Source organism: Leptodactylus fuscus, chromosome 11, assembly GCF_031893055.1.
Source record: "Leptodactylus fuscus isolate aLepFus1 chromosome 11, aLepFus1.hap2, whole genome shotgun sequence".
Lineage (NCBI taxonomy): Eukaryota > Metazoa > Chordata > Amphibia > Anura > Leptodactylidae > Leptodactylus > Leptodactylus fuscus.
In genome coordinates this window covers 22,128,169-22,200,257 of record NC_134275.1, presented here as the reverse complement: position 1 = coordinate 22,200,257, position 72,089 = coordinate 22,128,169, and the positions used below count along the sequence as shown (strand labels likewise).

The window sequence follows — 72,089 nt, the reverse complement described above, 5'->3', positions numbered from 1 at the left end:
CTAAAGCAGATTAAGTGGTGTAAAAGATGGAGAGTCACTTTAAGATTAGGTTTGGGATATATGGTAAACTCTATTTATACACTAGTTCTGTCAGAGACTTGAATGGATATAAAGCTTTGCTCTTGTGGCCATGATTCTCATTTGTATGAGTTTATTTGCAAATGACAACTGATACCATTGTTATTTTATTTTTCTTCAGCTTAGGGTTGTCCAGAATTTGTGATTTATGGCATAAGATAACATTTAGGCCATAAATATTGGATTTGTGGAAGGCCCATGCACAGATCAGCTGTACTGGTGATACACTTCATATGCATAAGGGCTGGAAGCTTTTACATCTGGTCCTTGTGTCATGGCCAGGCATTGGTACTGCAGCTCAGCATACATCGACTTCACTGGGAGCGGAGCCGTTGTACTGGCAAATGGCTACTATACATGGGCATGGAGCCAGCTTCTTATGGCTCTATGTTGTGTAAAGTATGGGGTGTCAGAAACTACCTTGTACAGCTGATTCGTATGGGGGCTGCCTGTTGGCTCCACCAATGACAAATTCCTGGACACTCCTTATAGACGACCTTTCACGTCCTCATAGATGTGCGGTATTATATACAACTGGAAAGCCGACAGTGTGATAAATTCTGCACACTGTCTGCTTTCCTGGTATGCGCCCCACTGCTGTAGATACAGGTGACGTAAGTTTCAGAAAGGCAGGCCTTATAACCTAAGGAACGCCATACCTGACAGTCCAGGGCTATGGAAGAATACGGTCAGCAGGGTGTTCCTTATAGTGCAGCGATGACGTTAGTCTGTAAAGGAGTGGGGACATATCGTTGCCTTTAGCTTTGGCGCTAATATCTCCAGCATCGGGGGGTATACCAGGCTTTCTAGCGATAATACATATATAACACCGCACAGCTACGAGGATGGGAAGGGTCCTCTAATGTAAACTCAGCATTGTTGCATGTTGTTAAAGAGCTATGATGTAAAATGTAAAACTCTATTTGTAATATATCATCTTGTGAAGCGATGACTTGTCATGTGGGCAAGGTTCTATGACCTTCGTTGTAATTGTGAATGTACAGTTAGAGTACTATTTATTAGTGGAGTAATCTTGTCTTGTAAATGGATTATTAGCTTTTTTTCACACTTTGTGCTTGTAATTGAATACTGTGTAAATGATCAGTACATACTTAAAGTGAGGTTCCTGTGGCAACTCTTTAAGTCATTCTGTGAATTGTTTCAATGTCTGTTCCATAATAATAATAAAAAAAAGTTTTACGAAATTGAAGTGTGAAGAATGTTCTCCTCTTATAGGGTTACTAGTGGTGTTTTTGCTGCAGGTTTCGGAGGGTGCCCACAGCTTTCACCCTGTACACTACGTGCTGTGGGTTTACAATCTGCAGCACAAGTCACATTATTGCTGCACATTATTGATCAAGGCGAGTTATCCATTTGCAAACCTTCTTGTGTTACCCTGTCCTTATGTCAGAAGTCGCATGAAAGGGAACGTGAGCATAAGGTTTGTGGCACAAGCAGGTATGGTGGTCTTGATGGGAGATTGTAACTTCTCAGATATTGATTGGGGTCATGTTTATTGGCCAGGTCCCAGGATAGAGCCTGGAGGTAACACCATTAACACTACTGATATCCAAGTATCATCCATCTGAGAATTCACTGAACTATGTATTCATTCCAATCCTTAGAGAACAACTCTGGCTGCGTCAGAATCAGTGGAGCGGCGCAGACTATTGGATGCAAATAAATGGCAAAAGGATACTTTCTTCATACTTTTAGGCCCCTTACAGACCAGTGTGCCATCAGTGTTTTTCCTGTATAGCACACTGACCCATTCATTTCTATGGGCACATGCACACGACCATGATTTCCATTGATCAGTGTGCGAGCAGAGAGTCCGTGCCGCAAAATATAGAGCAGGTCCTATTCTGTTCAGAGTTTGCGGAACGGACTCGCCCGCCCATAGAAGCCTACGGGAGGAAAAAAAAAACCTAGGATGGCACACTGATGTACTCAGTGTGCTGTCCGTATTTGCGGACAAGCTGGGACATCATTAGAATTTTTTTTTTTTTTTTTTTTTTTTGTGGATCCAGCCTAGGATCACACATTAATGGCACACTGTCCATTTTTGAAGACATACGGCACTGATGGTGAAGAAACGTCCGTAAAAAAGGGAACACTGCACCGCAAAATACACACAGTCGTCTGCAACCGGCCTTACCTGTAGCCGGCTACTAGCCAAACATTTTTTTACTCTTTTAATTTAGATCTATAGATCAGAATGGAAGTAACCACTGCGGTTGTTACAATAGTCTCAGTACACACGTAGACACACACACACACAGACGGGGCTTTCTTTAATCACTGTATTTTCTCTTCTCCTTTACAAGGCTTATATAAACAGACTGTACATGGCAAGCCCTTAGCTGGATATCTGTGTATCCATATAATATAAAAAGTAAATATATTTACATTGTATATACAAATCTTGGCCCAATACTGAACCAGACAAATAACGAAACGTTAACTCTGAAGCGATTCCTCTAGTTTCAGCACATCTAAGGGAGGGAGTTTTGCAACTTCAAAGAAGACCCTGTAACACAATAAGAGAAACGTGCATTAGACACAGAACAGAACAGAGTACGCTGAAAGATAAACTAAACCATTGCACGGATTTGTTAGGATGTAATCTGCTTGCATTGGATATTTGGGTGGATTTCGGAGCTACGATACCGCCTTTGTTCTAAAGCAGGGGTCTCTAGCTGCTGTGAAACTACAACTCCCAGCATGCTCCATTCACTTCCATGGGAGTTGCAAGAACAACAGAGCACGTATGCATGCTGGGAGTTGTAGTATTGCAACAGCTGGAGAGCCGTACGTTCCCAACCCCTGTTCTAAAGGCTCGTTGATCTGTATTGTAGTGGTAAATCCATCATCTCATGTGGCTTTATAGGAATATTCTGAGAATATTGTCTTTGGAATGTGACATCTCTGACCATCTTTAGGATTCCCTCCCTAGGGTAGCAGTATTTACCTGTGTAAGTATTTGTTCCGCACCGCCTTCAGTTTTTCATTTGGCTGACACATTAACAGGAAGTTCAACCTTTTCACAAGAGGAAACAAATCCATTGCCTGGTATCCACTGTAATGCTGCAGGGTGGCTGTCTGAATACAACAGATATCATAGGCCGTTAAACACATGGTTAAAAATAAATAAATGTAATTAAAAACAAATCTGAAATTCTATAAATGATATGTCTGCATTTACTTTATTCCTTGCTATTTATATAACACTAGTATATTCCACAAGTGTCCCGAACTAATGGACAAGTACAGGACAATCTCAATTGCATAGTAAGAGAATGAGATTACAATGATATTGATGACCTATTCCTATTATTGACACCCAGTAACCCAGCTGTTACAGCCAAGCAGTGAATAACAATAAGCATCATACATTGTATAGTAACTTGCTACAGCAGCTCAGTCCCATTCATTTGACTAGGACTGAGCTGAAAACAGGCCATGTTAGCAATGAATATCAGGTCACTGGCCTGTAAATAAGGACCATGGGAAGAATATGCAAATCTGACTTCCATGATGTAATTAGGAAGCCAGTGCCTCAAGTATGCACACCAATAGAGGGCGCTCACTGAGAATGTGCAAGTCTATCTGCCATGATGTAATTAGGAAGACAGTCTCGTGACGATATCCCCTCAACCCTGTCTAAGCCTCTCACCTCTGCCAGGTCAGTCCTCTCTGCACCAAGCTGATGAGATGCAAGAACATCGAAACAGCTGTCCTTGGCTGAGAGACTGTACCTGGTAAAATCCCAACATCATTGCAAACAAAGGCCTCTGAGAAGGTGGGCATGATGTTAAAGGGAGCGCCCTCTATTGGATTGCTTGACAGACTCTGTGTTCCTAATTACATCATGGAAGATAGACTTGCACATTCTCAGTGAGCGCCCTCTATTGGTGTGCATTCTTGAGGCACTGGCTTCCTAATTACATCATGGAAGTCAGATTTGCATATTCTTCCCATGTTCCTTTGCACAGTGGAGCGTTCATGGCTTAATAAGACTCCACACACCTAAATAGTGGTTCTCTCCTTATGGAGTGACGATATCCCCTCAACCCTGTAAATAAGGAGTGACACTTCCTCTCATGCTGTGGCCTTTTCTAGCAGCTGATCAGCATGGGTGCTTGGTGTTTGCCCCAGATAATTTGATATTGATTAGATATGAGTGAGTACTGTTCGGATCAGCCGATCTGAACAGCACGCTCGCATAGAAATGAATGGACGTAGCCGGCACGCGGGGGGTTAAGCGGTCGGCCGACGTCAAAGCGGAGGTACCAGGTGCATCCATTCATTTCTATGGAGCGTGCTGTTCGGATCGGCTGATCCGAACAGTACTCACTCATCTCTAATATTGATAATCTCAAGGCTAGGTCATCACTAATAAAGGCTTCAGTTTTAGCACTTAAATATTGTTTCTATAATGTAAAGTTGTACAATTTTTCAATACACTTTGTGCATAAACTATATGGTCAGTGGTACAACATATAGAAGATCTGATAAGATATATACAAAATGTTGTGGTTGGAGGATTCATCTTTAACTAGGAAATAACATCAGCCTCCATTTAAAGGGAAACATCTTACCCATCCACCCAAGTCTTTCATCTTCAATGCAAGGAGCAGGCAGCTGGCAGCCAACTTGGAAGCACTTTCTTGAACAAAGTCATATTCTTGCAGTGTGAGCTCACATATGTATCTTGCCAGTGTAAGAGTCTCCATGCTGGCATGGGCACACTGAAAGAACAAGTTTTACATGAAATGTTTTTTATCCCTAAATAACAGCAGCTGAAAGGTGAAAACCAAAATGTAATATTTATCTTTACAATGGAGGTTATTAGAGATGAGCGAACACTGTTCGGATCAGCCGTTCCGAACAGCACGTTCCCATAGAAATGAATGGAAGCACCTGGCACGTACACTTTGCCGGCGGCTGGTCGCCGTGCCAGGTGCTTCCATTCATTTCTATGGGAGCGTGCTGTTCGGAACGGCTGATCCGAACAGTGTTTGCTCATCTGTAGAGGTTATATCTAAAGTCACTGACATACTGTGCCATACTAATAACTATTAGGCGAGGCTCACCTGGCACAGATCAGTCAAATTACCAGAAATGCAGCAAGACCAACTAACCAAAGACCAATCCATTGATTTCAGTGGAAAAAAAAAAAAACAAGGAGAAAACCCCCAAAACCCTACAACAGATCCCATTATAGAGTCCCTCAGGCTCTGCGCGAGTCTGCTATTTTTGCAGTATATTTTCTTTTACACCACCCTGAGTGATCCAGATCTTGGACAACACCTTTAAATAAGGAAAGGACCCCCACCCTTGAGTTTATTTTCCATAAAAGGGGTTTGTCCACAGGATAGCGAAAAATCTGCAGATCAGATGCTACTCACCTTTCCAAAGCGACGAAGAAACCGATAAGAGATCGGGATGTTCAGGTCAAAGGCAAGCTTCTGCAAGATTTCCATCTCCATTTCTACCAGCTCCTCCCTTTTATACGCATCGTCACAGATATAAAGGAAGTCGTCTAAGCAAGGTGGGCAACGTTCCTGTACAACAACAAGAAAACAAGGGAAAAAAAAACTATAATAGATGTTGGAAGACCGGAACAGGACAATGGGCAGGGGCTGAGCAGGAGAACAGGACTAGGTTTTACATATACCAGATACAAACAAAGGCATTACCTCAAATTTAGAAGCAATGAGCACGGCCGTAGAGCCAATAAGCTGTAACTTCTCCCGAGCGACAACTGCGACAGACAGGTAATGGTCCACCAACTTCACTGCTAGGTACAGGGTCTCGTGATTCATCTCAAAGTTCTCCTGGCAAGGGAGAGACGAAAAAAAATAAAATAAAAAAAAAAAGATATTTATATAGATCCGCAGAGTGAGAGTGGAGCTGCTGTGACCACTGCACAGTGAGGACCTATCCGAAAGATAGAACATTACGTAATGCCGCCATTAGACGTAACTAGTACAGCTGCCGTATTACCGTAGAGGATTGATAGTTTCCATTACTGTACTCACTTGCACTTCCACCATCCAGTCCACCAGTATTGATCTCATTTCTTTACTAATATCAGCCTGAGACTCCATATAGTTAGAAAGTACAAATTTTTCCTGAAAGTGTCAAAACAAAAAAAAAAAAAATTATGTTTTTTTTTGGGGGGAAAAGAGTATTATATACAATGCATAAAACCATACATGTTTCCAATGTACCTCTCTTTCACGCATGTAGTAAAAGATATCCATAGCATATTCGGAGTTGCTATATGGGTCTTCCAGAGAGTCTTTATCAATGTCCTCCACATCCGGTGGCAAGACCTGAGAACGTACAGATGGAAGGGTTACGCTGTGTCGGCAGCACATTGACTCTCATTGTGCATATAACAAAGAAAGAACAAACCTGCTCCACAACAGTTTCCACTTCTGGCTCAGCCTTGACTTCTTCATTGCTTACTTTTTCTTCTTTAACCACCTCAACAACTACTTCCGAGATGGGAACTTTTCTCGGTGCCCTTTAGCAAGGGAAATACAAAAAAAAGGGAACATTAAGTTAACAAGTGAACACAATGTAAGCAAAGCTAGAAGAAAACAGATTTAAAGTAGCGCGTTTCCATCCCTGCACCTCACGCTCGGTCTGCCACACTTCTCGGTCCTTTCATGTATACTGCCCTCATATTCCTAAAATTTTTTACTTGGCGAAACAAAAAGGTATGTTACCGGAGATGGTGACCCCATAGAGAGAACAGAAAGCCATGTTATTTATTAGGGGTACCCTACGATCACATGACCCAAATGGCTAGAAGAGGATCCACATGTGCTATAGCGTCTATTCAGTCCATGTTCACACCACTGTGCCAGGCCCATCAAATGATGGATCCCATTTTGTCAGCAAGAATAGCACTACCGTATTTTTCGGACCATAAGATGCACTATGGTTTTAAAGGAGAAAAATAGGAAAAAAACTTTTTCATTTGATTGCAAGTCCCATAGACGGCAATACAACTGTATTGCAGTCTATGGGAGATGCTCTATATTACTATTGGGGCTGGTCATAGACCAGCCTCAATACTAATATTCCTATGACAAGCCAAGGCTCCCATGTGGCACAGGAACAGGTCAGCTCCCGCAAACTCTCCCTGCGGGAGCTGGCCTGCTGCAGTACAGGTACCAGGGGCGGCTTCTTAACTTTCTGGGGGAAGGGAAGGGGTTAACAAAGGTAGTAATGAGTGATGGAGGGTATTAGCTGTTAAGGCTTGTGGCTGCTCTTGCAGAGCGATTGCAATAGCTATCAGGTCTCCTGTACAGTGGAGACACGATAGCTATGGCAACTGCTCTGCAGGAGCGGCCGCCATCTTTAAGACCCGGCATCTACCGTATTGAAAGGGCAGATGTCAGGAAGGGTCTGGAGTGTAGGGACATGATAATGAAGTACAGGCACCTGTACCACTCCATCTCACTGTCTCTCCTTTGTCTGCTATTACCGTATCTCCTTTGCTTCGCACCGACGGGACAAACTAGGAAGCAGACAGGTACAGGTGCTGCAGGCTTATGCGCTTGCGCCACCTATACCCTACTTCCTACACTACATTTGGACTATATAGCCCGAAAAATACGGTACATAATGCGCTATTCTCGCTATCAAGTCTGTCAGAATTGCTTATAGAGAGAGTGTAAGCTGTAATGGGTATTCCCATGTGACTATGTAGGACTACTTCCACACACATGTATAGTACTTCTGTCATTCCTAGGGATCTGCGTCTATCAGGCATTTATGGTATATACTACTGGTAATATATATAACCAATAGCTTATTGTTCCATATAGACTTGTAGCAACACCATCCGTGCCAATACAAACAACAAAAAAAACAAACCCTTATACTTACCTAGGGAGGCACCTGTGCCGTTCTTCAGTGAAGCTGGGACGCACACACCCCCACATCACTTTAAATGCGCCTGATGTTCTGCGCATGAGCAATGAAGCTGAGGTGTACTGCTACCGATTCACTGAAGAACAGCTTTGAGAATTCAGGATTCAGATAAATATAGGAATTTCTCCTCTCCATTTCCTGTTTCAGTCACAAGTTTGTGGATGGATTCAGCCTGTGTAACAGCTCAGGCCAGCAGTAGGGTTAGAGATTTACCCATAGAGATCACAGTATTATCCTGTCTGTCTGACACTGACAAGCAGTGACCCTGGCACAACCTAATAGGGATACACCAAAAATCAGACCTGGATACCTTCAATAGATCCCCTACTGCCATGTATAGGCATTGGCACCCTGTGATGCCTAGTGGAGGGAGACCCTCGCTCCAAAACCATTTAAATGCAGCAGTTGCTATTGACTGCGGCATCTCAAAAGTTAAACGACCCAGTATTTAAGGTTTTCCGATCCTGGGCTTAAGGAGGAGGTGTCATGCTATGAGTACATGTTTGGGCACCCCTTTCACACCGTGCGAGAAACCCTGTAGGATTCCGATGTATATGACTTAGCCATGTTCTTTGTAATCCGTCCTGTAAGAGTTGGTCGGTCACTATAGGGATAGCATAGTGTTAGCAGGTTAGAAGTCCAACTCACCTCTTGATATTAATTTCATTATTTTTTGAGACGCCATTGACTGCAACGTTTCTTGTCTTCTTCACAACAGCTTTCTGGCCTTCTTTCTTTTTTTGAAGTAATTGCTGATTTTTGTTAGCCTGTAAAAATTATTAATTTTGTAAAAAACTGCAGAAAAGCTGTTCAAGATATTCAATAGCTGGATCAAAAGTGATGTTCAAGGAAAAAGTAATCGTCCTGAGCTGCATGGGGGATGGGAGAACTGGTTCTGGGGCCCGGATTTGGTAGAGGGAGGGAGATTCAACCACACGTACCTTGGCTTGCTCTCTTTATTTTCCCTATGTTCTCCCTCACAAAGAGTATTTTAATTTATCTCTTTTTCTATGCAGTTTAATATCAGAACACATTACAGTGTTAAATAATAAATACCGTATTTTTCGGACTATAAGACGCACCTAGGTTTTAGAGGAGGAAAATAGGGAAAAGAAATTTTGAAGCAAAAACTGGTAAAATATTTAATATATGGGAGTTGTAGTTTTGCAACAGCTGCAAGGCCACATTGACAGGTGACCCTGCAGCTGTACGGGGATGTATAGGGCGTTTTTTTTGCGGGGCCAGCTGTACTTTTTAGTTATACCATTTTGGGGGATATCTATTGCTTAGATCACCTTGTATTGAAAAAAAAAAACAGGAGGTGATTTAGAACTTTTATTTATTTCATATTTTTAAAGCTTTTTTTTTTATTTTTTTTACTATTTTATTCCCCCCGGGGGCTTGAACCTGCGGTCACTTGATCGCAAGTCCCATAGACGGCAATACAACTGTATTGCCGTCTATGGGACATTCTGTCTATTAGTATTACGGCTGGTCATAGACCCAGCCGCAATACTAATACAGCCGTGACAGGCCTGGGAGCCTCATTAGGCTCCCGGCTCTCACCCGGACAGGTCGGCTCCTGCGATATCGCCGCGCAGGAGCCGGCCTGCAACTTCACAGGTACGGGGCCGGTGGGGACCGGCCCCGGGGGAGAAGAGGCCACGGATACTGACCCGGCATCCGCTGTACTAGAGAGGCGGATGCCGGGGAGGGATAGACGCCGGGGCCTGAGACATCGCTGCCCTGCCCCGCATGAAGCCAGCGGCGGGGGGACGGAGGAGCGGAATAGCAGCATCACTCCTCCCGCTGCTGGCTTCATGCAGGGCAGGGCAGCGATGTCTCAGGCACCTGTAATGGCGTCTATCACTTGCCGACTTCCGCCTCTCTATTACAGCAGATGCCAGGCGCCACCTTCAGACTATAAGACGCACCCTTATTTTCCCCCAAAATTTTGGGGAAAAAAAGTGCGTCTTATAGTCCGAAAAATACGGTACCTTTGTTATGCATTGTCTATGAAAATATGGCATTGGTGCACTGGGGTCGGATCTGGTCTTGCTGCTTATGCAGGATCGGTGATGTTATAGCAGTGGGAGGGTCAACAGTGATTGCATTGGCCGATACAGGAAGAAGGTGGTATAGGTCTGAATAACAAGAGCAGCGCTCGAAGGAGCTGAAGGCCCACCCCCAGTGCACCAACTGCCTCATTTGCATATTACAAAAAAATGTTTCCTCCAAATTTACAAATTTGATATACACAACAAAGAAAGATTACTTTTCATTGTAATGTGTGTGGGGAAGTTAGCTCGGTAGAAGCAGTGGTACGGACAAATACAGTCAAGACAGGGACCCAAAATATGCAAGGAACTGGTTTATTTAGATAAAAAAAAAACAGGAAAATAAATAAACCTTGACTTCAGGCACAAAAATAAATAATTTACACAAATTGCTGTCGAAGGACTAAAACTTAGCCTTTATTTAAAGTGTAATTCTAAAATTCGCACATAAAATGATATATGCTTTTTTGTGAGTCCATGAGTATTTTGAACCCAACAGATATAACGTGTGTACATCTACCTTATTGCAACTCACAACGTGTAATCCAAATACCCATATGTACATATATATATTGATTGGGAATCTCCACTAGATTGCAAGTTAGAGACATACATATAAGTAGGGTCTATCTCATGTCCTCACAATAGCATACATTGACTGACCATGTTCGTGTATTTTACGCCATGCCAGTGAATTTTAGAATTACACTTCAAATAAAGGTTAAGTTTTAGTCCTTCGACAGCAATTTGTGTAAATTATCAGTGAGGAAGGTCAAACCAGAAAAACTTTGGGAGTTTGAGGATTTAACAAAAATAAATAAAACAAAAATACAGCCTTAACTTCAGGCAAAAACAAAATAAAAACCTGCTCGTCTGAGCAACTAACTTAATAGAACTGATAACCTAACTATACGTGTGGCTTACTACAGCCACACGAACAAAACAGGAGCAATATAGTCTCACCAGACTTAGGGTTACAGGAAAGAACCACACACCTCCTTTCACCTCATGGAACTGCAGGATCTGCAGCCTTTTATGGGTCAATAATGATGCAAGGATCTACTCCTGGGCTGAGGCCTACTCCAGATCTGCCCTGGACCACATATATGTCAGAAACCTGGAGCTGATATATCTGGAGTCCAACACTTTGCCTGTCACCTTCTCACATGTGGTGTGTGATACAGTCTTGGCAGTTGAGTATGCTTGGGGAAGGGGACCGACTACCTTTAAATACCTGTACCACATAAAAGGTTGGTACAAAGTGAGAATGTTGGGACTGGGAAAAAACATATGCATTTGGGTCCACAATTGGCTCAGTGATAGGAAACAGAGGGTAAATGTTAATGGTAAATATTCAGACTGGGTCAGTCACCAGTGGGGTGCCACAGAGGTCAGTATTGGGGGGTCACAGTCACCAGTGGGGTGCCACAGGGGTCAGTATTGGGGGTCACAGTCACCAGTGGGGTGCCACAGAGGTCAGTATTGGGGGTCACAGTCACCAGTGGGGTGCCACAGGGGTCAGTATTGGGGGGGGTCACAGTCACCAGTGGGGTGCCACAGAGGTCAGTATTGGGTCCTCTCCTGTTTAATATCTTTATTGCTCCATTCTTTTCCACTAGTTTCCAGAAGTTTCTTAAGGATATTGCCACAACAGTGTAAGATTAAATAGACAGTCCGGTGCATACTAACATTGGTGATGTCTCCAAAAGCAGATCTTTTCTTTGCTCCACCCTGTGGGGATGATGGGGAACGCTTTGTCTGCACAGAATCCTCCTATGCAAAAAGAAAACAAAAAAAATATTACAGGTGACTCTGCTCCATAATGAGAAATAAAATTTTATTTTTAAACCACTTAAAGGGGTATTCCCATCTCAAGAATCCTCTTTATAGTACAAAAAATTATTGTCACTCGTAGCAGTATGTAAGACAAAACTCCAGTTTATTAGCAATCCAAAGATTAACAAGTAACGGTCTATCGGAGCTTCATCAGACATCGGATTGCTGGAGTAGTTAGAAGGAAAACAGAAGAGCACAAAGGATAGTCGGGGGTGCCCTGATAAGGGATAGAAAGATTTCTTGATCACGGTCTCTTATCTCTGATAACTGTACAGCTTACACCCAGCACCCTACAGGACCAAGCTGAACACCAGGAAGTAGAGGGGAGAGGAGACAAGACGGTAGCTGAAATCCTGAGATGGGAAAACTACACAACTTGGTCTTCAGTTCCATCACTCACACGATATACTATTGGTGCAGTCACATGGCTGTATTTTGTGTTAGTGTTTCAGCTTTGTAGTCTTTGCTAAACACAGAAACATATTCCCATTATAGGAAATTAGAAAAAGTAAGTGCTCAATAATCTGCCTTGGATTTTCTATTCTAAAACTATTTTGTGAGGTAGTTGCACAAAAAAACAAACAAACACAATGATACCTTCACAGGATGAACATTCTCCATAGCCACTGGCTTTCCTGTACGGGAAACCTTGGATAATGGTGGACGTTGACTGTGACGAAGAGGCAACATTCTTAGGGACCTGGAGAGGAAAAAAAACAAACATATATTTTAATACTTTGCTCATTTGCGAATTCTTTGGGGGTTCTGCAGGCTCTGAAGTCCAGAGACTGCAAACATCCACTACATAGGATACAGAGCCAACAGCGCCTGGCTGCATGGTGCGTACAGTACGGGCATCAGAAGCGGCCCCCAACAGCTGATCTATGGGGGGCAGGCTGTCGGCCCCTCACTTATATTTGACTTGTCCTAAGGATACTCTATAAATAATATAATCCAGGCCAACCCCTTTAAATGTACAAGTTTGAATATGATCCTGAAGACAAAGAACCATAAAGGCTTAAAGGCAGCAGCTAGCTTGGCCAAGGGGAAATTGCAGTCCTATGGCTACTCATTGGCACAGGAGGAATAGCATATTACATATGAACATTGAAATTGCTGTTCAGGAGATAAAAAGATATGTGCATTAGCGTCTTTCTGCTGTGCTCAAGAAGAGGGTCCCCAAAAGTAGTGGCCACCCCATTCTATGAAGTTCAGCAAGCATACCTTTCTGAACAGTATATAACCAATTTCCCTGAAACCCATGATAGAAACGCACGGGCTTTCCTGGTGATCATTAAAATGTACACATCCTACTATTATACATGTGAAAGTTTGTGTGTTTGTTTCTCAATCAACAAAAACGGCTGAACAGATTTGAATGAAATTCAGCACATAGATAGTTTGTAACCTCAATTAAAACATAGGCTACATTTTATCCCGGTAAATGACATGGCTTCACGACTGTTATGAATTTATGTTCACATACTATATTACACCGCTCTTGCAGCAGCTTATCTCAGGTTCTGATAACACAAGGTCTGTTATCTCTCTACGTAAACACTCAGTGGATTGTGTACTGTATTTGCATATTATCTGATCTGCTCCAGGCAACATGCTGATACACTGGATAGGAAAACACCTTTAATCCAAATTGGCAGTTTGCTACTTTTAAACATGCCGGGAAAAAGAAAATCTAATTTGTTGCAAAATTCCAAAACAACAACAGTTATGAAGATAGCCAGAAGTCACAGAGTTCTCCTCAAGCAGAACTCAGGAGGATCATCAGTGCCAAAAACACACTCATTATTTGATGTCCCAGCGAGCTGCTGAGATGCCGGAACAATCACAGGTACAGCATGAGGAACGAGTTCAGCAGCAGGACAGCTTAAAGAGGACCTTTCACCATATCCGGGCACATGCAGTGTTATATACTGCTGGAAAGCTGACAGTGCGCTGAATTCAGCGCACTGTTGGCTTTCCCGATCTGTGCCCGGTGTAAAGAGCTTACGGCCCGGTACCGTAGCTCTTCTATGGTCAGAAGGGCGTTTCTGACCATTAGCCAGAGACGTCCTTCTGCCTCGCGGCGCCTATCCCGCTGTACTGTGGAGCGGGGAGGAACGCCCCCTCCCTCTGCTCACACAGCTTGTCCGTAGACGAGTATTATCAGGAGCGGGAGGGGGGCGTTCCTCCCCGCTCCACAGCACAGTGCGATAGGCGCCGCGAGGCAGAAGGACGTTCCTGGCTAATGGTCAGAAACGCCCTTCTGACTGTAAAGCGCTACGGTACCGGGACCGATAGCGCTTTACACCGGGCACAGATCGGGAAAGCCGACAGTGCGCTGAATTCAGCGCACTGTCAGCTTTCTGGCAGTATATAACACTGCCTGTGCCCAGATATGGTGAAAGGTCCTCTTTAAGAGCTGCTGAAACGCCAGGGCAGGCAAACCATCGACGGGAGCAATTTGCTGAATATAGGCGGATTATCGATGCTAACAACACGCAGATGAAGTCGCGGGCAGAGGCTAGTCATATATAAAGTCAACATAAAAGCAATGAAACCTAATAATAAAAGCAAATGTAGCAGAGTACATTCAGTGCTTATTGTATAACGTATGCCAGGGGTACGAAGCTACTTTTAGTATAGGTCCAGTGACAGGGGTCTGCCATCAGGTGAAGGTCCGAGCTGAACAGGTCTAGTATTTACCATATTTGACAGATGAAGAAGATGTGTCTGACCACAAGACCTACCTCAAGCTTAGGCAAGAAAAATTAGAAAAAAAAAAAAGTATTTCGTATAACCTTCCCTGGTGGTCTAATAGAGTAGATGGGTCATTGCCACCGACTAATGGGGGATTCCCAACATGGCATTACATCATGGGGGAACCCAACATCAACTGTGAAGCCACAGCACTTGTGTGAGCCCAGAGACCCCCATCACTGTTACATAGTGTTACACAGTAATTCATACCTTCTCCCATAGAAGGGAATAGGATATATTGTGCCAGAAACACAACAAGATCTGCACATCAACTAAAAGGAATAGTCAAGAAGTGCTGGAAGTAAACAAAGAATGACAGCAAGCAGAGATCTAGAAAACCGTGGAGAATGGCTGCACTTGTATCTTCTGACATCAGCGCAATCAAACTCTCGGAGTGTACTGCGCATGCGCAAGTCTCGATCGCACCAGAGGTCAGAAGCTGCAAGTGCAACTATGAAGACAAGCAGGGAGAAGGCTCACAGATAAAGAGGTGCTCAAAAGTGATGACGCGGCTGTGCTCGGAGCAAAGGGATAGCGCCCCCTGTATTCTCTGGAGCGGTTTAGCATAGAGATAAAAAGCTGTCGGTCGTGTCCATGGGGTCAGAAGGCTAAGGCTTTGTGCACATGAGATTGGTATTCTTGTGGATTTGCTTTAGATTTCACCATACACATTGCAAAGGGTAAAGTTCACAGCCGATCTCTATGCAAGAACGTGGTGAAATCTGCAGCAAATCCCCAGCCTGACTACAACAAAAGTCCTGTGTGTATACACCCCTATAGTGCGGCATGTGCAGGATCTATATCGTCTCAGGATCTACTACGCCTCTATTCAGACAATGTGCCAAACTGCACTGATAAAGGGACATGTTTACGGCCGCCTTGAATCAGTGGGCGCCCGATTCTTCATATATTTGGGGTCTATTGAGGAATCCATGAAAACAGGCAAGTAGTAGTTGTCCTATTGTGTGACGGTCCGTGACAAGGGACCATCACACTAAGGGATCTGCATGCAACATGTGAAGGCCATTAAAAAAACACCCATGAACATTGTCTGAATTTGGCTCAAGAAAAGGTGCAGCACATGCAGAAGATTTAGGCGGAGAAGCGACAAGTTGCAGGTTATAAAATCCAGATGTGAGGAAGCCTGCAGCAGTGTGTGCGGGAGACCAAGGATCTCTCATAGACCAAGATACTAGAATACAGGAACCCCACAAGGTGTGAACGCAGCCCAAGTAAAAGCTCATTCACCTTGCTGCTAGTGACACAACCTGCACATTTGAACACAGCCTAAGCACACTGCTGTATAGCATCCTCCTACATGTATACACACTGTGCACAGGGACAATGGCCGGCAGTCCTATGTAAGACAGGACTGGCCGCTGCTCTTACCTTCTCTGTCTGTCCTTGTCCGCAGAGTCCTGGTTCCTGTAATTCCCGGCGGTATAAAGGTACAAGGACTGAGCTGTTCCCCCTTCTCCTCCCGGATCGCTCTCTCTCCCCGATCTCTCCCCGATCTCTCCCAGCACTACCAGCCCGACTCTCACGTTTGAATCTCGCGCACCCCGCCTACTCTCCGCTCCCATTCGCTCGCTCTCTGCCCAATCAAGTCGCTGGCATTCACCTGTCACCATAGCGACACGGTATTTTTTTTAGAAATTCGAAAGTAGTAGCCAATCAGAGAAGGCGGTGGGCGGGGAGGTAAAGGGGGCGGTGCAATGCGGGGCTTTCTTGTGGGCGTGGTTAAGTGTTTAAATGTCTTGACGGGCATGCGCAAGGATTGGTCCGTGCTGTGGTAACGCCCCTGACTGGGGGGGGCGGGGCCCTGAGCTCTATTGTAAGCGGCGGCTGTGGCCCGTTACAGGGATGCCGGAACTGTCTGCAGGGGGCCGGCCAGTGTACTGCACGTGACGTCATGTTCGTCGTTGTGTGTGATCACGTGACGCTGTGTGTATGTGCAGACATGACGTATTAGTACATAGTGTTATATAACATGTAGCAGGGCGCTGTTTTATATCACACTTAGCTCATTTCTCCTGCCAGTGAGGTGTATTGGAGCTTTGCATTACAGTTACTACTGTTCGCCTAAATAATACTGGCAAGGTTTTAACATGTCATGGGAACAACATTTGGGGTCAGAAAACCCTTTAAGGGACAGTTCACACGCTCGCATCCTGGCATGTATACACGTGTCAGAATGTGAGCGCTCAAAACAAATCCCATTCATTTCGATGGGTCGTTACGGGCGTATAGCGTGCGTAATTTTTGCGTTAACTCCGTGTGAACTGGCCCTAAGGATTCAGGGTAGATTGGGCATTATAGAGAACCTTACCGTCGCCTTAGGACTCATTCACACGGCGCATGGGATGGTGTATTTTGGTCCTGATTTTGACGTGGGAAGCCTTGTCTGAATAGAACCAAAAATGCGCCTGTCGCGGCTTCCCGCTTCAGAGTAGGGTCAAATGAATGGGCCTAGTACGGACGGTGCTGCCACGAGGCGGACGCGGCAGCTGAATCACCCGTGCAATCCGCCTGAAGAAAGGGCAGCTCACTTCTTTTTTCCGTGAGCGAAAACATACCACTCACAGAAAAAAGGAAGCTAGTGGTCTGCATAGACATCTATTGTCAGGGGCGGATTCTGACGTGGATTCAGCACCAAAATCTGCCCCATCTGAACGAGCCCTAAAGCTCAATTCGCAATTGCACCAGAGTCTCCAAAACCCGTTGGAGAGAAATGTTCTGCATGGCGGACGCACAGCAGCCTCCATTATAGTCAATGAGGTCTGCTGGTGCCCGTGTGTTTACGTCACACCTAGTGAACCTAGTCTAACGTTGGCGGTGTTAGGATGCATTCACACAGAGTAACGTGCCGCATGACCTGGCACGTATACGCCGTGTGAGATTTTGATTGACGCCGTATACGCTCCCATTGATTTCAATGGGAGTTAGTCTCATATACACCGCATTATTTTGCGGCCATGATTTTGCATCTTCTTCCGGCTCTGGGTTCACACTTGTACGCCTGTGCAGTCGGCACTGCCATCGGGCTGCAGGCAGAGCTGAATGTACATGCCGGTGGCCATGTTTCTGTGGCCGCTTACGCAAGCATGCTCTGCGTATGCTCGTGTAAGTGGCCACAAAAACATGGCCGCCTGCAGCTTGATGGCAGAGCCGACTGCGCAGGTGTACAAGTTTGACCCCAACGCCGGAAGAAGATGCATGAAGAGGACGTTCTAGAAGAAGATAAAGGCGGCACTGGAGAGAGTTCTCTCGCAGCATTGGGGATACCTCAGTGCTGTTTGAGCACTGGGGCCTGCCCCCAGTGCTGCGAGAGAACTTATTTGCATACCGACGAAAAACGGAATTTTAACCAAACGGTGGGGTGAAAAAGACAACTAAAGGTAGGAGCTATTCCGACGTGTCAACGAGAAAAAAAACGTTTTTAATGGTAGAATCCCTTTAATATTATATGTCAGGTTATTACGAACATGGCAATACCAAATATGTCTGGGGGTTTTTTTTTAAGTGCAAAACACTTTAATGTTGTTTCTTACTTTTCCTTCCCCCACGTCCCCCTAGGGTAGTACCAATGGGGGTACTCAATCACCTGTATAATACATTACAGTACATGTGTATTGCAGTGTATTGTGCTTGTTTCTGAATTGCAGCAAGCGTTGTGTTAGGACATTCCTCTAGCATCGGCATTCTGTGACTGCATTGTTGGGGATGGGGGTGTCAGTTACACTGACAAATACCTAAGTTGCTACAGTCACTATTGACCCTGGAATGTTAAGGGTTGAATAGCCAGGATTAGTGTTATTCCTGTCAGTTACAGTCGGCTCCCACAGAGATTGCAGGGCTCTGCTTCTGAGCCCACATGTTCACTATTATGTACATGGACGTGAGGATGTGGGAATTACTCCCTTGTGTATGTGAAAATGCAGGAAGGGGTTAAAGTCACCCCGATAATAAGATTGGTGTGTGGTCATTTTAGCAGAAGGGTTCTAAATCGGGAGACCTTCTTTTTGGGGAGGTTTGGAGAATAGATGTTTAATAGATTATATATCTGTTCTCCCACCCGGGTTCTCTCGTTTTTTGTCACTAACCTCCTCCTTTATCATGTATCCAGATCCCAGACAGACTGACATAACTACACATGTGGACTTGGAGGAATAGTTTGCTGTGTCACAGCTGGGCGGTCAGGAGACTTTAAGGATGGCTCTGTAATCTTACTCCAGTGGCATCTCCTGTAGAAATACTAGGTCTGGTTTAAATCTGTTGAAATGTTTTTTCAACCTTTTTACGCCTCTGGGGTGTGGAGTTCAGCTGCATTCCATGAAATGATCTTGTGGTGGGAGTGGAGTCTGTGCGTGCAGCCATCAAACCTGGTGAGAATAGGATAAAGGTCTCATGTATGTCTGTGCTGAGGCGTCCCAGCAAGCAACCGATATCAGCAAGTGTGCCTGGTGCTGATCATAGAGGGGTCGGTGCATCACAGCACATCTGCTAAATATGGGTGAGAATTAGACATGAGCGAGTAGTATTCGATCGAGTAGGTATTCGATGGAATACTACGGTATTCGAAATACTCGTACTCGATCGAGTACCACTCGCTATTCGAATGGAAAAATTCGATGCAGAACCAGCATTGATTGGCCGAATGCTATACAGTCGGCCAATCAACGCTGGTTCTTCTCCTACCTTTAGAAGTCTTCTCCGCGCAGCTTCCGGCTCTGAATTCACTCTGCCAGGCATCGGGCCTGGGCAGAGCCAACTGCACATGCCCGCGCTACAAGAAAATGGCCGCTTTGACTGTAAGGGGACGCTGCACGGAGAAGACTTCTCGGAGGATCCAGCCCGACCCTCACTCGTAACTTGGATATCTGTCTTCCTCAGTCTTGTGCATCTAACTTAGTTGGGTATAGTAGTTGGAACCTGATGATGTCATGGATATGCTGGCTGGTTGGAGTGAGTAGTTTTCTCTTGTGTAACTGGCAAACCTATGACTCGGCTCCTAAGTTAAGCTAGGTTTTTTTTATGACTTTGACACACTGAACTCCAAATATATGTGAAGTCCCGAACGTTAGATGTGCGTTAGTTCCCTGGTAGCCTTGGAGTACTTTTTCCTTAATGGTCCCCTACTGGTCTCTGGGATCTGCTCCAGATCTTCGGGATGCTCACAAACCTCAAATTATTTCTTCAGTCTCAGTTTCAAGATCCTCCAGGTTGCTGTGTAGTGTGCACAAGTTAGTGTTTTGTTTTTGTTTTTGTTTTTTTGGAGTATAGGAGCTGAGTTGGATGGATGCATGTAGTACGTCCAATCTCTTGTCAAGCAATGGCATCAGTCTTTTATTGTCCCTGTTGTGTGCAAGGTGTCAGGCGTGAGGCGAATAAGCAGGATGATAATCTGGAGGCCTGTAAGCCATTTATGTGACAAGTTGTCCTGGAGCCTGTGATGGGCCTAGTGTCTGACCCCATTGCTCTTTATCTCTGTTGTTTGCTCTGGCGTTTGATCTGGTCATAATGGGATTGTTGGAGAATGAGGGGGAGACAGTCCTATCATCTGAGAGTAGTTCCAGGTGAACTTTGGACAAGTATTTGTTGGTGACCCTTTTCGGGAGTGTGTGGTCAAGGGTGTGTTTTTGGGAGAAATTTCTGTTTAGTGTTAAAGGAGCACGAAACTCAGAATCCAAACAAAAAAAGAATAAGGAATTCCATATATGACGCCTCACTATCTCCTGATTCTTCTTCAATACACAGTACACCGTAAAAACACACAAATATAAATAATAAAAAGTTTTTAAAAAATCACCTTTATATTAAAAATAATACGTGTGTGCATATATATGTATATCTATATGTGTGTGTGTGTGTGTATATATATATATATATATATATATATATATATATAAAAATATATTTTGGTCACTTTGTTTTCCCCCCAAAATAACAGTAATCGTGATGAAAAAGTCATACATGCCAAACATTGGTGCCAATAAATAGTACATTTGTCTCGCAAATACCATGTTTCCCTGAAAATAGGTCATCCCCCGAAAGTAAGGCATGGGGGAGGTTTTGTTGAATTGCCTAATATAAGGCACCCCCAAAAAATAAGACATCCCCAAAGCCCATTGCAGCCAGCTGAACACTGTGCGAGATGTTCCGTGTGCACAGGAAAGCCGGCTGCTGCCTCTGCTGTGATGCCGCTGCTGTAGGATGAGCTGGGAGATGCTCGCTGGGCATACACTAAGCACCGTATGCTGCAGGGTTCCACTCTCCAGCTCATCCCACAGCAGCTGGATACAACAGCAGTGGTATCATAGCAGAGGCAGCAGCCGGCTTTCCAGCGTTCAGCCGGCTGCAATGTCCACGAAGTGAGGCTCTCCGGCGCAACCGCTGGAAGCCTCGCTAAGCCCCGCCCACCACCACGACCAACAGCAGCACCAGCACTGCTACGAAGATGGGGAAGGTAAGTAGCATACCTTCCCCCTCCCCTAACCCCCTGCATTACCTACAACGGCAGTCATGCCGGCGCTCTGCTAAGGAAGCACCAGCATGACTGCCCGTTGTCCCCCGCTCCATAAGACATCACCCAAAAATAAGACAGGTCATATATTTAGGATGAGAATTTAATATAAGACAATGTTTTATTTTCGGGGAAACACAGTAAAAAACCCTGACATATCTCTGCCGGCAATACAGTAAAAAAAGGAGTCAAGACTCAGAAAATCGTTTATGTTCAAAAAACGACGGTTTATTTCTAAAAGCGATAAAACATAATAAAAACGATATAAATATGATATTGTCGTAATCATAAAGACCTACTGGACAAAGCTGCCATGTTATTTTTAATGCAGAATGAACTCCATATAAACAAAATGCAAGAAATGATGATGGAATTGTGTGTTATTTCACATGGACCCCCCGAAACGTAAATAAAAGTTAATGAAAACAATATATATCCCCCTAAATCATGGCAAATGCAAGTACAACTCGTCATGCAAAGAATGAACCCTCACGTACCGTAGCTATGTCGAAAGAAGGATAAAAAAGTTATGAATTTTGGAAGACGGGGAGGGAAAATATGAAAAAAGTCACTGAGCATTAATGCATACCTCCCAACCGTCCCGATTTCCGCGGGACATTCACAATTCCGGTGACATGTCCCGCGGTCCCGGTTGGAGGGAGGTATGTCCCGATTTCAACTCAGATCTGCGTCCAGAGCTCCTTGCTTCGCTGCTGCACGCCGCCTACTGGCTGTGTAGACGCGATGTGATGACGTGAGAGAGAGTGGCGCGGGGGAGCAAGGAGAAGGTAAGTGTAATGTGTACACTGAGGTGGAACGTGAAACTGGGGGCAGATGAAGGAGAGGACAGCATGACACTGGGGGCAGAGATGTGGGGACATGAATCTGGGGGCAGAGATGGAGGGGACAGGAAACTGGGGGCAGAGATGGAGGGACATGAATCTGGGGGCAGAGATGGGGGACATGAATCTGGGGGCAGATGAAGGGTGTATATGAAACTGGGAGAGAAATAGAGGAGGAACATATAATTTACGGGTGACTGTAGGAGGATTATACTGTGTGCTGGCACATGAAAAATTAATGAGAATGGGCGGAGTCAACAAAAAAGTGGGCACCGCACAGTTTGTCCCTCTTTCGGTTCTTCAAAAGTTGGGAGGCATGTTAATGTGTAAACTACCCAGCGTTATTAGGGGGTTAATGTACAGTGTACAGTGATGAAGCATCAGCAGTTGTAGGCGCAATGTGATGACATCACTCACATCGCGCCTTCAGCTCCCTCAACACTGCAGAACAAGTCAGGGGAGCGAGGAGAGGTAAGTATCTGTCATTTTTTTTTTTTTTTTTATGTTGGCAGCTGAAGAGGGACGATTACTAAACTGTGGGGACAGATAGATGGGGGGGGGGGCAATATACTAGGGAGGCATATGAGGGGCATTAAAGAGGACCTTTCATGGTTTGGGGCACAGGCAGTTCTATATACTGCTGGAAAGCTGACAATGTGCTGAATTCAGTGCACTGTCGGTTTCCCGATCTGTGCCCCGGGTAAAGCGCTATCGATCCTGGTACCGTAGCTCTTTACAGTCAGAAGGGCGTTCCTGACAGTCTGTCCTTCTCCACAGCAGAGCCTATCGCGCTGTACAGTGTGAGCATGGAGGAACGCCCCCTCCCTCTGCTCACAGTGCTCACCCATAGACGAGTATTATCAGGAGGGGAGGGGGCGTTCAGCGCACTGTCGTCTTTCCAGCAGTATATAGAACTGCCTGTGCCCAAAGTCATGAAAGGTCCTCTTTAAACTGGAGGGGGGCATATAAAGAGGTACATTAAATTTGAGGGATATGAAAGGAACATTAAACTTTGTGGATAGATAGTGGGGACATTAAACTGGGGACAACTGGAGGGGGACATTAAACCCCCGGGGTGGGGTAGCTGGAGGAGAACATTAAAATGGGGCAACTGTAAGGGGACATTAAACTGGGGCAACTAGAGGGAGCATTAAACCTTGGGGGCACAATTTAATATCCCCCTCCAGTTGCTCCCACGTTTCAATGTCCCCCACCGGCTAACTCCACAGTTACCCACCCGCCCCAGTTTAATGTCCCCCTCTAATTGCCCCCAAACTGGGGCAGCTAAAGGGGGACATTAAAACTTGAGGGCACCAGGAGAGAGACTTTACACTGTGGGGTCAATTTGTGGAGAACATTATAATGTGAGGGAATCTAATAGGATTATTGTGTGGGAATCACAAAGAGAAATGGATTGGAATGGGTGGAGTCAATTTAGAAGTGGGTGGTGCTAAATTTGCAGCGGGGAGGTATGGCTAATGTAGTAATAGGGACTGTTGAATACTTTAATATACCTACATAAGTCTGCTGTGTGCCAAAGCTTGCTTGATTTGCATTTTAGGGCTCTAGGAAAGCAGGGTAACATAGTATGTGGAACTGTGATAGGGAATACTGACTACTACGTTATCTCAATAAATCCTTTCCACGTAATTGCGCCATATCACGTCAGATATGATTTTCAGGGTCCCAGAAAGCTGAATAGCAGGTAATGCTGTATTAGGGACTTCTGAGTAAACTCTCCTCCGTGCTCTGTAATTGTTCCTTAAAGGGGTATTCCCATAACTCTCGTTCTGCAGCCTGAAGGCTCTGTACTCTCTTCACTTCCTGGATTTCTCGCACATTGGTGGGCGGGGTTTCACTTGCTCTGCTATCTGATATGATCCACAGTATGATGCTGATGTAGAAACTGATGTAGCAGAGCTGGATTTGAGTCAGCTTGCATTACATACAGAGGTAAGGGACTCCTTATCTCAGCCCTTATCAGCCAAATTCAATTAAACCGACTGATAAGTGGAAAAACTGAAGATAGACAGCACAGTAATCCTGGAGCTCTCCCCTCCCCCTCCCCCTCCGTTGCTTGTCAGCCCCTCCCTTCCCCCCTGACAGCAGGCAGCTACATCACTTGACAAATGAGCAGATAATCCCAAGGGCCAGTGTCAACAATGAAGTGAATAAATTAAGATAGCGGCCAAACAAAGCAGTTTTGATAAAGCAGTGTATTTAGGAAAAGTCTTATATCCACATAAACTAGCAGTATATATAGGATCCTTGTTATGGGAAAACCCCTTTAACCTGACATGTATCAGTGTCCCAAGAAAGCGGGGTGACATTCCACTTACAGATTGCTGTCGAAATAAAAATATGTCTTGATGTAAACCTCTTTCCACATTATAACACAGATAGCTAATTTTTCTAGTTTTCAGGAATCTGGGAAAGTTGGGTGAGTTGTTCAAAGTAGAAGAAATCTACATATATGTGCTAGAGCTATTTTGTCTCTCGATAGCACTCCATTATATCATCAGACTGCATAGGAGCTAAGCTCCGCCCTCCTACACTACCTGTGATGTCACGCTAGTACATGCCGCCTGCTAAACCTTTGCGCTTTGGCTTAGCAGTTAGTTCTGCAGACAGAGCTAGAGATATAACTTGTAGATTTCTGATTTTATCCTCGACTTTAGGGGTTTTGTGTCCTTGTAATTAAGTATCATTGAGCAAATCCCATGGCACCCCAGTTTACTTCAAATAGCAAAAAAAATAAATAAATAAATATATATATATATATATATATATATATATATATATATATATTTGTGTTGTATTTGTATCTGCCATGGTGCTAAATAAATAGATAATAATAATTAATTATTAATAATAATAATAATAATAATAATAATATTTAGTGCTATAGGATAATTCCCCAGTAGGTGGCACTGTAGCTGAGAGAATAACATTCACCAATATGTTGCATAGTTGTATTATTCCAAGACTGGCCAGTAGGGGTCACTATTCTATAAAGAATGACAGCAGCAGCTTTACCGCTGTCTCCCATGGACTCAGTTGATGAAATGCCATCAGTGAGATGTGCTCTGTGATAATGTGAGACTGTGAGGTGCGGAGACTGGAAGGAAGCTGTGGAGATCTAAGCAGGGGTGTGTAGAAGTAGGAAAGATCTAAGTGGGCTATAGCTATAAGGGTTTATATTTAGCTCCACAAACTTCTAAATTGACTCCGCCAATTCCTATCCATTTCTCTTTGGGTATACCCTGCACCCCACATCTCCCCCTACACAGTATACCCCACCCACCAAATGACGCAAGAAACCAGGAAGAAAGAAGATTTTACAACAGCGAAGACTGGTGAGTATGCGACGTGGGAATACCCCTTTAATCTGTGCTGCTCACTTAATTCCCCTCTCCCCCCGATTTTCATCGGCTGCTCCCCTCTGCCAGTCCCTCCACTGGCTACCTATAGCCCAGCGAATTGAGTTCAAGCTACTAGCATTAACATACAAAGCCATCCACACCCTGTCCCCCTCCATATATCTCTGACCTCATCTCCTGCTACCTGCCCACACGTAACCTCAGATCCTCCAATGACCTCCTACTCCGCTCTGCTCTCATCCGCTCCTCACACAACCGTCTCCAAGATTTCTCCCGTGCTTCCCCCATACTCTGGAACTCCTTACCACAACACATAAGACTGACCCCCACAATCACAGACTTCAAGAAGGCCCTGAAGACTCAGCTATTCAGGAAGGCCTACAACCTCCAATAACACTATCACCGCACCACCATCTGAACAGTCTCCCCCTCTCCTTCTGTCTCTATCCCTCTTCCCTCATAGAGTGTAAGCCCTCGCAGGCAGGGCCCTCTACCCCACTGTGCCAGTCGGTCACTGTTAGTATTATATCTACCTGTATATTCTGTGTACTGTATGTAACCCCCAAATGTAAAGCACCATGGAATTAATGGTGCTATATAAATAAACAATAATAATAATAATTACAACTGTATAAGCTATAACTAACATGCAGGAGGATGTAATCCTCCTGCAACTGGGGCTAAGGCCGGGTTCAGACAGGGTTTTTCAGTCCGAAATTTGATGCGGAGGCCGCCTCAGACATCGAACCAAAAAACAGCTAGCTGCGCCAGGATTCTAGTGCAGTCGTGGCATTCCGCTTCGGATTAGGCCCAAATGAATGGGCCTAGTCGGGAGGGATGTGCCGCGAGGTAGATGTCACAAGGCGAATCCGACTGAAGAAAGTCAGCATGTCACTTCTTTTTCCCACGAGCGGAAATTACCAGCTCCCATTGACTTCAATGGGAGGTGTTTTTTTGAGCAGGATTTTGACGCAGATTCCGCTTCAAAATCCTGACCAAAAAACCCCGTCTGAACTCAGCCTAAATGTATCAGCCCCAGTTACAGGGAAAATCAGCCTCCATAACAAAGAACAAAGTGAGGAGATGTCCCCAAAGGTCTATTATGGCCTTATGGGAACACAATGTAAAAAAAAAATTAAAGAGAAAAGTTAAAAAAAGTAAACAAAATAATTTAAAAAATAAATTAAATAATACACCTATAAAACGCCGTTATTAAAGGTTATAGCCTCACCCCCATGCAAAATAAAAATTGCCGTAATGGAGAGCAAAAACTGTTTTGTAATGTTTTTAGTAGAACTTTGTGTTATTAATAGAGATGAGCGAACACTAAAATGTTCGAGGTTCGAAATTCGATTCGAACAGCCGCTCAATGTTCGTGTGTTCGAATGGGTTTCGAACCCCATTATAGTCTATGGGGAACAGATACTCGTTAAGGGGGAAACCCAAATCCGTGTCTGGAGGGTCACCAAGTCCACTATGACACCCCAGGAAATGATGCCAACACCTCTGGAATGACACTGGGACAGCAGGGGAAGCATGTCTGGGGGCATCTAACACACCAAAGACCCTCTATTACCCCAACATCACAGCCTAACAACTACACACTTTACACACTCAATACCACATCTCTGACAGTAGGAAAACACCTTGAAACATGTGTATTTGGCACTTGCAGTGAGGAGAGCTTGTCACCAGCAGTGAATTTGGCCCTTGTAGTAAGTTGAGGTTGGCACCAACATTTGTTTTGAAAATCAGGGTGGATTGAGCCTCTAACCAGCAGAGTTTGGGCAAATTCATGGTGGAGGGAGCCTCTAAACACCCCAGTTTGGACCAATTCATGGTGGAGGGAGCCTCTAAAAACCCCAGTTTGGACCAATTCATGGTGGAGGGAGCCTCTAACCAGCCCAGTGTGGGCAAATTCATGGTGGAGGGAGCCTCTAAAAAACCTTAGTTTGGACCAATTCATGGTGGAGGGAGCCTCTAACCAGCCCAGTTTGGGCAAATTCATGGTGGAGGGAGCCTCTAACCAGCCCAGTTTGGGCAAATTCATGGTGGAGGGAGCCTCTAAAAAACCCAGTTTGGACCAATTCATGGTGGAGGGAGCCTCTAACCAGCCCAGTTTGGGCAAATTCATGGTGGAGGGAGCCTCTAACCAGCCCAGTTTGGACCAATTAATGGTGGAGGGAGCCTCTAACCAGCCCAGTTTGGACCAATTAACGGTGGAGGGAGCCTCTAACCAGCCCAGTTTGGACCAATTAATGGTGGAGGGAGCCTCTAACCAGCCCAGTTTGGACCAATTAATGGTGGAGGGAGCCTCTAACCACCCCAGTTTGGACCAATTCATGGTGGAGGGAGCCTCTAAACAGCCAAGTTTGGACCAATTCATGGTGGAGGGAGCCTCTAAAAACCCCAGTTTGGACCAATTCATGGTGGAGGGAGCCTCTAACCAGCCCAGTTTGGGCAAATTCATGGTGGAGGGAGCCTCTAAACAGCCCAGTTTGGGCAAATTCATGGTGGAGGGAGCCTCTAACCAGCCCAGTTTGGACCAATTAATGGTGGAGGGAGCCGCTAAACAGCCCAGTTTGGGCAAATTCATGGTGGAGGGAGCCTCTAAACAGCCCAGTTTGGACCAATTCATGGTGGAGGGAGCCTCTAAAAAACCCAGTTTGGACCAATTCATGGTGGAGGGAGCCTCTAAACAGCCCAGTTTGGGCAAATTCATGGTGGAGGGAGCCTCTAACCAGCCCAGTTTGGACCAATTAATGGTGGAGGGAGCCTCTAAACAGCCAAGTTTTGGGAAATTCATGGTGGAGGGAGCCTCTAACCAGCCCAGTTTGGACCAATTCATGGTGGAGGGAGCCTCTAAACAGCCCAGTTTGGGCAAATTCATGGTGGAGGGAGCCTCTAAAAAACCCAGTTTGGACCAATTCATGGTGGAGGGAGCCTCTAACCAGCCCAGTTTGGACCAATTAATGGTGGAGGGAGCCTCTAAACAGCCAAGTTTGGACCAATTCATGGTGGAGGGAGCCTCTAAAAACCCCAGTTTGGACCAATTCATGGTGGAGGGAGCCTCTAACCAGCCCAGTTTGGGCAAATTCATGGTGGAGGGAGCCTCTAAACAGCCCAGTTTGGGCAAATTCATGGTGGAGGGAGCCTCTAACCAGCCCAGTTTGGACCAATTAATGGTGGAGGGAGCCGCTAAACAGCCCAGTTTGGACCAATTCATGGTGGAGGGAGCCTCTAAAAACCCCAGTTTGGACCAATTCATGGTGGAGGGAGCCTCTAAAAAACCCAGTTTGGACCAATTCATGGTGGAGGGAGCCTCTAACCAGCCCAGTTTGGACCAATTAATGGTGGAGGGAGCCTCTAAACAGCCAAGTTTGGACCAATTCATGGTGGAGGGAGCCTCTAAAAACCCCAGTTTGGACCAATTCATGGTGGAGGGAGCCTCTAACCAGCCCAGTTTGGACCAATTAATGGTGGAGGGAGCCTCTAACCAGCCCAGTTTGGACCAATTAATGGTGGAGGGAGCCTCTAACCAGCCCAGTTTGGACCAATTAATGGTGGAGGGAGCCTCTAACCACCCCAGTTTGGACCAATTCATGGTGGAGGGAGCCTCTAAACAGCCAAGTTTGGACCAATTCATGGTGGAGGGAGCCTCTAAAAACCCCAGTTTGGACCAATTCATGGTGGAGGGAGCCTCTAACCAGCCCAGTTTGGGCAAATTCATGGTGGAGGGAGCCTCTAAACAGCCCAGTTTGGGCAAATTCATGGTGGAGGGAGCCTCTAACCAGCCCAGTTTGGACCAATTAATGGTGGAGGGAGCCGCTAAACAGCCCAGTTTGGGCAAATTCATGGTGGAGGGAGCCTCTAAACAGCCCAGTTTGGACCAATTCATGGTGGAGGGAGCCTCTAAAAAACCCAGTTTGGACCAATTCATGGTGGAGGGAGCCTCTAAACAGCCCAGTTTGGGCAAATTCATGGTGGAGGGAGCCTCTAACCAGCCCAGTTTGGACCAATTAATGGTGGAGGGAGCCTCTAACCAGCCCAGTTTGGACCAATTAATGGTGGAGGGAGCCTCTAACCAGCCCAGTTTGGACCAATTAATGGTGGAGGGAGCCTCTAACCACCCCAGTTTGGACCAATTCATGGTGGAGGGAGCCTCTAAACAGCCAAGTTTGGACCAATTCATGGTGGAGGGAGCCTCTAAAAACCCCAGTTTGGACCAATTCATGGTGGAGGGAGCCTCTAACCAGCCCAGTTTGGGCAAATTCATGGTGGAGGGAGCCTCTAAACAGCCCAGTTTGGGAAAATTCATGGTGGAGGGAGCCTCTAACCAGCCCAGTTTGGACCAATTAATGGTGGAGGGAGCCGCTAAACAGCCCAGTTTGGGCAAATTCATGGTGGAGGGAGCCTCTAAACAGCCCAGTTTGGACCAATTCATGGTGGAGGGAGCCTCTAAAAAACCCAGTTTGGACCAATTCATGGTGGAGGGAGCCTCTAAACAGCCCAGTTTGGGCAAATTCATGGTGGAGGGAGCCTCTAACCAGCCCAGTTTGGACCAATTAATGGTGGAGGGAGCCTCTAAACAGCCAAGTTTTGGGAAATTCATGGTGGAGGGAGCCTCTAACCAGCCCAGTTTGGACCAATTCATGGTGGAGGGAGCCTCTAAACAGCCCAGTTTGGGCAAATCCATGGTGGAGGGAGCCTCTAAAAAACCCAGTTTGGACCAATTCATGGTGGAGGGAGCCTCTAACCAGCCCAGTTTGGACCAATTAATGGTGGAGGGAGCCTCTAAACAGCCAAGTTTGGACCAATTCATGGTGGAGGGAGCCTCTAAAAACCCCAGTTTGGACCAATTCATGGTGGAGGGAGCCTCTAAACAGCCAAGTTTGGACCAATTCATGGTGGAGGGAGCCTCTAAAAACCCCAGTTTGGACCAATTCATGGTGGAGGGAGCCTCTAACCAGCCCAGTTTGGGCAAATTCATGGTGGAGGGAGCCTCTAACCAGCCCAGTTTGGGCAAATTCATGGTGGAGGGAGCCTCTAAAAAACCCAGTTTGGACCAATTCATGGTGGAGAGAGCCTCTAACCAGCCCAGTTTGGACCAATTAATGGTGGAGGGAGCCTCTAAACAGCCAAGTTTGGACCAATTCATGGTGGAGGGAGCCTCTAAAAAACCCAGTTTGGACCAATTCATGGTGGAGGGAGCCTCTAACCAGCCCAGTTTGGACCAATTCATGGTGGAGGGAGCCTCTAAACAGCCCAGTTTGGGCAAATTCATGGTGGAGGGAGCCTCTAAAAACCCCCAGTTTGGACCAATTCATGGTGGAGGGAGCCTCTAAAAACCCCAGTTTGGACCAATTCATGGTGGAGGGAGCCTCTAAAAACCCCAGTTTGGACCAATTCATGGTGGAGGGAGCCGCTAAACAGCCCAGTTTGGACCAATTCATGGTGGAGGGAGCCTCTAACCAGCAGAGTTGGTGGAAATCAGGGTGGAGGGAGCCTCTAACCAGCAGAGTTGGGGGAAATCAGGGTGGAGGGAGCCTAGTATTAGCAGAATTGTGCAACTCTTATGGTGGATGAGTATGAGGATGCGGAGGAATTGGAGAGGTTGAGTACAGACATGGAGTTTCATGTTGGGGTGCTTTACACAGGTGGGCACAAAAATGACGGCTCTACCCAGTGGTGGTTCATTTTTATCAAAGTGAGCCGGTCGGCACTCTCAGCTGACAGACGGGTGCGCTTGTCAGTGATGATGCCACCAGCTGCACTGAACACCCTCTCAGATAGGACGCTGGCGGCAGGACAGGACAGCACCTCCAAGGCATATAGGGCAAGTTCAAGCCACAGGTCCAACTTCGACACCCAATACATGTAGGGCGCAGAGGGGTCGGAGAGGACAGGGCTGTGGTCGGAAAGGTATTCCCGCAACATGCGCCTATACTTCTCACGCCTGGTGACACTAGGACCCTCCGTGGCGGCACTTTGGCGAGGGGGTGCCATCAAGGTGTCCCAGACCTTAGACAGTGTGCCCCTCGTTTGTGTGGACCGGTGAGAACTTGGTTGCCTACTGGAGGAACTGCCCTCCCTGCCGCCAACGTCACATGCTGGAAACATCTCCATCATATTCTGCACCAATTGCCTGTGGCAAGCATTGATGCGATTGGCCCTCCCCTCTACCGGAATAAAAGACGAGATGTTGTTTTTATACCGGGGGTCAAGGATAGCAAAGATCCAGTACTGGTTGTCCTCCATGATTTTGACAATACGCTTGTCGGTTGTAAAGCACCCCAACATGAACTCAGCCATGTCTGCCACAGTGTTAGTTGGCATGACTCCTCTGGCCCCACCGGAAAGTTCAATCTCCATTTCCTCCTCATCCTCCATGTCTACCCATCCGCGCTGCAACAATGGGACGATTCGAAGTTGCCCGGAAGCCTCCTGTATCACCATCACATCATCGGACAACTCTTCTTCCTCCTCCTCCTCCTCCTCCTCCATTAAACGCAGTGAAGCGGACAGATGTGTGGACCTACTCTCCAGCTGTGACGGATCGGATGCTATCCCTAACTCCTCTGTGTGATCTGAGTTATCCCTGATGTCAATCAGGGATTCTCTCAGAACACACAAGAGCGGGATTGTAAGGCTCACCATCGCATCCTCAGAGCTCACCCTCCTTGTGGACTCCTCAAAGACCCGTAGGATGTCACAAAGGTCTCTCATCCATGGCCACTCATGGATGTGAAACTGAGGCAGCTGACTTTGTGGCACCCTAGGGTTTTGTAGCTGGTATTCCATCAAAGGTCTCTGCTGCTCAACCACTCTATTCAACATCTGAAACGTTGAGTTCCAGCGTGTGGGGACGTCGCACAAAAGCCGGTGTTGTGGCACATGCAGGCGTTGCTGGAGAGATTTTAAGCTAGCAGCGGCTACTGTCGACTTGCGAAAGTGGGCGCACATGCGCCGCACTTTCACCAGTAGCTCTGGAACATTGGGGTAGCTCTTTAGGAAACGTTGCACCACTAGGTTGAAGACGTGGGCCAGGCATGGAACATGTTGGAGTCCGGCAAGCTCCAGAGCTGCTACCAGGTTCCGGCCGTTATCACAAACGACCATGCCTGGGCCCAGGTGCAGCGGCTCAAACCATATTGCCGTCTCATCGAGGAGGGCATCCCTCACCTCGGAGGCAGTGTGCTGTCTGTCCCCCAAGCTGATCAGCTTCAGCACAGCCTGCTGACGTCTACCAACGCCAGTGCTGCAACGTTTCCAACTCGTAGCTGGGGTCAATCTAACAGCGGAGGAGGAGGCGGTGGTGGAGGAGGAGGCGGTGGCGGAGGAGGAGGCGGTAGAGGAGGAGGAGGAGGGGGGTGTTCTTCTCGTGTCCCTGCCAGGAATGTTAGGCGGGGAGACGAGGTACACCGGGCCAGTTTGGGAAGCATTCCCAGCCTCAACTACATTCACCCAGTGTGCCGTCAGTGAAATGTAGCGTCCCTGTCCGCATGCACTTGTCCACGCGTCGGTGGTCAAGTGGACCTTTGTGCAAAGCGCGGAACTAAGGGCCCGCCTGATGTTGAGTGACACGTGCTGGTGCAAGGCGGGGACGGCACACCGGGAGAAGTAGTGACGGCTAGGGACGGCATAGCGAGGTGCCGCAGTTGCCATCAGGTCCAGGAAGGCGGGAGTTTCAACAAGCCGGAACGCCAACATCTCCTGGGCCAGCAGTTTAGCGATGTTGGCGTTCAAGGCTTGCGCGTGTGGGTGGTTAGCAGTGTATTTCTGCCGCCGCTCCAATGTCTGAGAGATGGTGGGTTGTTGTAAAGAAACGCCTGATGGTGCCTTTGATGGTGCAGGAGAAGGAGATAAGACAGGACCATGGGAGGATGAGGTAGAAGTCAACAAAGTGGCGGAGGCAGATGAAGTGGTGTCCTGGCTCGTCCTCTGGAGTGCATCGCCAGCACAGTCAGCAGTGGCAGTGGCAGAGGCAGTGGCAGTGGCGTGAACGGCAGGCGGCCTTTGTCCTGCCGTTGCTGCCTGCCACTGATTCCAGTGCTTGGATTCCAAATGACGGCGCATTGAAGTGGTGGACAGGTTGCTCTTCTCAGAGCCCCTAATCAATTTCGAGAGGCAAATTGTGCAGACAACACTATATCTGTCCTCGGCGCATTCCTTGAAAAAACTCCACACCTTCGAGAAACGTGCCCTCGAGGTGGGAGTTTTTCGGGGCTGGGTACGAACTGGAACATCTTGGGAGATTCCGGGTGTGGCCTGGCTTCGCCTAAGCTGCTGACCTCTGCCTCTGCCTCTAGCTACCCTTTTTGGTGCTGCACCTGCCTCAACATCCACACTACTTTCCCCTCTTGACATCCCCCCTGTCCAGGTCGGGTCAGTGTCCTCATCATCCACCACTTCCTCTTCCAACTCCTGTCTCATCTCCTCCTCCCGCACAATGCGCCGGTCAACTGGATGCCCTGACGGCAACTGCGTCACATCATCGTCGATGAGGGTGGGTTGCTGGTCATCCACCACCAAATCGAACGGAGATGGAGGAGACTCTAGTGTTTGAGCATCTGGACACAGATGCTCCTCTGTTAGGTTCGTGGAATCGTGACGTGGAGAGGCAGGTTGAGGGACAATGAAAGGAGCGGAGAACAGCTCTGGGGAGCAGGGACAGTTTGGGTTATTGTTCTGTAAAGCTTCGGAATTTTGGGAGGAAGGAAGACAAGACTGTTGGGTAATAGGAGGAGAGGAGGCAGAGTCTGACTGGCTGCTGGACAATGTGCTGTAAGCGTTCTCTGACAGCCATTGCAAGACCTGTTCCTGGTTCTCGGGCCTACTAAGGTTTGTACCCTGCAGTTTAGTTAATGTGGCAAGCAACCCTGGCACTGTGGAGTGGCGCAATGCTTGCTGCCCCACAGGAGTAGGCACGGGACGCCCTGTGGCTTCACTGCTACCTTGCTCCCCAGAACCATTCCCCCGACCTCGCCCACGGCCTCGTCCACGTCCCTTTCCGGGAGCCTTGCGCATTTTGAATTCCTAGTTAGAAATTGGCACTGTATACCAGTAGTAAAAATTGTGGGTGCACGTAACCCCAATATATTCTTTGAATTACCAGTCAGAAACTGGCACTATATGGCAGTAGCAAGAAATGAGGGTATTTGTATTCCCAATATATTCTTTGAATTCCCAGTCAGACACTGGCACTATATGGCAGTAGCAAGAAATGAGGGTATTTGTATTCCCAATATATTCTTTGAATTCCCAGTCAGACAATGGCACTGTATACCAGTAGTAAAAATTGTGGGTGCACGTAACCACAATATATTCTTTGAATTACCAGTCAGAAACTGGCACTATATGGCAGTAGCAAGAAATGAGGGTATTTGTATTCCCAATATATTCTTTGAATTCCCAGTCAGACAATGGCACTGTATACCAGTAGTAAAAATTGTGGGTGCACGTAACCCCAATATATTCTTTGAATTACCAGTCAGAAACTGGCACTATATGGCAGTAGCAAGAAATGAGGGTATTTATAACCCCAATATATTCTTTGAATTCCCAGTCAGACAATGGCACTGTATACCAGTAGTAAAAATTGTGGGTGCACGTAACCCCAATATATTCTTTGAATTACCAGTCAGACACTGGCACTATATGGCAGTAGCAAGAAATGAGGGTATTTGTATTCCCAATATATTCTTTGAATTCCCAGTCAGACAATGGCACTGTATACCAGTAGTAAAAATTGTGGGTGCACGTAACCCCAATATATTCTTTGAATTCCCAGTCAGACACTGGCACTATATGGCAGTAGCAAGAAATGAGGGTAGTTGTATTCCCAATATATTCTTTGAATTCCCAGTCAGACAATGGCACTGTATACCAGTAGTAAAAATTGTGGGTGCACGTAACCCCAATATATTCTTTGAATTCCCAGTCAGACACTGGCACTATATGGCAGTAGCAAGAAATGAGGGTATTTGTATTCCCAATATATTCTTTGAATTCCCAGTCAGACAATGGCACTGTATACCAGTAGTAAAAATTGTGGGTGTATATAGCCCCAATTCTATTGCTAGGGGACTTGCAGGGTATTTCTGGGGTGAAGGTGGGGGGGCACACCGTTGGAACGGGTATCGGGGTATATATCGGGTATACGGGAATACACTGACAGTGTATTCCATTCAGGATCCTGGGAAAGCTGGGTTGCGGCGATTGAGCCCGTCAGTGCCACGTTACACTGACAAGCTTCTCCCTGGAATTTAGCTCTTATAAGAGCTGTTGGTTGTCTTCTCCTTCCTATCCTAGCCTGTCCCTGCCTACCCAGAATCTAAGCCCTAGCTAGCTGGACGGAAACCTCCGTCCTCGGTGAATTGCAAGCTCAGAATGACGCGAACCTGGGCGGCGCTGTTCTTTTAAATTAGAGGTCACATGTTTTCGGCAGCCAATGGGTTTTGCCTACTTTTCTCAACGTCACCGGTGTCGTAGTTCCTGTCCCACCTACCCTGCGCTGTTATTGGAGCAAAAAAGGCGCCAGGGAAGGTGGGAGGGGAATCGAGTAATGGCGCACTTTACCACGCGGTGTTCGATTCGATTCGAACATGCCGAACAGCCTAATATCCGATCGAACATGAGTTCGATAGAGCACTGTTCGCTCATCTCTAGTTATTAAATAAAAAATAAAATAATTTAAAAAAAAAGTAAAAAACAGACACAATTTTCCTCCTATTTTGTTTATATTTTCCTGGATATAAAAACAATTAAAACACATGCAAAAATAAATCAACAAAAAAATAAAGCCCTATGTGTCACCGAAAATAGATGCAGGAATGAGTTGGATAATCCAAATTATAAAATTGTTACAGCCCTCAAAACCTCACATACAAAAAACCCGAAAATGTCTGTCCTGGACCACAAATTGGCCTGGTACTGAAGTGGTTAACCTTTAGCCTCAAATTTTTAATTTTCACATTTTTTCAGTTAACCCCTTAGCGACCTTTGACGTACTATTACGTCATGGACGCGAGGTACTTCGCGCACCATGAAGTAATATTACGTCATGGTGATTCCGCCCGCTCACTAGCTGAGCGGGCGGAATCGGAACTGAGTGATAGCTGTTACTGACAGCTATCACCCTTTTCCATAACCTCCGGTCGGTACTTTTACCGATCGGAGGTTTTAACCCTTTGATTTCGATGGTCAAACATGACCACCGCAAACAAAGGGTGCCGCGATCTCTTCCCCCCCCCCGCCGGCACCCCCCGGACCAAGATCGGGGGGTGCCGGTATCTGTAGTACGTAGTCTGGGGTCTGGTTAGTGACCCCAGACAGCCCTGAGCACTCACTTACTTACCTGGTGCTCCCGGCGTCTTCTGGAAGTGAGCTGTCCCGTCCGCACAGCTCACTTCCTGTGTCTAGAGTGAGACACGTGCAGGCTGTCACTGCAGCCTGTGTCTCAGTCTAGAGTAGAGAATCAGTGATGCAATCTTCACTGATCCATGTGTCCCATAGACACAAGAACAAGTAAAAGAAAAAGTGTAAAAAAAAAAAAAAAAAGTATTTGAAAACAATTAATAAAGTTATAAAGTCCCAAAAATCCCTTTTTTTCTATAAAAAATGAATTATGTAAAAAAACCACAAAAAATTAATAAAAACAATACATATTTGGTATTGTCGCGTCCGTAACAACCTGTACAACAAAACTGAAACAATATTTAATGTACACAGTGAACGGCGGTAAAAAATAACGGAAAAAACCCGCCGGAAGTAGTGATTTTTCGCCATCTCACCATACAAAATGTGCTATAAAAAGTGATCAAAAAGTCATATGCACCCCAAAATAGTACCAATAAAATGCACAGGTTGTCCCGCAAAAAATAAGCCCTCAACCAACACTGTCAAGCGAAAAATAAAAATGTTACGCCTCTCAGAAGATGGCGATGCAAAAATCACTGATTTATGTCCCCAAATGTGTTTTTGTTCTGCAGACTTAGTATCGCATAAAAAAATAACATAAATGAGGTATCGCCGTAACCGTACCAACCCGCAGAATAAAGGTCACCCCCAAAGTGACCCCAGTGTGACTCCCCCAATCATAGGAGCTACTGGGGGTACAGTAGGGAATTTAGTGTCTGCAATGTCCTCCGCACCGCTTATATATTCCCTCTTCGCCATCCGCTGTGCAGTCACGTCCGGGATACTAATACTCACTACACCCCCTGATAAATTCTTTGAGGGGTGAAGTTTTCAAACTGCGGTCACTCCTTTGGGGAATCCACTTTTCTGGTACCTTAAAGGCTCTACAAACATGACATGGCGTTCAGATACCAAACATCTGAATCTGTACTCCAAAAGCCGCATCGCGCTCCTTCCCTTCTGCCCCCTGCTGTGTGCCCAAACTGCAGTTTATGCCACATGTATGACACTGGTGTAACCGGGGTAATGTCATATGTGAGTATAAACTGATATTAGGGCACATGTATGACACTGGTGTACCCAGGATAATGTACGTAATGTCATATGTGGGTATAAACTGATATTAGGGCCCAGCCAGACACAGAAGGGAAGAAGGTTATTTGGTTTTTGGAGCACAGACTTAGACGGTTTGGTTTTTGGATGCCATGGCACTTTTGCAGAGACTCTAAAATTTCCCCTACAAAATGGGGTCACTTCTTGGGGAATTCCAGTTTACTGGCACCTCCAGGGCTCTGCAAAAACAACATGGCGCCCAGAAAGTCCCTCTAAATCTGTACCCCAAAAGCTATAAAGCGCAGTGCTCCTTCCCTTCTGAGCCCTGCTGTGCGCCCAAGCAGCAGTTTATACCCACATATATAATTTTTTTGCCCCTCGGGAAGGCCCACTTAATAGTTTTAGGAGTGCAGGTCTCTGACAACACAAAGTGGGTGCAATGCATTGGATACCAAAATGGCATATTTCTTTAAAAATTTCAAATTTTGGGAAGCATTTTTAGTCTCAAAATCATAATACCACTTGATACATTCCTTGATGGGTGTAGTTTCTAAAATGGGGCCACTTTTGAGGGGTTTCTATTGTATTGATACTTTAGGGGCTCAGCAAATCCGACATGGCACCTCAAAACTATTCCAGCAATATATGCCCTCCAAAATCCAAATAGCGCTCTTTCCATTCTGAGCCCCAACATGTTCCCATACAGCAGATTATGATCCCATATGGGGTATTGCCGTGTTCAGGGGAAATTGTGTAACAAACTGTGGGGGGCTCTTAATTCTCTAAGTACTTGCAAAAATTAAAAATATGGCGCTAAATGGACGATTTATTGGAAAAAAAGTAATTTTTTATTTTCACATCTCAATGGTAAAAAAATCTGTGAAACACCTGTAGGGTCCAAGTGCTCACTAAACCCCTTGATAAATTCCTTGAGGGGTCTAGTTTTCAAAATGGGGTCGTTTTGGGGGGGGGGGGGGGGGTTTCCACTGTTCTAGCACTTCAGGGGCTCTCCAAATGCAACATGGTGCCTGAAACAGATTTCAGCTAAATTTGCCCTCCAAAATCCCAATAGCGATCCTTCAGCTCTGGACCTTACAGTGTGCCCATACATCACTTTACATCCACATGTGGGGCATTTCTGTAGTTGGGGCAAAGTACTTGACAATTTGTGGGGTGCATTTTCTTTTTTAACCCGTTGTGGAAATGCATAATTTGGGGTTAAAGCTACATTTTATAGCAAAAAATGTCACTTTTCCTTTTGTTGGGCCAATTCTGTTACACTCCTGTAGGGTCAAAGGGCTCACTAAACCCCTTGGTAAATTCCTTGAGGGGTATAGTTTCCAAAATGGGGTGACATTTTGGGGGTTTCCACTGTTTTGACACATTGGGGGCTCTGCAAAAGGGACATGGTGCCTGAAAAGTATTCTAGTAAAATCTGGCCTACAAAATCCAATTAGCGCTCTATCCGTTCTGAGAGCAACCGTGTGCCCGTACATTAGGGTACCAGCACATATGGGGTATTGTCGTGTTCGGGAGAAATTGTGTAACAAAATGTGGGGTGCAGTTTCTCCTTTAACCCTTTGTGAAGATGAAAAATTTGGGGCTACAGTGACATTTTATTATAAAAAAAGTAATTTTTCATTTTCACATCTCAATGGTAAAAAAATCTGTGAAACACCTGTAGGGTCCAAGGGCTCACTATACCCCTTGATAAATTCCTTGAGGGGTCTAGTTTCCAAAATGGGGTGACATTTTGGGGTTTTCCACTGTTTTGGCACCTTGGGGGCTTTGCAATCGGGGCATGGCGCCTGAAAAATATTCTAGCAAAATCTGGCCTACAAAATCCAATTAGCGCTCCATCCGTTCTGAGAGCGACCGTGTGCCCGTACATTAGGGTACCAGCACATATGGGGTATTGTCGTGTTCGGGAGAAATTGTGTAACAAAATGTGGGGTGCAGTTTCTCCTTTAAACCTTAGTAAATGTGTAAATTCTAGGGCTAAATGAATATATTAGTGACAGAAATTGAAAAATGTAAATTTGACCTCCATTTTGTTTTAATTGTTGTGAAATGCTGAAAGGGTTAAGAAACTTTCTAACTGCTGTTTTAGATTCTTTCAGGAGTGCAGTTTTTAGAATGGGGTGACTTTTGGGGGGTTTTATTAGAGAGGCCTTTCAAGTTCCCTTCAGAACTGAACTGGTCCCTTGAAAAATGTGTTTTGGAAATTTTCTTGAAAATTTGGAAAATTACTGCTTGACTTGTAAGCCTTATAATATCTGAAAAAAATGAAAGGGTGCTTAAAATTTGATTGCTACATAAATCAGAGACATGGTTAATTATATTTATGAAAAAATTCGGGTAGTATGACTTTCTATTTCAAAGGCTTGCAATTTCAAAGTTTGAAAACTGCATTTTTTTCAAAATTTTCACCAAATTTCCTATTTTTTCATAATTAAAGACAAAACATATCAACGAAAATTTACTACTGACATGAAGTACAATGTGTTACGAAAAAACAGTCTCAGAATCACTTGTGTAAGTTAAAGCGTCTCAAAGTTATCGCCATTTAAAGTGACACATGTCAGATTTGAAAAAAGAGGCCTGGTCCTTAAGTCACTTTTGGGCTGTGTCTCTAAGGGGTTAAAAGAGAAAATGTTCCCCGCGCTTTGATATACAATTTCTCCAAGTACGGTAATAACCAGGCGCAGAAGACAAGGAGCGCCTTAAGGCTTTTGGAGAACAGAATAATTCTACCGAACCCCTAAGGTGGTAGTGCAGTCGCGAGTACCAGGAAGTGACCTCATTTTGGAAACTACACCCCTCATAAAACATATCAAGGAGTATAGAGATCTTATTGCCCCAACAGATTCTCTCCAAAAAGAAATTAGCAGCTGACTGTGCAGAATGAAACTGAAGTGTTCTGAGATATCTACTATTTCAGTGACCAAAACGTCATGCCCTGGTTGTGACACTGAGGGTAAGATCACACGGGGTTTTTTGGTCCGGAACCTGAGGCGGAGGTTCCGGACCAAAATACGGGTAGCTGCGACTGGATGCCGGGGCAGTGCATTGGCATACAGTTGTGAACTCAGCTCCGTATTATGCCCAAATGAATGGACCTAGTCGGGAGGGATTGTCTTCAGGCGGATGTCGCGAGGCCTGAAAGAATGAGCATTTCGCTTCTTTTTCTGGGAGCCCCAGTGTTCGAAACAGGGTCATCAACTTGTACTCATAAATAAATCATAGATTTCTGAGTACAAGCTCATGACCCTGTTTCAAACACTCCAGGAAGGGTTGAATTTGTCACATGGGTTTATGGCACCCTACAAAAATCATCACTGATCAAAGCAGCCATAAAAGACCACTCTTTGAGCTGATAAGGACTTGGGAACTGATCAGTTGTTCACTTGTATGTACCAATAACCTTCCACCCTCCCACCTAAGGGCTCATTCACATCTGCGTCCAGGAGTCCGTTCTGCAGGTTTCCGTTTCCTGCACAAAACAGGGGCAGGAGACGGAAACTTGCCGGCATCTTTCAAACCCATTCACTTGAATGGGTTTGAAAGATGTCCGGCCGTGAGCGCCGGTGAGTGTTTTATGCTCTCCGTGGCGAAACCGTTTTTTTTTAAACCGAACACAAAGTCAGACATGCAGTACTCTGTGTCCGGTTTAAAAAAACAGGTTTCGCCGCGGAGAGCACAAAACGCTCACCGGCGCTCACGGCCGGACTCGGCATCACAGGTTTCCGTCTTCTGCATGCAACTGTTGGGTCAAATAATCTCAACAAATTTGGTAGTATATAGAAAAAGAAAATCTTTATTTTAAGAAGACAAAAATATACAACAGGTAGGGTTATTCTTTATATTACAGAGGAGAGGTTGAGTAATAAGCATAAATCATACAGACCTGTATTGGCAGAGCTTTATCTTACTCATGCTTGTATCTGGGTGTGATGAAATAACTATGTCATTATGGCGGTAGTACACGTACGCCTGCACTTGGTATGCCAATTGTTCATAGCATTGTGTTCCTTGCTATTACAGTTTCATTTAACAAAAATGTTGCTTTTTGTGCAATAAATACTTTGTTCTCAGTGCTGATTTCTATCAGATCTTTTCCTTCTGTCATTCAATTGGGGTTGAAAGACTCAATTCTGATTTCATTTTAGTTGATTAATATAGTGTCAGGAAGATATTTTCCCACTATGGATGTATTCACACCCGTGCCCGATTTCCATTAGGGAATTCAGTTCCCCATTCTGCTTGAAAGACTCCCATTGAGTTCAATGGATTCCGTCTTCTGCACGTAACACATTGAAACCAATAGGGAAAAAAGCAGCCCATTAATTTCAATGGGGAGCGCTCATATACCGGCTCCCATTGAAATGAATGGGATCTGCTTTGTATGCGCTGATTCTGAACGTGTTTTACGTTCAGAATCAGCTCAGCGTATACTTAGTGTGAATGCACCCTAAAAATGCAATGCACGCTCCTGCACCCCTCAACTAACATAGTGGGGCAGCATTGTAGTTTGTAAAGTTTCTGGTAGGAGGTAAAAATCCAAACCAAATGTAGCAAAGGAAGACGATACAGGTATAAGACTGTTGTCATCCTTGTAATATTTTACACCAAAACGCTTCTATAAGAAACAACCTTCGTCGGTAGAAACATTGCAGACAGATAGCGGTGTCCCTGGGGATGTAAGAGTTAACACTTCCCGTCATAAACCTGGTGATTGAGATCTACCTAATAAATACATGTTAGATATTGCGTGAGCAGAATGTTATTCAGTGACAGATGATAATACGCAGTATCTTTCCTCATATGAGCTCATTGTCATAAGTAGAACATTTCCTTGTTCCTTATCAGTTCAATGGAAGTCGACAATACTTGACCTCAGAAATTCTCCTTATTAAAGTAGAACTGCACTTTCCTTGGGTCCATGCTGGAGTACTGGTGGCAGCATTGTTGTAGGGTTTTACCAAGGGCTTGAGGGCCACAAAGGAAAACACCCACTGTAGACCTGTAAAATAAAGATAAATGTTAGAGCACGGTGGCTCAGTGGTTAGCACTGCAGCCTTGCTAAGAACAGATCATCATTATCTAAAGGCTGGAAACTCCATTTAATAAATTGTTACTTGATTTGATTTTTTGCTTGACAAACCTGGGATGTGTCTCCGCCACCTTTGAGAATTCATTCTCCCAAATGGGTCGACCGTAACTGGTTTTCTGCTTTAGTCCTGTAACAGCATCTGTTGCCACATCAAAGTTAATAATGGCATGGCCGGCCTGGAGAGATAAAACACATCAGGTATTATTGCCTAATACTGAGCCTAATACTAAGCCTAATACCAAGACAACAACAAGGTACTGAAGATCACCATGTAACAGCCGAGCTGGAAGAATTCTTCCACCATTGAGAATCAAGTGCAATGACCACATTCAGTGACTTAATATCATACATAGTTACATAGTAGATGAGGTTGGATGAAGACATCAGTCCATCAAGTCCAACCTATAACCCTACAACCCCCTGATCCAGGGGAAGGCAAAAAACCCCATGAGGCTCATGCCAATTGCCCCATTTCAGGGGGAAAAAATCCTTCCTGACTCCAATCTGGCAGTCAGTAGAAAACCCTGGATCAACGTGTCCTTAAAATCTACAGTCCATAACCCGTAATATTGTTCTCTTTAAGAAAGGCATCCAGGCCCTCTTTGAACTTGTTTAATGAATCCACCATCACCACTTCCATGAGAGATGTATCTAGTCTACTCTGAAAATTCTGGGTTTTTTTCCTCCATCATTTGGGTCATCTGATCTTTGCGCATACACAGATATCATAGGGTCCAATAGCAAAAAGTAGTCAGGGCCACACCCATGAAATTTTTTCAATGTCAAGGATTTTTTTTTTAATGTTCTTCATGATGCCACCATTTAATATTCTGCACAATGTAATGGGAAGCTGGAAAAAGATTCAGAATGAGGTGGAATCGGAGAAAAACTGCATTTGTGCAACTTTCTTTTGGGCGTTATTTTTACAACGTTCACTCTTCAGCCAAACTAACATGTCACCTGTATTCTATGTTTCAGTTTGATTCCAGGGATACCAAATTTATTTGGTTTTATTTACATTTTAACCCCTTAACATACATACAAAACTTTGCAAAAAATGTTTTTAATCTTAAAGTTGCCATATTCTGACACCTGGAACTTTTTTATATTCTTGTGTACGAGGATGCGCAGGGCGTGTTTTTACAGGGCCAGACGTTAATTGAACTTTTAGTTTTTTGCATTCAGGAGCTAAAAATATCCATAGGATATTGGATAAGTAATATTTGAGGGATAGTCCCACTAATTTAAACCCCTTCAAATTAACATGATTGTTGGGAACCTCCATCGTAATACCATCCTGTTACTGCAAAGAGCTACCAAATGTTGCCGTTGCCTGACAGCCCTACAATCTGTAAGTAACTATTCTCGCCATTGTTCATCGTGCCACGGTTGCATATAAAGAGTAGTCACAGTTTGGTATTGGAGATATCATACTACATACTATGCTGCTGTCCCAGCTGGTCAAGAAGAGTCGATAATTCAGAAATCCATCTTTTCCTGAGCTGATCATCTCCTGTTCCAGAGAGCGCAGCAGATCAGCAAACCAGGCAAAAGCTCCGGTCTCCCGACAGATCCAGTAGAAATAGATCTGCAGATGTAAAGTTTATATTGTCACTTTTCACTCCACATACTAAATCCAATGAGCAATGTCACATATTACAGTATTACTGCCTTGTAATATACAGTATGGCAGCTACTATTAGTTGGTCAGATCAATATCACATTCGTTTTAGCTGAACCTGCCAGCTTTGATGGAGCTGACTGACCAGTTAACACGTATAGTCATCCTGATTGTCTCCAAACACTGGAGATCGGGATTTCAACAGGACAAGGCCCAATTCAGAGCAGGCGGAGGAATCGGTTGCATTAGCTGTCAGGTGACCAAGGGTTCAGCCATTTAAAGAGGTAACAGCTTACATTATATGGCTGGTGACAATGCTGTTTTAATACATGGTGGACCCAGTGCAAAGGTTTCATATGTGGCAACCCCCCATTACCACCACTTAGACATACCTGACCTACACAAATTATAATGCCCCCTCAGTGATCTCCTCATAGTATATTGCCCCTTAGTGGCCCTCACACAATATAACACCCCAGCAGTGGCATCACACATTAACTTGTCCTCCCAGTGACCCTTCAGACATTAACTTGGCCTCTCAGTGGCCCATAAGTCATTATTTTATAATGTCCCCCATCAGTCGCTGTCACAGTATAATGCCCCCTTCCTGATTGCTCCCATAGTTTCATGTTCTCCTCCTGGTTCCCCCACAGTTTCATCTCCCCATCTTGGTTGCCCCCATAGTTTTATGTTCCCCTCCTGGTTGCCCCCACAGTTTCATGTCTCCATCTTGGTTACCCCATAGTGTCATGTCCCCCACCTGGTTGCCCCCACAATTTCATGTCCTCCTCCAGTTGCCCCCACAGTTTCATGTCCCCCACCTGGTTGCCCCCACAATTTCATGTCCTCCTCCAGTTGCCCCCACAGTTTCATGTCCCCCACCTGGTTGCCACTACAGTTTCATGTCCTCCTCCAGTTGCCCCCACAGTTTCTTGTCCCTCTCCAAGTTGCCCCCACTGTTTCTTGTCCCCATCCAAGTTGCCCCCACTGTTTAATTCCCTATTCCAGGTTGCTCCCTCCAGTTTCATGTCCCCCGCATTTGCCAATTTTGGATTCGGCCTATAAATTTCAATTCTAGCACACAAGACATTCCAAGATGCACCAGAATTATTGAAAACCCAGATTAATCATATTCACATCACTTATTACTTACTAGAGACTAAACTTCATCTTAATTTTATGTCGCAATATTAGAAAATCTGAAAAATACCTTTTTAGTTTTCAAGCGGTGATCTTCATTCTGAAACTTGTACCAGATGGATTTTAAGATTGAGGCAAATGGCGTAACACCAATCCCAGCCCCGACCAGCATGCTGACCTCATACTTAAATACATCCTCGCTGGCTGTTCCAAATGGGCCGTCCACCTGAAGACTGAGTGTAAACAAGTCACATTTCTGATTCCTCCATGGAGACGCAGAGAACTAATAAGTAATGATATATAACCATCTTACCGCGGGGGGTTTTCTGCTTTCTCTTGGAAGATCTTGATAAGTTCTTCAGTCCAGTCTCCTGCAGATCGAATGTGCACAGAAAACATGTCTTCTTCTGGGGCCGATGTAAGAGTAAATGGGTGCCATTCCAACTGAGAGAGCGAGGGACAGTTGATGAAGATGTATTGTCCAACTTCCATCTTGAATCCTCTCTTTTGCATTTGAATTTCAAGCACCTTAGATGGATGGCTGACAGTCTAGAAGAAGGAACAATGGTATATATAAAAAACAAAAGAGACACCGAGCACACTATATAGTGTAGAATGTCTGATAAATTTTGGTGGAAATAACCAGAAGATTTAAAAGGACCAAATGGCCTCTCACCTGATGAGGTTGTGACAATCGCTCACAACTACGTTTGGGGTTTACCGTCAGGTGGAGGAGGCAGCACGTCTGATGGACACCGGCCAAGGCCAGGGAAGATAGAGCGTTCAATGAAATGGAAAGACGGCGCTCTCAGGTCACAACAGGATTTTATTCAAAAAGACAATGATGCACAACGCTAAAAAATCGCCGCGTTTCGGGCACACCTGCCCTTTCTCAAGTGCGTAACTAATTAGAAAATAGATAAAACAAGTATTCACTTCAACGTTTTTTTGGCCAGAGAAGCACTTAGGCCTAAGTTAAAATATACAATGAATTCAAAAAATAATAATACATGATTTATAAAACAATAGTAAAACAAATCTCATATACCAACCTTATCATTTAAAATATAAAAAAATCTATATATACATAATAACAAGTAAATGTGCCAAATCATCTCAATCTCATGATAGAAAGCCATTGCATATCAAACACTGATCGTTAGCAAGCATCATTGTGTTGTTATTTATATCAATGTGGCTACCAATAATCCCTAGTTTACAACTACAGCAAAAAAAGGGGGAGCATAGAGAGTCTTACCTTCACACAAAGCTCAGTCAGTCTGGAAGATGTATACAAATTGTATGCCGTGTGCTCCTAGGTTTAAATATAGTGGAGCTCGTTTGGCTCCCTACATTCCTTGGAGTGTTGCCAGATGGTGCGATTCAGGTTGGAGAACATATATGTCCGCGCAAAATATTAAAGCTACACAACAATGTGCTCTAAGTTGTAGCGCACATGTGACTCACGCGTGCGTGGTATATTTAGCATTACTAAGCGCATAGCTAAGTGCTCATACGTGATATGCATATTCGTGGTATGATTACCATTACGGAGCACGTGACTGAGTGCTCAAACATAATTCGCGCATGCGTGGTGTATTTAACATCGCGGGACACATGACTAAGCGCTCATATGGTAAATAAAAGGTATTGATGTTTTTTCGGATTTCTCCCTAATATTACAAATGAATTGGAGCAACTCATAATGAAAACAATTGTTCCAAAAAACAACAGATATAGTAAGGAAAAAATATATATACATACATATACACATATATACATACATACACACACACACACACACACACACATATATATATATATATATATACATACACATATATACATACATATATATACATATATATACATATATACACACACATATATACATACACACATACACACATACATACACATACATACACACACATACACACATGCTACAGACTGGGACTTATATATTTTCAGCACATATATAATGATTAAACAATGTAGACCTTATTACTATGTGATTACATTTGGGTAAGAAGTATTGATGGTCTTTAAAAGTGCAAAAGTAATAAAGAGCTAAACCTCCAACTATATTTTTGAATACATATTTGGGATAGGAGTAGATAAACTCTTTAGGTATTTGGAGGGAAAATACAATATATACCTAAAATCAAACACATAGGGGACAAAAAGTAAGATATGGAGTTAGATTAAAGATTGGATTACATACATTTATTTATTAACGTCTTCTGAAGCTATATTAAGACCAAAAGGATGTAATGTATTAAACTTAAATAACTAGAGATGAGCGAACAGTGTTCTATCGAACACATGTTCGATCGGATATCAGGGTGTTCGCCATGTTCGAATCGAATCGAACACCACGTGGTAAAGTGCGCCAAAATTCGATTCCCCTCCCACCTTCCCTGGCGCCTTTTTTGCACCAATAACAGCGCAGGGGAGGTGGGACAGGAACTACGACACCGGGGGCATTGAAAAAAATTGGAAAAAGTCATTGGCTGCCGAAATCAGGTGACCTCCATTTTAGACGAATAGTGGATTTCAAATCCGGGTCATATGAGAATGTGAACTTTGTGACTAAGAGACAGGGATAGCTGTACAGGCAGGGATAGCTAGGGATAACCTTTATTTAGGGGGGAATGTTATTAAAAATAACTTTTTGGGGCTCTATCGGGTGTGTAATTGTGATTTTTGTGAGATAAACTTTTTCCCATAGGGATGCATTGGCCAGCGCTGATTGGCCGAATTCCGTACTCTGGCCAATCAGTGCTGGCCAATGCATTCTATTAGCTTGATGAAGCAGAGTGTGCACAAGGGTTCAAGCGCACCCTCGGCTCTGATGTAGCAGAGCCGAGGCTGCACAAGGGTTCAAGCGCACCCTCGGCTCTGATGTAGGAGAGCCGAGGGTGCACTTGAACCCTTGTGCACCCTCAGCTCTGCTACATCAGAGCCGAGGGTGCGCTTGAACCCTTGTGCACACTCTGCTTCATCAAGCTAATAGAATGCATTGGCCAGCGCTGATTGGCCAATGTATTCTATTAGCCTGATGAAGTAGAGCTGAATGTGTGTGCTAAGCACACACATTCAGCTCTACTTCATCGGGCTAATAGAATGCATTGGCCAGCGCTGATTGGCCGAATTCCGTACTCTGGCCAATCAGCACTGGCTAATGCATTGTATTGGCGTGATGAAGCAGTGCTGAATGTGTGTGCTTAGCACACACATTCAGCTCTACTTCATCGGGCTAATAGAATGCATTGGCCAATCAGCGCTGGCCAATGCATTCTATTAGCGTGAACTGAGTTTGCACAGGGGTTCTAGTGCACCCTCGGCTCTGCTACATCAGATTGCTACATCTGATGTAGCAGTGCCGAGTGTGCATCAGATGTGTAGTTGAGCAAAACTGACTCAGCACTGCTAAGTCTGCATTCGCATAGGAATGCATTGGCCAGCCTTCGGCCAATCAGCGCTGGCTCTGCCGGAGGAGGCGGAGTCTAAGGTCGGACCTGAATGGAGACTGGTGTGGAGCTATCTTAGACTCCGCCTCCTCCAGCAGAGCCAGCGCTGATTGGTCGAGTTCCGTACTCTGGCCAATCAGCGCTGGCCAATGCATTTCTATGGGGAAAAGTTAGCTTGCGAAAATCGCAAACTGACAGGGATTTCCATGAAATAAAGTGACTTTTATGCCCCCAGACATGCTTCCCCTGCTGTCCCAGTGTCATTCCAGGGTGTTGGTATCATTTCCTGGGGTGTCATAGTGGACTTGGTGACCCTCCAGACACGAATTTGGGTTTCCCCCTTAACGAGTTTATGTTCCCCATAGACTATAATGGGGTTCGAAACCCATTCGAACACTCGAACAGTGAGCGGCTGTTCGAATCGAATTTCCAACCTCGAACATTTTAGTGTTCGCTCATCTCTATAAATAACCAAAACATTTCTCTCTTATTTAATGTACCATGCCTATCTGTAATTCCAGGAGGGATCCAATCGATGGGTGTTACAGTGAAACCACTAAAGCTTTTGTTATGATGTTCAGCTGCGTGTCGTGAAACGCTATGTTTAGTATATCCGTTTAGAACATTCGAGCGATGTTTATTGAGACGTTCACTCAATTGTCGAGTAGTTCTACCAATATACTGGAGGCCACAAGGGCACTCCAGTAAATAAATAACAAAGGTAGATGTACAAACCAAATGATGTCTCAATTTAAAGACTTCGTTTGTGGTAAAGCTGCTAACTTCACCAATTCCATTCTTAATGGATTTACAGCATTTACACCTATTACGATTGCAGCAAAAGCTTCCTTTAGGCAATGTGTTTGTCGTCAGGACAGTTGGTTTTGAAGAACGTAGTTTACTAGGGGCTATTAAACTTTTCAAAGTTCTTGCCCTTCTAAATGTAAAACCTGGTTTTGCGGGAAGAACTTTCTTAAGAAAGGGATCGTTAGATAAGACTGGCCAATATTTACTAATTATATCCTTTATATGTTGCTGGGACGAGCTAAAAGCTGTAATAAAATTTATGTCATAGTTCTTAGAGGGACTTTTACAACGTCTCTCCCAGAAACGTAAAGCTTTAGCGGATGCTTTGAGTGTAGAAATCACTACTGCAACAGCAGACCTGGAAATACATAGTGAACACCCAAGTTTCACCAAAATGAATCAGGTTTTGTGCACTAGGTCTCTTAATATTGAAAGAGAGATTCTGGAGTACAAGACACATAAACTTGAAAGAGATCGAGACGATTTCAGAAATGATAACATTAGGTTTTGGGATAAAAAATCTAAAAAAACCACTAAACAACGTAATCTAGGATCTCGTGTTCCTAGAACGCCCAAAACCCCCAAAACTCCTAATACTTCTAGGTATAGAAAACGATCTATATCTAATCATCAAGGATTAACCTTTGTCAACAGCTCGAAAAACTATCTTAAGACTGGAGCCCAGAGTAAACTGTCTAGACCAGACAATCTTGATCGTGCTCCAAAAGGCACAGTAATTTCCTCGGTTTATGTGAGGCAAGCTACAGCTAAAAATCATCCAAACACTAAGTCCAGTCATCATAACTCGAAAATCTCCACTAATACATCTACGAAACAATCTATTAGTCATATTAGCATCAAACCCAGTAGACCAATCCCTCCCCCTCTGGTCTTAAATTCCAGTAAAAATACCTCAAAAAATCTAATAAAATTTAAATTTCCGGAAGCAAGGGAATCCACATCCCTGTCACTTCCAGCTACCACCTTTCAATCTCCCAAACCTAGTTCTCCTAACCTCTTTCACACACCAGCTGAATATCCGTCATCTAGTTATGTGTCTGTTACTCATAATTCACCTACGCATCTCCTCAAAATCTCCCCACCTCTTGATAACAGTCATACCTCTACCCCCTTGGAATTAGAAGATTCACTTATTTCTGTTCATGATAGTCCCATGCCTACCACTTCAGAAACAAATATCCAAGAGATATCTTATAATAACACCATCCAAGATATTTCCCATAATAACACTATCCATAATCACACCCTTACTAAGGTCTCTTTTTTAGCCCTATCTCGGGAACTCACTCCAACTGTTCCGCTAACCTCTTATCATGTACAAGAGAAACCTCTTCTAACAAAGATATCGGATTTTTTCACACCTACACAACAGAAACGAAAGTTAACGAACAGCAACGATTCACCACCACTAGAAAGAAAAGTAGACGGGGAACCAGAGGGAAGTGTAAGCACATCAGAACCCAATTTGATCAGCCCCAGCAGAAAAAAGAACAAAGGCTCCCTAGCTGTATATTTAACCTCTCCAAACATATCCTCAGTAGTGCAGAAATAGACCTTCTCTCCAAAGGCCTTTCCTTTTGCCCTACACAAAACCCAAATGAAGTGGATTTGTTTCTGGACCTCAATGCTTTTACTCGCAAACTTACCTTAAAGAGACATTTCTCGATAGTGAATATGGGGAGATCTGAAGGTCCAGATATAACCCATTTGAATAAAAACACTGAGGAATTACATTCGACCCTATCCACTAATGAAATAAAATTGTCTGCCATCCATACCAATCTAAAACCTAAATCCAAATTTCATCCAATCCACCATCGTGGAAATAATATAGAAACATTCTATTCACTTGTTGCATCGGAGTTTAGGGAACTCAATAAAAGAGATCAGCCCTCTCGAAATAATCTGACATTTGCAGAAAGACAAGCCTGTAGAAGCCTGATGGAAAATAATGAAATAGTCATTCGCTCAGCGGACAAGGGAGGAGGAATAGTAGTACAAGACCGCCAAACGTACTTGAATGAAGCAGGTCGTATCCTGTCTGACAAAGAGTACTACTCCCCCCTCCCCTATGATCCTTCTACATTACATTATGAAGAGTATAAATTTCTCATTCAGAAAGCACATACACAAGGTATACTAACAGACAAAGAAAAAGCTTTTTTGGATATAAAGAATCCGACAGCTGCACTCTTCTATCACCTCCCCAAGGTGCATAAGAACAGAGATAATCCACCAGGGCGGCCTATCATATCAGGTCTCAATGCCCTAACTCGTAATCTTTCACACTATGTGGATGTATTGCTACAAAAATATGTAGTAAATCTGCCATCCTATCTAAAAGATTCAGCAATGCTAATACGTGAACTACTCCCTCTTGAATGGAAGAGTTCATATAGATGGGCAGTGTTAGACGTCACTAGCCTATACAGCAACATATCCCATGATTTAGGGCTTATGGCAATTGAAACTACTTTGAAATCTGATAACAAACTTCCGCCAGCACAAAGGGAATTTATCCTTAGAAGTATTGAATTTATTTTAAAACATAATATTTTTGAATTCAATGACCAACTTTTTATCCAGAATAAGGGAACGGCAATGGGGACCAGGATGGCCCCGAGTTATGCCAATCTCTTCATGGGCCAGTTTGAAAAGTTATGGATTTATGAGAATCATCAATGGGCCAATCACCTTATTTATTTTAGACGGTACATTGACGATTTAATTTTTATTTGGGCCGGACCAGCAGCATCTTTTGAACTTTTTACAGATTATCTTAACTCTAACACCTGGGGGATTCATTTGACTGGAAAATCAGATCCCATCTCGATTGAATATCTAGATCTTATATTAACTAATGACCATGGAAAAATTTGCACAAAAACTTTTTTTAAAACTGTCGACTGTAACAGTCTGCTAGATTTTCGTAGCCTCCATTATAGGAGGTGGAAAGAAAATGTTCCTTTTGGACAATTCCGCCGCATCAGACGGAATTGTACTAATGATGCAGATTTTCAGACTCAGAGTATGGTTCTCTCTGATAGGTTTAGAGAAAAAGGCTACCCTAATAAACTGATCAAAGCAGCTTGCTCTAGAGCCAGTCAATTAAAACAAACAGAATGTCTAGTTCCAAAATGTACCTTAACCTCTAAGAACTATGACATAAATTTTATTACAGCTTTTAGCTCGTCCCAGCAACATATAAAGGATATAATTAGTAAATATTGGCCAGTCTTATCTAACGATCCCTTTCTTAAGAAAGTTCTTCCCGCAAAACCAGGTTTTACATTTAGAAGGGCAAGAACTTTGAAAAGTTCAATAGCCCCTAGTAAACTACGTTCTTCAAAACCAACTGTCCTGACGACAAACACATTGCCTAAAGGAAGCTTTTGCTGCAATCGTAATAGGTGTAAATGCTGTAAATCCATTAAGAATGGAATTGGTGAAGTTAGCAGCTTTACCACAAACGAAGTCTTTAAATTGAGACATCATTTGGATTGTACATCTACCTTTGTTATTTATTTACTGGAGTGCCCTTGTGGCCTCCAGTATATTGGTAGAACTACTCGACAATTGAGTGAACGTCTCAATAAACATCGCTCGAATGTTCTAAACGGATATACTAAACATAGCGTTTCACGACACGCAGCTGAACATCATAACAAAAGCTTTAGTGGTTTCACTGTAACACCCATCGATTGGATCCCTCCTGGAATTACAGATAGGCATGGTACATTAAATAAGAGAGAAATGTTTTGGTTATTTAAGTTTAATACATTACATCCTTTTGGTCTTAATATAGCTTCAGAAGACGTTAATAAATAAATGTATGTAATCCAATCTTTAATCTAACTCCATATCTTACTTTTTGTCCCCTATGTGTTTGATTTTAGGTATTTAATGTATTTTCCCTCCAAATACCTAAAGAGTTTATCTACTCCTATCCCAAATATGTATTCAAAAATATAGTTGGAGGTTTAGCTCTTTATTACTTTTGCACTTTTAAAGACCATCAATACTTCTTACCCAAATGTAATCACATAGTAATAAGGTCTACATTGTTTAATCATTATATATGTGCTGAAAATATATAAGTCCCAGTCTGTAGCATGTGTGTATGTGTGTGTATGTATGTGTATGTATGTGTGTATGTGTGTATGTATATATGTGTGTGTATATATGTATATATATGTATATATATGTATGTATATATGTGTATGTATATATATATATATATATGTATATGTGTGTGTGTGTGTGTGTGTATGTATGTATATATGTGTATATGTATGTATATATATTTTTTCCTTACTATATCTGTTGTTTTTTGGAACAATTGTTTTCATTATGAGTTGCTCCAATTCATTTGTAATATTAGGGAGAAATCCGAAAAAACATCAATACCTTTTATTTACCATATGAGCGCTTAGTCATGTGTCCCGCGATGTTAAATACACCACGCATGTGCGAATTATGTTTGAGCACTCAGTCACGTGCTCCGTAATGGTAATCATACCACGAATATGCATATCACGTATGAGCACTTAGCTATGCGCTTAGTAATGCTAAATATACCACGCACGCGTGAGTCACATGTGCGCTACAACTTAGAGCACATTGTTGTGTAGCTTTAATATTTTGCGCGGACATATATGTTCTCCAACCTGAATCGCACCATCTGGCAACACTCCAAGGAATGTAGGGAGCCAAACGAGCTCCACTATATTTAAACCTAGGAGCACACGGCATACAATTTGTATACATCTTCCAGACTGACCGAGCTTTGTGTGAAGGTAAGACTCTCTATGCTCCCCCTTTTTTTGCTGTAGTTGTAAACTAGGGATTATTGGTAGCCACATTGATATAAATAACAACACAATGATGCATGCTAACGATCAGTGTTTGATATGCAATGGCTTTCTATCATGAGATTGAGATGATTTGGCACATTTACTTGTTATTATGTATATATAGATTTTTTTATATTTTAAATGATAAGGTTGGTATATGAGATTTGTTTTACTATTGTTTTATAAATCATGTATTATTATTTTTTGAATTCATTGTATATTTTAACTTAGGCCTAAGTGCTTCTCTGGCCAAAAAAACGTTGAAGTGAATACTTGTTTTATCTATTTTCTAATTAGTTACGCACTTGAGAAAGGGCAGGTGTGCCCGAAACGCGGCGATTTTTTAGCGTTGTGCATCATTGTCTTTTTGAATAAAATCCTGTTGTGACCTGAGAGCGCCGTCTTTCCATTTCATTGAAAGCTCAATGGTATATATAGTCAGATGACTAAACCTAGTGTGTACGGGGAGTTGTAGAGGGGGAAATCAACATTGGCAGACATATGGCAGCCGCGTAGCTTCATATAGAATCAAATGGGGGGGGGGGTTTACTTAAAGGGTTACTCCTAGCTGGACATTTATGGCTTTAGCCACAGGATATCCCATACCTGTTATAGGAGATCGAAAAATAGTTGACGTTGCCTGCTCAGCTCTTTTTGGAGCTCCTATACAAGTGAATGAAAAGACTATGGTGGCTATCTCTACTTTTACTGTGGCTACAAGATGAAGGAGGAGACACTTGTTCTTGAGACATATGCAGTTCCCAGATCCGTATGTATTGGTCAGTGATGCCATTTCTGTACCACTGGAAGCAGATTACACTTCTTTCGGCAGACCCCACCAGTGTTACCTCTGGTGGATGCCAGTACTCTGACGACTGTCCATGCTCACCAGCATACTCTCGTTTCCCAATGTGTCCTTCTCTGCCAGTGTTCAGGGTCTCATCCCTGCTAGTGTGCTCCTCCTCTTCCTCAGTTTATAAGAGACTACTATAGATCACAATGCAGTATGCTCTAAAGCACCACGGTCAGGGGATAATCGTACACATCAGGGAGAGTGTGTGCCTATATAGGCAGTACGGAGACTTACAAGTCATTCCTGCTCCGCTAGGGATTCTGGGTAAAAAATATGAAAATCTATTCTCCAGGATGTAATTAGGAGAACAGTGCACTCTGTACGCCGCCCTCTAGAGGGCAGCATCCTTAACATCATGCATGACTCAGTTAATAAGCCTACTGACATGATGCGAATTTAATTGCCAAATTAGTATTTCTATTCCAAAAGGAACAGATTCCCAGCTATGGACAGCACTGTTTTGGCCTATTGGGCCTCCTCAGCATACCGTAGGGATACTGATTTGGCAGAGTGAGAGACTATAGACCAGGGTCTAAAGCACTACTTAACTCTTCTCCATCACAGGCATCACCAAGACTGGTATATGATATGCCAGTCTTGATAAATCAGTCCCAATGTGCGCCAATACAGTTATACCCACCTTTATAACAACAACTCTTTGCTGTGAGCGATAAAACCTAAGAAACCTCTCCAGTATGTATATTATAATTGGAGCTATAATCCACTTCCATGTCTAAAAAAAAGAAAACATTAAAACATAATTTTAATATGATATACTTTATATAAATACTATATGTTTTGTGATATCTGAATTTTGTACTAAATTTACTGCTATGGTACAGTATACGATATTACTGGTATATACACAGCACAACACCGCTATAGGTAGTCATCAATCACAAATCTGAAACAATAAGGGACTTGTGGTTTATGAACATGTCCATATAATAAATCTGTGATTTAAGAATGTAATGTGGTCCCTTTGCAAAATAAAAAGAGAACAGACTGAGGCAGAACTGACAATGGGGTGGGCATATCAACTCGCTTTACTGCTACTGCGATAATATTGGACAACTTGGATCAATTTACAAACAGGGAAATTGAGAAGAAGGTTGGTCTCTTGTCTCCCCCTCTCTCTCGGGGTTTGCGGAGATGTTATTAGACCCACTCCCACATCAGGAACTTCTCTGTCCATTTACCGAGAACCAAAATACCATTGTGCACCTCGCTGGCCGTGGGTTTCAGTACTCGGCCTCGCCTCTGTCTTCTCCCCTGAATTGCTCTATATACTCTGCTCTCAAGCAATCCTCATACCAAAAAGCAAATTTGTGGCAAAAGTCGGGTTTTCTACCTTACACGGCTTTGCCTCTGTTAGGGCCCGTTCACACGGAGTAAACGCGTGTGTATTTTGGCAAAATACATGTGTAAAAATAAGACTCCCATTGACTTCATTGACATTTTACACGTGTATTTTGACGTGTATTTTACATGTGTAAAAAAGAATGTCATTGAAGTCAATGGGAGCCTTATTTTTACACTTGTATTTTTTACACGTACTCCCATGCTTGTCAGGCTGGCCACAACAGTAGGCCTATTTCTCCCTGATACATACTACATAGGCCCACACACAACCTCATACAAGGTCAGGGCAGGTGGCAATGTTGTATACATGAACCCTCATTCCTTATATTAGGAAGGTACTCCTCTTAGACTTTGGTTCTTATTAGAGATGAGCGAGTACTGTTCGGATCAGCCGATCCGAACAGCACGCTCGCATAGAAATGAATGGACGTAGCCGGCACGCGGGGGGTTAAGCGGCCGGCCGACGTCAAAGCGGAAGTACCAGGTGCATCCATTCATTTCTATGGAGCGTGCTGTTCGGATCGGCTGATCCGTACAGTACTCGCTCATCTCTAGTTCTTATTATTTCTCTAGATTGATATACCCAGAAATATTCCCCATAGCCCATATCATGCAGCCGCAGCCCTCAGGGTCCATGCTTTGTCATACTATAGTATGTTATATAAGCCGTATTTGTATACCACTATAGATACTCACATGTATACATTATCCAAAATGCTCATTCATATTTATGAGAAGGTGTTAATATAAAATACTTCTAGTGCAGATATCACAAAGTTTTTCATATTAAAAATGGAACAAAATTGTGCCATTTACATTTTTCTTACCATTGGATCATTTCCTTCGAATTTGGGCATGAAACACTTTTTACCATCTTCATGGTCGTCGTCTTCATCATCACCATCTCTACCTGCTTTTTCTTTCCATATATTGAATTTCTCATGGCAATGTTCAAAACTGTTAGTGTGGAGACTATCCGAGGTTTGGCCTCTGACTATGCGGCTGTAATGTTGGAGAGACAAGGGTGTAATATAAGTGAGAAGGAAGCAGCAAACATGTGGCCTTATTATTAGAATGTACTGTATGTCAATCCTACAAACATGGAAATACTTAGAAGAATGGAAGAATACCACGGTGTAATGAAATGGAAGAGCGCTAAATACGTAATAGCAATATTATACCGATATTACATATATTTGTACACTAAGGCAGATAATCTGATTTACAGAATAACAGAAGGGGACAACGGTATTACCAAGTCTTTCTATAATCATGGAGTCACTGGTCATGGATAGGAAAGAGTCAAGACCCTAGTACAATAGTGGCCGCCAGGAGGACATAGTGTTTCAATAGAGACTTGGTGTTCATGAAATATCACCTTGAAGCAAAGATTCCCCAAGATATGGAATAATTCCTGAATGTATACTCACCCGACTCCATGTATCAGGAGTCCAGCAAAGAAGATAATAAAGAGGTGGTGGGTATACCAAAATACTTCAAAGTAGCACCTGCGGATGAACTCGGTAGAGGACGTGATCATTAATATCAATGCCAGTGTGATCACCACACCGGTCACACCCGCAATGGTCGTGAAGCAAGTATAAGACTGGCTCTAAAGGGAGAGAGACAAAAGAAATATATAGTAAATGCTTTACATAAAATACATACAAGAGACTGACAAGAGACTGGCTAAGGGCTCGTTCACATCTGCGCCCGGTCTCCGTTATGCAGGTTTCCGTTTCCTGCATAAAACAGAGGCAGGAGACTGAAACCTGCAGGAGTCTTTCTCACCCATTCATTTGAATGGGTGAGAAAGCTGTCCGGCGGTGAGCGGCGGTGAGCGTTTTATGTTCTCAGCCGCTCACCGCCACTCACGGCCGGACCTGGTCTGTGCTTTCCGTCTTCTTGCATGCAGAAGACAGAAACCACAGAACGGAGACCAGAACGCAGGTGTGAACCTAGCGTAACACATACACTGTAACATCCAGAAAATATGTCTCAAAGTATTGTATTGCTTCTCCTTTAAGGAAGATACACTATATTACTAGCATATAGAATTACACCCAAAATTAACGTAATATAACAAAATCATATTGACTAATACAGGATAATAATACCGTATATACTCGAGTATAAGCCGACCAGAGTATAAGCCGAGACCCCTAATTTTACCACAAAAACCTGGGAAAACTTATTGACTCGAGTATAAGCCGAGGGGGGGAAATGCAGCAGCTACTGGAAAATTTCAAAAATTAAAATGGTCGGAGTTTTTGGGTGCAGTAGTTGCTGGGGAAGGGGAGGGGGTGTTTTGGTTGTCTGTCTGCCCCTTCCCTGATCTTGAAGACTGGGGTTTTTTCCCCCACTTGGAACTCAGTCTGGCTGAATATAGGGTATCTGCAGTGCTCCTATTAACCCCTTCCCAATGGAACAGGAGCACTGCAGATCCCCTATATTCAGTAGGCCGGGCACTGTCAGACACAGGGATATCTAATGTGTATGTGTTTCACAGTAATTTTCTACTTTTATATGTATTCTAGGGAAAGGAGGGATTTACAACTTTAAAAAATTTTTTTTTTAACCCCTTCCCGACATGCGCCGTAATAGTACGGCGCGTGTCGGGTCTGTAACTATGGCGACCGCCCGGGAGCCGGGCGGCCGTCATAGCCGCCGGGTGTCTACTGCTTTAAGCAGTAGACAACCGGCTCTCATGCCTCCGATCGGTCCCCGGACCGATCGGAGGCATTAACCCCTCCGGCGCTGCTGTCAAAGGCGCCGGAGGCGCCATTTTCCCGGCGGCGCATGGGCGCCGCCATTTTGGCAGGGATCGCCGGCTCCTGGAGCAAGCTCCAGGGCCGACCCCCCCGTTGCCATGACAGCCGGGAGCCTTGTTAAAGGCTCCCAGCCGGTCTGCAAATTCTCTCTTTTGCAGGCTGGTGTATACAGCCTGCAAAAGAGATGATGATTTTTTGCAATGCATTGCAATGCATTAGCATTGTAATGCATTGCATTAGTGATCAGACCCCCTGGGGTTCAACATCCCTAGGGGGTCTAATAAATGCAAAAAAAAAATAAAAAAAAAGTAAAAAAAAATAAAAAAAAATATAAAAAGTATTAAAAGTTCAAATCACCCCCCTTTCCCTAGAACAAATATAAAAGTAGTTAAAAACTGTGAAACATATACATGTTAGGTATCCCCGCGTCCGAAATCGCCCGCTCTACAAATCTATAAAAATATTTTTCCTGTTCGGTAAACGCCGTAGCAGGAAAAATAGTCAAAAGTGCCAAACCGCCGTTTTTTCACTGTTTTAATTCTGATAAAAATTTGAATAAAAAGTGATCAAAGCAATAACATTTCCCGAAAATGGTAGAACTAAAAAGTACACCCGGCCCCGCAAAAAAAGACGCCCTATGCATCCCCGTACACCTATGTATAAAAAAGTTACGGCCGTCGGAATATGGCGACTTTTAGAAAAAAAATTTTTTAACACCGTTTTGGAATTTTTTTTAGGGGTCAAAATGTAAATAAAACCATATAAATTTGGTATCCCTGGAACCATACCGAAACACAGAATACAGGGGACATGTCATTTTGGCTGCACAGTGAACGCCGTAAAACCAAAGCCCGTAAGAAAGTCGCAGAAATGCATTTTTTCTTCAAATCCACCCCATTCTGAATTTTTTTCCTGCTTCCCAGTACATTATATAGAATAATTAATGGTGGCATCATGAAGAAAAAATTGTCCCGCAAAAATTAAGACCTCATATGACTCTGGGAGCGGAGAAATAAAAAAGTTATGGGGTTTAGAAGGAGGGGAGTCAAAAACGAAAAACGAAAATCAAAAAATGCCATCGGCGGGAAGGGGTTAAAGCTTCTTTTTTTCTCCCACTATTTTATGGGAGATTCTATACATTGATATTGCGGCTGGTCATAGACCCCCTCCTAAAAAAAATAAAAATAAAATAACATTTTTTTTTTTTTGCTGACTTGAGTATAAGCCGAGGGGGGCTTTTTCAGCTCAAATACTGTGCTGAAAAATTGGGCTTATACTTGAGTATATATGGTAAGTTGATTTCATCCCCTTAAGAAGCACTCCAGCAAAAACACCCCTGGACTGCACTTCTTTTATGTCCACTTCAGTTATATCCTCACCTTTCACCACTCTGTTTTTTGATAAATCATCATCTTGAGATTTAAAGGGGTTAAAAAAAAACCAGGATACATCAATACAAAACAATCCCTAATATATATCCTGTTTAAGTTCAGCACTGCTTATCTGATTTATTTCAGATCATTAACCTCAGCTGTGACACTTCAATTGCAAAGTAAATACCCCTCCCTGTAAGCAGGACAGCCAGAAAATGTGGGGGTGATTTATTACCTGTGATTTCATTGGAGTGGAGAGTGGAGAAGGGAGGGGTACACAGAGAGTGAGCGCAGGCAGATGAATCATGGGGGATGTAGTTTATCCACAATGATACAAGGAGTAGCAAGTAAAATAAAGCCAAGTAAAGGGTGCACAAGAGAGCAATAATATTTGGAAGCTGGATGACCCCTTTAAAGGTCATGATCAATCCCATACTTGAGTCAGCAAAAAAAAATAAAAAAAAAATTTTTTTTAAGAGGGGAGGGGGGGGGGGGGTGTCTATGACCAGCCGCAATATCAATGTATAGAGTCTCCCATAAAATAGTGGGGGAAAAAAGAAGCTTTAAAAAAAAAACAAAAAAAAAAAAACAAAACAGTTGTAAATCCCTCCTTTCCCTAGAATACATATAAAAGTAGAAATTTACTATGAAACACATACACATTAGGTATCCCTGTGTCTGACAGTGCCCGGTCTACTGAATATAGGGGATCTGCAGTGCTCCTGTTCCGTCGGGAAGGGGTTAATAGGAGCACTGCAGATACTCTATATTCCGCCAGACTGAATTCCAAGGGAAAAAAACCAGTCCTCAAGCTCAGGGAAGGGGCACCAAACCAACCCCTCCCCTTCCCCCGCACCCAGCACCTACTGCACCCAAAAACTCTGACCATTTTAATTTTTGAAATTTTCCAGTAGCTGCTGCATTTCCCCCCCTCCCCCCGGCTTATACTCGAGTCACTAAATTTTCCCAGTTTTTTGTGGTAAAATTAGGGGCCTCAGCTTATATTCGGGTCGGCTTATACTCGAGTATATACGGTAAATTTTCTTAAATACTCTAAGGGATGATAAGTATACAGTGGGGGAAGCTTATCACAGTATGATAACTATATAAAACTGTCATAACAAGGCCTCTAAATATGGCCACAACTGGAGCAAGCAATGGGAGCCATATATATCTGGTGTCCATGAAACACAGACCTCAAGGATAAATGAACATGGCACGGTGACATCTGTAAAATAAAAAAGGCTTTATCTATACGTAGACGTCTCACAATTTTATAATGCTTTACCTCATATTTGGACCTTATTGGATTAACCCAACTTCCTTCCTCGCCACCGATGCTTGATAACATCCCTTTAAGAGTGTTATTGGAGGACTGCGCACCTTCATAGAACCTCTCAACATTAAACAAGTGCGCAATTGTGTGGACGGCTGAAAGAGACATAATACAAGTCATGAAATGTTTAGTATTGGACTAAGCAGAGTCAACCAGCGTGGCCGCCATTGCCAGTCTAGTAGGGGTTGTCTATCACATTTCAGCTGGACAGCAGTGATACGTTTCCTACTCTGGGGGGTTTACATGGAAATTACTACTTGATAAAATGCCTATATTGAATGTAGATAGTGAGTTATTCAGGTCTATGTACATTTATTGGGTGTTGCGGCACTTTATAATGGTTTCTTACAGCTGATCGAACCCCGGCAGATTTGCTAGGGCCGTCTCTGTATACGAATACAGACCAGAGACATCACCGTCAGGTTTACAACAGAGGATACAAAGAGTGTAACGGTTTATTGTAATATAGACGGATCATTGTCCTGTAAAGAGTTCCAATGTGAATGTTACCTGTCATTAATGCAATTGTATAACCCAGGATCTTGTGAAAGGCCAGATTGTTGTCAAGCTGTTTCCTCACTGAGCGTCGACAACACTAGAAGAAAACAGAGAAGATTTCACATTAGAATTTTGGACCTACAAACAGGGTCGGACTGGCCCGCCGGGGAACCGAGGAATCCCCCAGTAGGCCCCGAGCCTTGACTGACAGTGCTCATTTCCTCAATGCAGAAGCACTGGTCAAGGGCCCGATCGGGATGTCAGGGGCTGGTTCGGGCCCCTGTCCAGTGCATTTGCATTGATAAACTGACCACTGCTGTAACATTAAAGGGGCTATCCAGGAATTAGACATCTACGGCCTATCCTTACTATATACAAAACAGGGCTGGAAGCCTATTGGCTCCGTGATCTGTATAGTATCAGGGGCAGAGAAATGAGCTGCAGTACCGGCACCTGGTCACTATATAGGGAGAGGCCACGTATAGTACGAGTACTGGGAGTCGCCTCATACAGTTGATCCATGTAGGGATCAGATATTTATGGCCTATCCTGTGGTTAGATCACACATTTCTATTTCTTGGACACCCTTTTGTAATATTTGTCTAAGACTTGATATTGATTGCCCTCCCAGCACCCCCAATGATCAGCAGATCTGCACGGTATATGGTGCCAGAAGCACATAGTTTAGCACACTCTACTGGCCGAGCTGGGGTATTGCCGCCTAGATCCCATTCAACTCTACTACAATTTTTGGGTACAAAGAAATTTTTTTTTTTTCTTACTTTATTTTTTTAATATTTGGTTGTTCTCCAGAATAGGACAATGGTATTCTTAACCATTTAACTCCCACTTCATCCAATTTCCCTGTTTGTATCTCTTGTATTTTTTTATATAACATTTTTCATAAGGTAATATCGTTCTTGCACTTACTGCACAGGTTCCACGTAAAAAGGACAGTAGGTTTCGACAGACCGGTAACAAAATTAGCAAACAATTAAAATTAAGACAAGCAGCAGATCCTCGAGCCCAGGCGAGAGCAGACTGAAATAGAAGAGAAATAAAGAATCTCATTTTACATTATTTCATAAGGGCTTTTTTATTTATTTAAAATTGGAACTGACATCTGTATTGTATAGATATAGCAGTGTTAACTATCAAAAATGATACAACACAGGTGCAATATTTTATGCTGCATAGAGCCACCAGTTAGTGCAGGAGCCGCCCATCAATTCAAAAGAATAGCCTGGCAATGCCTGCTGATAAACTTATTTTCTCTTTGTTTTTCAGGTTCGTCAAATTTTCTTGGACTGCGTGGATAATCTTCTTAATTTTTTATAAAAAAGGGTTGTGTAGAGGGGGGACGCTTAGCCATAAACTGTAAATTTACAAGATGTGGGTGGGAACGGTTTAGAAATGTAAATGAAATGGACCTGCAATGTCAGACACAGCAATATTTTTGAACATCCTACAACTATTTTTCACTCTTTCACATATCAAGTATATTAAAAATGCAAAGGCTACTAACCTGCCCTAAAACAATATATAATGTAAATCAGGAGGGGACATATTATGTGAATGTTATGTGTGCGTTATGTGACCGTGCGGGGACTCCGTCCCCCACTACACTTAAAATATGTGGAAAAAAAGGTCTTGCAAGCAGGACTTTTCTCTCTGTCAACTTTGGGCAGAAACCCAATGTACTCCATCTTTGGGGTTCGAGCATAAAGACTTTTTAAGTCGATAGTGTTTTTATTTTTTGGGTCTAAGAATGAAAATCCGAACGCTAGTGTGAACCTATGGGTAATCTGGATGTGCCACATTCAATAGCGATTTGTGCGGTACACATGCCAAGCCACCTCCCTTTCACGTTGAACCACAACTCTTTGTCAAACAAGGCATAAATAGTGTCTAAAGTAGAATTTGAAATAGAAGTTTGACGCATTCAGCATTCACACCGACCCCCCCCCCCCCCCAGTGTCTTAGGCTAGGTTCACATCTGAGTTTGGGGATTCCGTCCCCCATTCTGTTTGAAAAACGCGGGGAGAAAAGTCTGCATTTTTCAGGCTGAAACTCTGTGGACTCTCTTATTATCCATGGGGTCCACAGATTTCCACAGGTTACCGCTTTTTCAGTGGATTGGGTTTATGTTGTTCAGGTCCCCAAGCGTATGTGAAGAATTGGAAACCCCAACACAAGTGTGAACCTAGTGTAGTTTCGTTAAATTTTCAATATAACCGCCAAGACAGTTTACAGAACAGTTGACACCCAGCTTTCGATAATTCCTGAATAGTAGAATATTTTATATACATTGATTTACGCAGGGGCTTAGCTGTATAATTAGGCAACTAAGAAATGTAGGAAAGATGGGTGGTGTGTCCTGTGGAAGTGGCACTTGTGTACTTGTCAGTAAGGCAGTAATCCATGCTCCATCTCATATCATATATTATAAAGCTTTAATACATTAATAGAAAGTGGTTGGGTTGACATATTTTTCTATACCACTTGAGAGAAATAATAGCCTCTGTAGTGTCAGATGGGGTGGTGTCAGATGGGGCAGTGTCCGATGGGGCGGTGTCCGATGGGGCGGTGTCCGATGGGGCGGTGCCAGATGGGGTAGTGCCAGATGGGGTAGTGTCAGATGGGGTAGTGTCAGATGGGGTAGTGTCAGATGGGGTGGTGTCAGATGGGGTGGTGTCAGATGGGGTGGTGTCAGATGGGGTGCATTTAGTACAGCTAATGATTCATTGCTATTTCTTAGATACACAATATATTGGTCCATACTTACCCCCAGTATAACTCTTGTATATGCAAATTGATTTTGGTTTTGATATATCATAAAATAATAAATAAATAGGAAAATGTTTAGTCCAAGCCAGGCAGCCTGAAAGAAATAAACATATATGTCAGGAAAAGATTTCACTATGGTGAGATTCCAATAAATTACAGTGGATTAAACTGGAAGGCGTGTATTATTAGATTCTTAAAGGGATTCTGTCAATAGGAAATCAGGATAAAACTCATAACAATACCCTGCAGGGCTTCAACAGTTTCCAAAGATGTCTTCCTTATTCTGCATTGCAACTCCATTTCCATGAAAATTACCTGATAAGGACTTTAGGGCATTTGTTCTTCACTATCTGCTCCAGACTACTGCCCCTAACTGCTGCCCCGATTCATCCCCCATTGTAAGGTCTGTAGTTAAGGGAGAATGGAGTGAAACCCCAGCAGGAGAAGAAACACCCCTAAGGCCTGACGTTGCAGAAATGCAGCTTTCTTGGCACAAATTTTGCTGTGGTTTTTTGAGACAAAGTCAGGAGTGGATTGAGCAGAAAGCGGATTGAGCATATTTTCCATTTCTTTTGTAACCATTTCTTGGTTTTGGCTCATAAAAAACAGCAAAAACTTCAACAAAAAAGCTGTTTCAGCAACGTGTGGCCTTTGTCTAAAGCCCTTTTCAACCTAAAACCCTTAGGGTCCATCACACGAAGTTTATTTGGTGAGGATTTTGACGCTGAATCTGTTTCAGTATCCACGTTGAAAAAACGCCTCCCCATAGGTTCTATGGGTTACGCTCAGCGCCGTGCCTCCCATGAGGCGACCTGTGCTATGCTGGGCTCCCCGGGAGGGTGGCATTTTTGTTGACCTAAGCCAGTCCAGAACAAGCTGTCCTGGACTGGCTTAGTGTCACCGTCTCGGCAGCCCGGCACAAGAAGCGAGCGGTGGATTGGGGAGGCCCTGTGGACGCAGTGCTGCTCCACTGGCCTCCCCTCACGCTCAGGCAGAGAGCAGGTCCTCTCCCTGTCTGCTCTCTGCCTGCTAATTCCGCCCCCTTTGCTCCACCCCCTCCGCCCCCTCCTCCGGGGGTGGGGGGGTGGGTGGGTGGCTTTCTGTCATCCGCCTCAGGCGGCATAAAAGCTAGGTTCACCCCTGGTTACGCTAGGATTTTTCTGCTAGTGGGAAAAAAAGCTTCCTTCAGGCACCCCCAAAAACTAAATCAGTCAATGGGGGGCGGAAGGTCCCCTTGGAATTGGCAAAAACCGCGTGGAAAAACTGCTAGTGTTTTTTTCAAGGTCCATACACTGTGCTGGAGGAAAAAAATATCTCCTAATTCCTGAAGCGGATTTTTACTTGCCAAAAAACTCCATGTGAATGGACCCTTAAATCATGAGAATGAAGCCACAATGCAGTACAAAAATGTATCTTTGGTAAGTGTAGACGCCATCCTACCTGGAACTGACATTAGTTTGACAAAGATTTTTCTACTGACAGACTCCCTTTAACTACACAGGAAATAATGACTTCGGGAATAGAAGTATTAATTAACAAAATGTATTGAATGAACAAAAGAGAAATCTAAGTCTTGGTGGAGGAGCCCTGGAAGTGATACGGTTCCCACAGAGCCCTGATCTCACCATCGCCAGGTCTGTCTGGGAGAACATGAGGAGACAGAAGGATTGGAGCAAGCCTACATACACAGTAGATCTGTGCTTAGGTCAACAAGATGTTTGGAACAATCTCCCTTCTAAGTTTCTTCAAAAACTGTCTGCAAGTGTGCCAAGAATTTCTCTTTTGTTCATTCACTTAAAGTGGTTGTCCCATCTCAAGGATCCTATCTATACTGCTTGTTAATGTGGATGTAAGACTTTTCCTAAATACACTGCTTCAGCAAAACTGCTTTGTTTGTCCACTATCTTACTTTATTCAATTCTTTGTGGCCACAGCCCTGACTTATCTGCTCATGAGTCAAGTGATGTATCTGCTGCTCTCAGGGGGAGGGAGGAGGGGATAAGTGCAGGGAGCGAGCCTGTGTATCTAGCTATTCCTGTGTCTATACCACGTGACCTAGGTCCTGCACTCAGATAGGGGAGAGGAGCTGCTTTCATTTCTTCTGTTCTCCCAGTTATCAGGCTAGCTAATACAATTGTGTTCATTATGGCAGAGACAGGCAGTCTCTGTATGTAACACAGAATGGAATTGCTGCTTCCTGTACTTCATAGTCCAATATTGTGTATATAGTGTTATTTGAGGACTTTTGATGACATCACAGGCCCTTCAGTCGCCCCATAGTATCACGCTATGCGCTGGGCGGAGCTACACGCTAATTTGGGGGCGGGGCTAAATAGCCGGTTGCATGTGAAACCCCGCCCACCAAATGATGCAAGAAACCAGGAAGAAAGAAGATTTTACAACTGTGAAGACTGGTGAGTATGCGACGTGGGAATACCCCTTTAATTTTGTTAATTGACAAAAATAAAGTATTAACACTTTTTCATTACCTGCCTAAGACTTTTGCACACCACAGTATATAGCTTAATAGTCAGGGGAGTAACTACCGGGGTAGCAGCGGAGGCAGCTGCCACAGGGCCCGGGATACTAAGGGGCCCGGTGACAGCTGCTATTACTGCGGATTTTTTTTAAAATAAAATAGGCCGTTACCTGCTGGTGTAACTCCAGAACGTAACGGGCTCTATTTACTGCAGCGCCGGGGGCTGCCTGAAGATGAAGAGGAGCTGCCTCCTCCACAGTCCATCTTTTAACATTAGTAAAGGCAGCAATTGCTGCCTTTACTACTGCACCCAAGCAGGGGCCGCCTGCTGTCCGGGCCCCTGCTGCCTCCCAGCACTTGCACAGTGACAGCGGGCAGCAGAAACTTCTATCTCCTGCCCGCTGTACCCAGGCCCTGTGCCGGCATCTATACTAGTAGATTGAAGGACCTGAGACATGATGTCATCAAAGGTCCTTTAATCTACTAACATATAATTTTGTGGGTGGAGCTACTCGGATAGTACAGGTCAGTGTACAATGGGGGGAATGGGTTATAGGCTGTGTGTGAGAAAGTCTGCACCCCCATTCCTTCCTTTCTCACATACAGCCTGCACACCTATGTACCCCTCTACTCACATTCTGCACCCCCCATTCTGCCCTATGTGAGCAAGAGGAGGGAATGGGTGGTGTAAGCTGTGTGTGAGCAAGAGGGGTACATGGGCATGTAGGCTGTGTGTGAGCAAAGAAGGTGACCTGGGGGTGCAGGCTGTGTGTGAGAAAGAGTGTGGTGGAATGGGGGGTTCCCCACTTGGTCGCACACAGCTTGCACCCCCATTTCCCCTCTTGCTTATACACACCATGCACCCCTTGTCACCCTCTTATTCACAAACAGCCTACACGCCGATATACCCTTCTTGGAGGAGGCCCCATGTCAAAAGTTCACCATGGGGCCCCGCCATTCCTAGTTACACCACTGTTAATAGTATTTAATACTAAGCAATGTATGTATTCAATACAAACACAACATATGAACCCGAACATAATTGTATTTCTCACAGTATACTGTGCATTTAACATGTCACTGTTGTTTCTGGCTTTTCAGGATATCAGCAGTTTTTAGCAATTTTTCCCTCTGCATATTGTAGCTGGAATTTATACCCTGCACACAGTAAGTAGAGGGGAATCTGCTCTATTTAAAAAACAGCCCCAAGAACCTCCTGGGAAAAATCTAGAGAAGTGCCGACCTGTACTAATGTGAATAAGGCCGCTGTCCTCTGTAGCCTGTTTTGAGATGGATATGGCAGGGGTTTCAGAAAGTCAGTTTAGTGGGGGGATGGAGCTGAAAGGAGCAACTTTGTCTGCTAAAATATTTCACATAGTTTCTCACACGTTCTATTCCTCTATAACCAGCTTTTCTAGAAAGGACAATTATCTGCTCCTTTACTGTGGAAATGTTTATCCTTTGCAGTAAAACTTGTTTGATAACTGAACTTTTTTTATTCTATTTAACCAGAATTTACAGAATTGGGAAGAAGTTACATAATGTATAAGTCACTACCATATATAACCTTATATCACAGGAGACATTAGATGAACATCAGCCACACTGATTTTTGTACAAGGGATCGAGCATTCAGGATTTGGACATGCCCAATCCTGTGTTTCCTCAGGAGATAATGTACATGCAGATACCACGGCAATACCAAATTTATATAGCTTATGTTATGTTTTACTACCATTACAAAAAGAAAATATTTTCTTCGATCAGCCATATTCTGACACCTGTAGCTTTTTTTTATATTTGCGCATTTAGGAGATGTCTAAGGCAAGTTTTTTGTAGTTTTTATTGATTCCATCTTGGGCATTGTCTGATGACAACTGCTTTTCATTATTTTTTTATTGGAATGTAAAACAGCCAAAAAATAGCGGATTGGTAATTTTGATTTGTTTTACCTGGTATAGAACCGAGATATCCCATAAACATGTTATAGATGTGGCCCCACGTCTTAGACTCGCAACTATCTCAAGAACAGGGTTGGGGATACCAGTCCCATGGACATTGTGCATACAGACATGGCCGACCATGTGTAACCCTCTACAATTGCTTTGTCTGAAAACAGTCGCAACCACTTTCTTGTTTTCAGAGAGCTGCAGATATGCCGCCATCTGTCTGCTCATAGCAACAGCCGCAGGACTGGGGTGACGGACCACCGATCTCAAGATTGATCCTGCCCCTGCAAGACATCCATGTCTGATATAGGAAAACACCTTTAATAAACAAACCTCTCCCAAAGTAGCTACTCCTGCGGTCAGCGCTCATGGACTTCTTAATACAGGGCATGTATGATAAAATCTAGAGCGGAGATTGGTATCAATTGAGTTAAAGTTTGGAATTTCTTGAATGTAACATTAAGGCTGGTCTTACATGACCGTAGAGTTTTCTGATCAGCAACTTAAATTTCATTTCCAAATGTCATTCCACAGACGTCCGTGTCTATCGGCGCACACCCATAGAGTTCTATGGAACAGTCCGTGCCGTGATGTGCGTGACTTTGCGGACCTGCGGTATTCAATGCGGACCCAGTCACGTCACAACACACCACGGATAAAATATCCGGTGGTGTAAGATGCTGCACTGAATATAATGTGTCCGCAAATGGTCCGGAATTGAGAACCCACAATTGCAGTTTAAGACCAGCCTAAGGAAGGTTCTGTTTCTAATGCGTCAGCGTTACATTGTATTTTGACAAGTAATAATATAATTCTTATTATTCTATTCAGTCCAAGTAATACAAGGATGTAGATAATCACTAATAGACACAATTTCTTACCAGAACTACTGCAGAGAACCAGTGGTTCGCAATCCAGTTTCCCATGTTGCTCCTTTGTCTTCTTCCTCCTGACTGTTACTTAGACCTTTCCCTCCTCATGCAGATGACGGAGTGTCCTGTGTGTTTGTCCGCCGCTGCCTTTATGTTCCATCTATTACTCACTCCTTTGTCTGTAACAGGTGAATTCCCAGTGTAGCTCTATGAGGAAACAGTCACATTTTGTGTCTCCCCGCCCAGTGTTGCATTATTCTGACATTTCCTATACTTAGTCTTTCCTCAGTGAGATAAATAATCTAATAATAATCTAATCTCTGATCTAAGAACATGACATCACCACGTATTTATCTTCTAGTTTTTATTTTTCTACAGTGATCATGAATAATAAAGAAAAGTGAAAAGGGAGAGAAATTGAGATGGAAAACATGGCTGCCTAAGGGGGTTAAGATGGTGCGTCTGCAAGGGACAACAAAATAAGCTTTCCCTCATTGTCCTGACTTTGCCTCTTCCTTAGACATCACCCCTGCACTACTATAAAACACCTCTGCTGTCTCTAATTTCGAGTCTTCTCTTTACCTGAAATTCTTGTGTTTCCGCCATCTATGAACCTTCTATCTATCTGTTACCAAAACCCCTAGGCGGTATACATGCTGTCTTGGGTTATATGTCACTCAGACCTCTTCTCCTAGAAGAATCAGAAAACCTTATCTTTGCTCTGATACATTCTCATCTTGTCTATTCCTTATTAATCGGTCTTCCACTTAATGCATCAGCCAGACTTACCTTTAAGTTCAGCCACTACACAGATGCATCGTACCTTGTGTCGGTCACTGCCCTGGCTGCCCATCCACCACACTTGCCCACACATCCCTCCATAG

The 72,089-nt window shown here is 43.9% G+C and overlaps 2 protein-coding genes across 2 annotated transcripts; both read right to left on the bottom strand.

The window, feature by feature from the left end:
- Positions 1–2,514: 2,514 nt before the first annotated feature.
- Positions 2,515–12,622, bottom strand: CCNB3 (cyclin B3). Its single transcript, XM_075261079.1, has 11 exons — positions 12,522–12,622; positions 11,778–11,861; positions 8,680–8,798; positions 6,502–6,613; positions 6,315–6,419; positions 6,123–6,215; positions 5,781–5,918; positions 5,490–5,645; positions 4,680–4,829; positions 3,050–3,180; positions 2,515–2,608 (listed from the first exon to the last, which is right to left on the bottom strand). Exons 1-11 carry the CDS (start codon positions 12,612–12,614, stop codon positions 2,539–2,541), a joined length of 1,251 nt encoding a protein of 416 aa, XP_075117180.1. The 5' UTR covers positions 12,615–12,622; the 3' UTR covers positions 2,515–2,538.
- A 30,077-nt stretch (positions 12,623–42,699) lies between these two features.
- NOX1 (NADPH oxidase 1) lies at positions 42,700–71,470 on the bottom strand. The gene is made up of 13 exons (XM_075260069.1): positions 71,215–71,470; positions 65,904–65,999; positions 64,049–64,159; positions 63,131–63,215; positions 62,573–62,715; positions 58,571–58,752; positions 57,968–58,142; positions 56,419–56,511; positions 46,085–46,320; positions 45,842–46,004; positions 44,452–44,598; positions 43,062–43,186; positions 42,700–42,920 (listed from the first exon to the last, which is right to left on the bottom strand). The coding sequence occupies exons 1-13, from the start codon at positions 71,257–71,259 to the stop codon at positions 42,794–42,796; spliced, it is 1,728 nt and encodes a 575-aa protein (XP_075116170.1). The 5' UTR covers positions 71,260–71,470; the 3' UTR covers positions 42,700–42,793.
- Between the last annotated feature and the right edge of the window lie 619 nt (positions 71,471–72,089).

What these genes read in the sequence shown, in the direction of transcription:
- NOX1 (XM_075260069.1), bottom strand. Translation starts at nt 71,259, where the DNA reads ATGGGAAACTGGATTGCGAACCACTGGTTCTCTGCAGTAGTTCTG. An exon ending in TTTTACGTGGAACCTGTGCA is followed by an intron (nt 63,216 to 64,048) that starts GTAAGTGCAAGA and finishes GTTTTCTTCTAG; the next exon opens with TGTTGTCGACGCTCAGTGAG. An exon ending in TCGAAGGAAATGATCCAATG is followed by an intron (nt 56,512 to 57,967) that starts GTAAGAAAAATG and finishes TCTTTTTTTTAG; the next exon opens with ACATGGAAGTGGATTATAGC.
- CCNB3 (XM_075261079.1), bottom strand. Translation starts at nt 12,614, where the DNA reads ATGTTGCCTCTTCGTCACAGTCAACGTCCACCATTATCCAAGGTTTCC. An exon ending in TGAAAGACTTGGGTGGATGG is followed by an intron (nt 3,181 to 4,679) that starts GTAAGATGTTTC and finishes TGTTGTATTCAG; the next exon opens with ACAGCCACCCTGCAGCATTA. An exon ending in CGGAACAAATACTTACACAG is followed by an intron (nt 2,609 to 3,049) that starts GTAAATACTGCT and finishes ATTGTGTTACAG; the next exon opens with GGTCTTCTTTGAAGTTGCAA.